Source organism: Miscanthus floridulus, chromosome 18, assembly GCF_019320115.1.
Source record: "Miscanthus floridulus cultivar M001 chromosome 18, ASM1932011v1, whole genome shotgun sequence".
Lineage (NCBI taxonomy): Eukaryota > Viridiplantae > Streptophyta > Magnoliopsida > Poales > Poaceae > Miscanthus > Miscanthus floridulus.
In genome coordinates this window covers 16,898,803-16,970,891 of record NC_089597.1, presented here as the reverse complement: position 1 = coordinate 16,970,891, position 72,089 = coordinate 16,898,803, and the positions used below count along the sequence as shown (strand labels likewise).

At 43.6% G+C, this 72,089-nt stretch overlaps 3 protein-coding genes across 4 annotated transcripts; 1 reads left to right on the top strand and 2 right to left on the bottom strand.

Moving 5' to 3' along the window:
- Positions 1–10,097: 10,097 nt before the first annotated feature.
- Positions 10,098–11,762, top strand: LOC136521994 (AT-hook motif nuclear-localized protein 24-like). Its single transcript, XM_066515778.1, has one exon. The coding sequence runs from the start codon at positions 10,284–10,286 to the stop codon at positions 11,310–11,312; it is 1,029 nt and encodes a 342-aa protein (XP_066371875.1). The 5' UTR covers positions 10,098–10,283; the 3' UTR covers positions 11,313–11,762.
- A 25,511-nt stretch (positions 11,763–37,273) lies between these two features.
- LOC136521341 (ATP-dependent Clp protease proteolytic subunit-related protein 2, chloroplastic-like) lies at positions 37,274–40,066 on the bottom strand. Its single transcript, XM_066515069.1, has 9 exons — positions 39,915–40,066; positions 39,774–39,820; positions 39,614–39,686; positions 39,049–39,169; positions 38,814–38,951; positions 38,418–38,534; positions 38,254–38,322; positions 38,083–38,178; positions 37,274–37,895 (listed from the first exon to the last, which is right to left on the bottom strand). Exons 1-9 carry the CDS (start codon positions 39,980–39,982, stop codon positions 37,746–37,748), a joined length of 879 nt encoding a protein of 292 aa, XP_066371166.1. The 5' UTR covers positions 39,983–40,066; the 3' UTR covers positions 37,274–37,745.
- A 1,277-nt stretch (positions 40,067–41,343) lies between these two features.
- Positions 41,344–54,190, bottom strand: LOC136520871 (uncharacterized). Of its 2 annotated transcripts, none has more exons than XM_066514546.1 (26): positions 54,075–54,190; positions 53,709–53,992; positions 52,816–53,168; positions 51,988–52,105; positions 51,769–51,892; positions 51,541–51,621; positions 51,075–51,294; positions 50,469–50,538; positions 50,315–50,368; positions 49,754–49,822; positions 49,358–49,414; positions 49,171–49,278; positions 49,015–49,087; positions 48,517–48,560; positions 47,788–47,877; positions 46,921–47,102; positions 46,518–46,626; positions 46,336–46,434; positions 46,103–46,246; positions 45,835–45,996; positions 45,070–45,288; positions 44,695–44,888; positions 44,445–44,616; positions 43,467–43,649; positions 42,102–42,278; positions 41,344–41,946 (listed from the first exon to the last, which is right to left on the bottom strand). In XM_066514546.1, the coding sequence occupies exons 1-26, from the start codon at positions 54,082–54,084 to the stop codon at positions 41,863–41,865; spliced, it is 3,480 nt and encodes a 1,159-aa protein (XP_066370643.1). In that variant the 5' UTR covers positions 54,085–54,190; the 3' UTR covers positions 41,344–41,862. The 2 variants fall into 2 exon arrangements, with proteins under 2 accessions (XP_066370643.1, XP_066370644.1); XM_066514547.1 differs by having other exon boundaries at positions 43,467–43,646.
- Between the last annotated feature and the right edge of the window lie 17,899 nt (positions 54,191–72,089).

The window sequence follows — 72,089 nt, the reverse complement described above, 5'->3', positions numbered from 1 at the left end:
GGACCTCGTGGCTCAGAAGACCACACCGAAGGCATTGGCCCTCAGCGCCCGTAACACCGAGCTAGCGAAGAAGAACGTGCACCGCCATTGCCTAGGTCCCGGTGGCTACCGTGGCAAGGAGGCGATGTTTAGAAACATGGAGGAAGAGGCTACCGAATCCGGGGCATACAACTTGAAGGGGGTTTCAAGGCGTGCAAGTAACTGGATCCTAGGAAGGAGTCTAGAAGGATCCAGCACGCTAAAGTTTGATAACCCAGAGACTGAATAGGCAGTATCAAAGATACTGAAATATGGTGAAGAGAAAGAGAAGGGCTCATTCAAGGCTTATAGAGAGAGGGACGAGCTTAGCCTTGCCTTGTGAAACCCCAAGCACATAGGTCATGTCAGGGGGTTAGGGAAAAGAACGACGTGGAAGTATGGATTCGAAGAGGACAGACACATGTCCAAGAAACATGGCAGAGACCGGGAGGCTAGTCTTGAGGTCCAAATGAAGGCTCTAGTTGCAAAGACGCTAGAGGAGCAAGGGTTGTCTATAGAGCCGCGGACAGTAATGGCTCCACGCCAAGAGAACTGCCATTAGTTGCCAGCCCTCTGTAAGTTTCCAGCAGCCAAGGGTCCACTACAGCCACAACCCCCATTGATCGCATATGAGAAACAACTAGTTGCACCTTGGTGGTTCTCATCAGCAGGCAAAACACTATGATGGAGGTGGCAACGAGTGTGGCACATCCTCCTGGTAGCTAGCATCACAATAATAGGATCCTGCTGGACTACACTAGGGTAGAGGTGCATACCGTGAAGCCCAAATTCATGTAGTGGCGCATAGACCACCCAACTCCTAATGGACAACAGTTTCTTAGAGAAGTAATGAACCAGTTCATCATGTGGCACAAATGGGACATTATATTAACTACTTGTTCGCCGCCTGTTGAACATGTGGAGGGAGTCCTTGAGGAGGGGGAGATACTTTCACCGTCTCATGACCACCACTTGCCTGAGATGCCACAGTCTTCCCTGCCTCCTAGCGAGCCAATGCCTGAGATGACACAGCCTTCTTCACCTCGTAAGGAGCAAGGGACTGATGAGATGCCACAACCTTCTCCGCCGAGTAAGGAGCAAAGGCTTGATGTGGAACCGGTACATAAACAACAAGAAGGTGCCCACAAGGAGCTAGAAATTCAAAAATAGATTCCAATCACCATAAGGCCAATTTATACGTCGATAAAAGATGTAACGTCGACACACAAGTGATATTCCCATGATCAGTTTAAGCTTGAGAACCAAGTCAAAGAAGTCCTAGCATCCAATGAGGCCCTCAGCCATCCGGCAACTGACAAAGAGGTATCCAAATGTTGATGCCACCAAATGGTCCAAGGATTGCCTGAGAACCTATGAAAGAGGCAAGCCCTTCCTACCAAACCAGGACATCCAACGCTTACCACTTGAAATGAAATGGTTCCATGATTGTTACTTGCGTGTTTTCTAGACGAAAATAGAAATCATACAAGCATGCTTCCCCCCAACACATTTGGAGGCCCAAAAGGGAAAATTGTCTTTGACTCTAATGACATGCATACATCCTTTGACCTCAAAGAAATGGAAATGAATCTAATTCGCATGTGGTGCCTGTAAGTCCTTATCCTCTTCATATGATATGATCATAATCTTTGGATTTTGTTATAACTAACCAACGTTGTGGTTTGTAGAATGCAAGTGCACAATTCAAAACAAATGCCAAGTGTGCGAGATGGGTACTTAGACCCTCAATGCATAGCACAGATGAACATTACTTACGTGAAACGGTGGGCACTGGATGGCAAAGAACTAGCTGCTGGAGAGACCATTGAGGAGAAAGTGAAAATCTAGAATAAGGAAATTAGGGAGGCGTCCCTTAAGGTTGCGGCATACATTTCCCTAGCTTTCAAACATCTCCAACACAACACCAATATATGGCTATCATACAACTTCGAGTAAGTTCAACTGTATACTTAAAGCTTTTAGAATACATATTGTTTTGTTCAATGCAAAAGAGCTTATCCACTTCTATGATTAAATTCATGCAGCAACCACTGGATTGTTATAAGTGTCGATGTCGGGATGGGCATGGCGTGGGTCTTTGATTCAATAGATAAGGACCCGAGCACATACAAGGACTTCATAGCGATTCTCAAGATGTATACATATTGGCAATCCTCTTATATGTTTCTATATATACTTGTAGCATTCACTTATGAATACTAACATGTTAAATTCATTTGAATAGGGCGTATAGGTTCTATGTTCAAATGCATAAAGGGAGGCATGATCCAAAAAGGAAGGAAAACATGTGTGTCAAAATAAAATGTGCGGTAAGTGAAACTTTAGTACTTCCATTACGTTGTTGTCAAAAACATTACTTAATATTTTTATATGTGAAACACATAGTGCCCCAAACAGAAGCCGGGGAGTGTACATTATGGATATTATGTATGCAGTATCATAAGTAACATCAATACCTATAGGAGACACCCCTGTAGGGTAAGTTTGATCCTCTTCATTACAAATTTGGTACAAAACACACATATATGTTACGAAATACTAAACCTAAACTTGTTTTCTTGTAGTGGCAAGATGAGAAAGGTATGAGAAATGATCCACACAAAGATGACAACCTCTTGGACCTCGTTGGCGACCTTTGCAACTTTATAATGGACTAGATTGTGCACGTCAGAGTCACTTACCATGACCCATCATCTGACTTAGGTAGGAATCCTCAGTACCAACATCTTCATGAGTGGGAAAGGCTAGGCTTAGGCCATTGATTTGACTTGTGAATGCAATTTGATCGGACTTCTGAATGTTATCGGACTTGTGTATGTAATGTGATCGGACTTGTGAACTTATGAATGCGATCGGACTTGTGAATGTGATGCAATGATGAATTATATGCAATATGTTGTTGGTCGATCTGAATATATATAATGGTCTGGTGGACTTGTGGATATATATATATATATGTATATGATCTGGTCAAATTTGATACTAAAATTTTGATTTTTTTTTGCAGGAAAAGCACTGTAGGGGCGGCTGTAAATCTAACCACCCCTGCAAATGTGAATTATAGGGGCGGGTGGTGTTACAGCCGCCCCTACAAATCATATTTGTAGAGGCGGCTGGTGTCACTAGTCGCCCATACAAATGGTGACACCAGCCGCCTTTACAAATAGATTTGTAGGGGTGGCTTGGGAACCGCCCCTACAAACCGGCCATTTATAGCAACAGTTTGGTTGGGGCGGCTAGCCAAACCGCCCCTACAAACCCTCTTTAGCCGCCCCTACAAATCTTTACCGTAGTAGTGCAAAGAAAAGTCAATTCCAAGGTGGAGAGTCTGGATCTCTAAAATAACTGAACATTTTAGAACTCCTGACTCCAAGGCTATGCAATATGGATGCCGACCACTTCAAGGACTTGGTAGAACCAGATTTGCTCAAAGACACCCATGCATTCAACTGTTCCCCTCTAGGATCTTGTGGCCTGGATTTCTTTGCCCCTAGTTATTAGGCCTATTTATGTTGATCTTGTTCATGTCGCTTCGCTTTAGTGGTTTTGGGCTTTTAGAGATAGTTTAGAATTATCTAAACAAAAGAGACAATTTGGAAAGTCATACTGCATCATTTGGCGTCTTCGCTGGGCTAGCCTTGCTGGTGGAGGTGAACTGAATTGGCTACCACTAAGGCGAGGAAAAGCCTAAAAGCGCAGATAACAAGAAAATCTTCTTGCTTGTGAACTAAACAACCACGCGTCTAATTTCTAGCTGAGCGTGGCAAGCTCAACGCTTGCCTAACTACCAAACATGCCCTTAGTTATCTGTGTTCTTTCGTGTGTCTTTGTGTCTTTCTTGTCGTAATTATTATCCTTGTAGTCATTGTATATTATCTAGTCTGGGCATATCCACTTCTTTAATATTATATATCCAAAAGCTAGTTTTTGTTCGGTAAATAAAACTTGTCATCGAACTTTTTTTTCCAATTTTGTCCTTTATGGACCACAAAAAGATAGCTTCTCTTTGGTGATTAGAAGATTCTAGAGCTTACAAACTACACATATGGATCTAGAATGTTATAATGGCTACTAATAATTAGACAAGGAGCACTATGGTAACGAGAAGATCTTGCTTGTGAACTAAACAACAGCCACGTGTCTGATTTCTAGCTGAGCGAGATAAGCCCAACGATGACCTAACTACCAAACATGCCCTTAGTTGTCAATGTTCTTTAGGGTACCTTTGTGTCTCTCTTGTCGTTATTCTTGTCCTTGTCGTCATTGTATTATCTAGTCTGGGCATATCCACTTCTTTACTATAATATACTTCCCTCTATTTTTGAATACTTGACGACAAAATTCACCTTTTTGCCTGATAAAACTTGTCACCCAACTTTTTTTTTACAATTTTGTGCTTTGTGGACCCCCCCAAAAAAGATAGTTTCTCTTTGGTGATTACAAGATTCTAGAGCTTACACCTTTACTATACATATGGATCTAGAATGTTCTAATGGCTACTAGTAATTAGACAAGGGGGCATTATGGTAATTTTGAATAAGAATAATGTATGAATTGATTTGCATGTTTTGGTCCTAGGTATCAAGTATTTGAAAACAAACAAAGTAATGGGCGCCTCTTCCTCTAAAAAAACACTGTTCTTACATGTTTGTTAAAAGACTCCTACCTCCTATGCATGGGGTTGGATACACTCTCTTTTTCTTAAAATATAAGGAGTCTAAGTTTTTCATAAGTCAACCCATTTAAAGTCTAACCAAATGTATAGATAAGATTATTAGCATCTACCACATCAACGAGATAAATTATTAATCTATATTTTATAATATATCTAATGATGCTAATAATTTGATGTTTTTGAATCTAGGCCTCTAATTCGGTTTTGGCGATTAATGATGACACAATTATTGTGACTAACATTTGTTTTGCCAATGCATTATAAGTTTGGTCACAATAATGATTGATCAATGGACAATGAATGATTTTCATAACCCTATTGATGATTTTGATTCGGTTTTTAAAGTATGATCGACAAGGTTAAGGATGAACTAGTTCTAAGTATTGCTTCGTGCTAAGAGACACTTAGAGTAGTTTAGAACTTTGTTTTTTTTCCTTTGGTTATACTATGAAGGGGGTATGAACTAGTAGCTTGACCTAGGTGAGTATAGTGAGTAGGTGTGGTGCACACTTGTCAAACTTAACTATGCATCCCATCATCTGCCTCAAATGAGAAGTCAATTCCAAGGTAGAGTCTAGATCTCCAAAATATCTAAACATTTTAGAACTCCTGGCTCCAAGGTTGCAATATGCATGTGCTTCAAGGACTTGCTAGTACTGAATTTGCTCAAAGACATCCATGCATTCGACTTTCCCTCTAGGATCTTGTGGATGGGCGTGATTTATTTGCCCCTTGTTAGGCCTGTTTTTGTTGATGTTGTTTACGTCGCTTCCCTTTAGTAGTTTTGGGCTTTTAGGGGAAGTTTGAAAAGTCTTGCCGAGTCATATGGCCTCCCCTCGCCTCGCTGGGTAAGGCTAGCCTTGCTAGCGGAGGTGAACTGAATTGGCTGGCTTGCTCGGGCAAGAAAAAGCCTGGAAAGTGTAGATAATGAGAAGACCTTGCAAACAACCACATATCTAATTTCTAGCTGAGTAAGGCAAGCTCAGCGCTGCCTAGCTACCAGACATGCCCTTAGTTGTCGGTGTTCTTTCAGGCGTCTTTGTGTATCTCTTGTTGTTATTCTTGTCGTTGTTGTATTGTCTATTCAGTGCCTAACCATTTCTTTACTATTATGTACTCCTATCCATTTTTTAATACTCAACGCCAAAAGTTCCCTTTTTGTTTGGTAAAACTTGTCACCGTACTTTTTTCAACTTTGTCCTTTTTGATCCCACAAAAGATAGCTTAACTTTGGTGATTAGAAGATTCTAGGGCTTACACCCTTGCTATATGTCGCTTCGCTTTAGGGCATGTTTGGATCTTCTCAAATTCCATAATCTAGCTTCTAGAAGCTGTGATGGTATCTAAATGTCCGCCAACTTCATAAGCCAGCTTCCACAATCTCAAAAGCTAAATGAACTTAGCATCTATTAGCTTCTGAAAATTATGATGGATCCAAATGTGGCCTTAGTAGTTTTGGGCTTTTAGGGGGAGTTTGGAAAGTCTTGCCAGGTCATCTGGCCTCACCTCACCTTGATGGGTAAGGCTAGCCTTACGAGCAGAGGTAAGCTGAATTGGCTGGCTCGCTTGGCCGTGGAAAAGCCTAGAAAGTGCAGATAACGAGAAGATCTTGCTTGTGAACCGAACACCCACGTATCTAATTTCTAGCTGAGTCTACATCTAATTTCTAGCTAAGTGGGCGAGCCCAATGCTTGCCCAACTACCAAATATGCCCTTAGATGTCGGTATTGTTTCGGTTACCTTTGTGTCTCTCTTGTCGTTATTCTTGTTGTCGTTACATTGTCAATTCTAGGGCTAACCACTTCTTTACTATTATATACTTCCCTCCATTTTTAAATACTTGACGCCAAAAGTCACCTTTTTGTTTGGTAAAACTTGTCGCTGAACTTTTTTCTCTAATTTTGTCATTTGTGGACCCCCACAAAAAGGTAGCTTCTCTTTGGTGATTAGAAGATTCTAGAGCTTTACACCTTGCTATACATATGTATTTAGAATGTTCTAACCACTACTAATAATTAGACAAAGGGGCATTGTAGTAATTTTGAATAAGAAAAATGTATGCATTGGTTTGCATGTTTTGGTCGTGGGTATCAAGTGTTTGAAAATGAAGGAAGTAATAGGAACCTCTCTTCCTCTCTCACAAAAAAAGAGCACCTAGCTCTCTTGCATGTCCTTTAAAAGAATCTCCTACCTCCCATGTTTGGGATTGGATATACTCTCTTTTTCCAATATAAGGAATCTAAATTTTTCCAAAGTCAATCTATTTAAAATTTGACCAAATTTATAGATAAGATTATTAACATGTACCATACCAAAGAGATAAATTATCAAACTATATTTTATAATGTATTTGTTAATTTGATGTCTTAAATAATTTAGTTCAAAAAAATTGATGCCTTAAATATTATTATTCTTTACTATCAACTATTCAAATTTAGGACAACTTAAAGTCATAACTATTAGGAGCAGGCCAGACCTGTGGTTCACCCAAAAAAGGACCTCCGCCAATTCAATCCAATTAACAGACCATGTGTGCAATCAACTAGAAAGAACCAATTGAACCGCTGGATTTTAGAGAGAAACCAGTGAAAAATGTGCAAGAAACCTCTGGCTCCATGCAGGGGGTCAAAAAATCAGAGAAAAATAGTCTCTATGGGTGCGGAACCTATTCCCTACCACTATGTTGTAATTGTCTTGTGTTAAGTATGAAATATTTATTTTATTAAACCATATTAGACTGTTGGTTTAACCTGTTAACTGTGAACATAACCAATGTCCCTCTAGACAAAGAGAGTATACACATAACCAATGTCCCTCTATGCAATGATTTTATAGTATATCTTTGTTGACAAAATGGCATAAACATATATTTCAATTATCAAGTAAAATTTTATTTTGGACATATTGACTTGCATATAAGATTATAATTTTTCATAATTTTTTGTCATCACCCATGGTGCCATTGTGGCGTGCACGTGTCATTTCCTCTATCACATTTCTCATATCTCCTTTTGAAATCATAACTCGATAGTGAAAAGGTTTTGCTTTTTTAATTCAACCAATTTCGTTGTTGTAATGTGTGCACATGTCACGTAGTGGATCAATATGGAAAATACACAAGTAAAACTCCTTAACGCCTTATATTTCACAATTATATACTCATCCACAAGTGTAAGTACTTCTAGCATATATAAGCATTTCTTGCATATCACCCCTCCTTTTCCTCACCATTCAATTGACAAACATAAACTAATTGCTTCATTGAGCAGCATCACGATCATTTTCCTGCCATATTAATCTGTCGTAAAATTCTTAGAAATACTAACATTTGGGGATGGGGGAGTATTTGTTATGAAATGCAATGATTCTGATTCATTTAAATCTAAGGGGGCCGGGGAACAAGTAAAACATTTTTTGTGGGTACAACAAGCAAAACATTTGTGACAACAAAACAATATATGAGGATTAACAAATGATGTAGATCATGCATCCTCTACCGTAGAGATACAATGGGTTCGTGGATAAATCCGCTTGCATCCCTAGTCTACCGAGTGGTTCAGATTCTACATGTTGCAACTTTTGGGGCATAGCGGAGTGACATTCACGTGAGTAGTCAAAATAGCAAGCGTCACTATAGATGGTCCATCAGTTGAAGATTTTGTTCCTCACCGAGGTACACATTCCATGGATATCTTTTCCGGATGGAAGCATCACAAACATTTATGACATGTACCACCCTACGCATATGCTTCTTCTATCTTCAAGGTCAACATCCAACGCATCCCTGTTTCATGTCTTTAATTACAATAGATAGCAAAGCATTCCCAAAAAATCCCAATGATTTTAGTATTAAATGTTACCGATCGACCTTCTAGATCCTTTTTGGTGTTATGGTGGCGTCAATATCTCACATGTAAAAACTTAACCATCCAGTTTACTTAGCTAGTAGGGCAATGATTTACCATCGGGCAGCACCAAGCTGCTGCTGATGGGCAGTTCTAAACAATCTGACTGTAATCAATTTTAGAAACAAATTAAATATTTCTAATGGGATTTAACTCCGAGGATCTCAAATGATTTGGCCTGGATATACCAATGTAATTTTCCAACGTAATTCACATGTTTATATAGAGAACTAAGCATTTATTCCAAAATATCTACTACATATCGATCTCTTACTATAGCTCTGTTTGACTGTTAATTAAAGAGTGGTTTGCTAACAATTGGACTGTATCGCTACCCCTCCACCGAATTTCACCACATTCAACACAGTAATAAAAACCTATTTAGGGACAACCCAAGCAATCTGAGACCAATATCTCCTCAGTACATGTTCATGAACAGGGTTCAGAATTTCGGTCGGATTTCACTGTTATCAGATATTTTTCGGGTGATATTTTGTTTAGATTTTTAAATTTTAGTCAACATTTCACGAATGTAGTTTCAAAAAATTTGACTGAACTTTTTGAGAATTTTGTTCACGAATGTACTTGTGTCACAACCGAGAGGCCGAACCGTACCCTGCAAAATGATTGCATGAGCATGTGAAAACCAAGGTGTTTGCGGTTAATAATCAACATAGTGCATTGCCACGCTATCTGTATATATCCTCCACCATATATGCTTTCTATCTCTAAGGTCAATCTCTAGCATATCTGACTCTAAAGAAACAGCTAATAAGGATATGGAACTCCCATATCTGCACACGATACGCAACGATACGAAGGTATCTCTAAGGCCAGCCTCTGGTTGCAGACACGTATGCGGTGTGCACACGCATTTCATTAAAAAGGAAATTCGGCGACATTTAACAACCAGCTAACACTAATAACACGCGATGATTCGGAACTGGCTGGCATCCCGCCCACCGTATGAGTGGGGGCGGTTTGGTCGCCTTACCTGGTTAGGCAAGAAACACAACCTCTTGCCAACTCAGGCGAGCCAAATCTGCTCTCCTATGCTGGCAAGCCTAGCCTTGCCGAGCAAGGCGAGGTTACTTGGACGGGCAAAACAACCAAACGTGTGCCCGTAGTTTCCCTAAACAAAACGGCCGGTTAGCACTAACACGTGAAGCCGCATTGTGTCACCATATCTCCACCCGGTCCGCAGGCCGCGAGTGCAGGCGTGGAGCGGAGAGTCAAACCAGCAGGAGAGGGAGGGCCGTCGCCGGGCGCAATCAGACATGTCAGCGAGAGACGTGGGCAGCACCAGCGCAGGCCCGCGACCGTGATCAGGATCGGACAGACAGGGACGACTCCCCCGAACCCCCCTGCGGGTCCCACGCATGCGCGGGCCCCACCTCCTGCCCCCAATCTACGCGCTTGTCTTAACCCCCACCCCACCCCCGCACCCTTCTCTTCACGCACACCGTCGGCCGCTCGAGAGGAGAGCAGCAGCACGGGCAGCAACACCACACCGCCCTGCCCACGCGTTCGCTCGCTCTCTTCCTCGATCCCCCTTTCACCGCCACCGCCGTCTATCGGGACGCACCAGCACCGCCGGGCCGAACGCTCGCTCGCTCGCTAGGCCGTGTGCGTGCGTGCGCGCGCGCGTGGCCGGCCGGTTGACGATGGATCCTGTGGCGGCAGCGGCGGCGCACGGAGGCGGGCACCACTTCGCGCCGCCCGTGGCGCCGTTCCACCACCCGTTCGGCGGCTTAGGCGGGCACCACCACCTGTTCCCGGGGCAGCAGCACCCGGCGTTCCAGCATTTCCAGGAGCAGCAGCGCCAACTGGAGCTGATGGGCGGTGGGGGCGGTGTCCCCGGCGTGAACAAGCAGGAGCTCGCTGACGACAGCAACAACACCATGAACAGCGCCGGGAGCAACGGGAGCGGCGACGGCGACCAGCACCAGCAGCAGCAGCAGGCGGGGGGCGACGGCGACCAGCAGCACCAGCAGCACCCGGTGGTGATGCGCCGTCCGCGTGGCCGCCCCGCGGGGTCCAAGAACAAGCCGAAGCCGCCCGTGATCATCACGCGGGACAGCGCCAGCGCGCTGCGCGCCCACGTGCTGGAGGTCGCCGCCGGCTGCGACGTCGTCGACAGCGTGGCCGGGTTCGCGCGCCGCCGCCAGGTGGGCGTGTGCGTGCTCAGCGGCACCGGGAGCGTCGCCAACGTGTGCATCCGTCAGCCCGGTGGCGGCCCCGGCACCGTCGTCACCCTCGCTGGCCGCTTCGACATCCTCTCCCTCAGCGGCTCCTTCCTCCCGCCGCCGGCGCCGCCAGCTGCGACGGGGCTCACCGTCTACCTCTCCGGCGGGCAGGGCCAGGTGGTGGGCGGCACGGTCGCCGGCCCGCTCCTCACCTCCGGCCCCGTCGTGATCGTCGCCGCCTGCTTCGGCAACGCCGCCTACGAGCGCCTCCCGCTCGACGACGACGAGCCGCCGCCGCAGCAGCAGCTGCAACAGCCTCTTCCTCCTCCGCAGGGCATGCCCGGAGCCTCCTCCTCGTCGCCGCCCCCGCCGCTGCCATTGCCCGGACAACACCCGCTCGCCGACCAGCTCCCCCACAGCCTCATGAACGGCCTCCCTCTCCCCGCCGACGCCTACGGCTGGGCCAATCCCGGAGGCAGCGGCGCCGGCCGCGTCGCCCCGTACTGATGATCGATCACCGTACCGGACTTGATCCGGACATGGAAGGGGATCGAACAAGCGCGCGCGTGCTCTAGCTTGCTGCTTCATCGCCATCGACCGATCGACGACGACGAGGCGGCTGCTGCTAAGAGTCAATCCACCTCCCGATCCCCTTCCCTTTTCGGCTTCTTTCTCTGCTAATTGCCTTCTTGAACTCCTTCCCGTGCTGTTAAATTCCCTGGTGTAATGAATCTGCATGCCATGGATGCTTAATTAGTTACCTCCGTAGTAGTATAATTCCCTTCCCCTAGTAGCAGTGCTTGGAACCTGTCAGCAGTCTGCGGTTAAATTTTCTTTCACTTTAATTTCACCTGATTATCGATGACTGCTAGTTACCTTATATTACCTGATGACTTGATGAGCAACTGCGCATGCATGATGCATCAAAGCATTCGCATCCATCTGTGTGTAGCTGTGTTGGAGGGATTAGCAGTGTGGTGTAGTGGCAGCAGAAGCAATTAAGCTTTTTAAAAAATGGTATAATCTGTCTCCATCAGTCCTTGTCTTCGTCTCGGTCGACCTGGAGATCGACCGATTTCTGATGGAGAGCTAGGTCGCTAGGGACGGGGCATCGTGCAAAACCAAACAAGGCCTGCCTGCCTGCGTATTTTATGTGGGGGTGATGGGCGAGTTCGTTGTTGTTTCTCTTGGGTGTGTTTGTTCCGTTCATACCGTGCAGTACAGATGTGGCAAGAAAGGCAAGGGGATCGGAGAACGGTCACGGTATCACATGAGCAATGCAACCAACCACTTCACCACCCAGCGGCCAGCACGGCAGCACCCAACGAGCGAGCCGGTCAGCCGGACGGCGGCGTCCGGCCGGCTTTGCTTGCTTGTTGTGGCGCTGAAAGATGATGATGATGTGGCCACGTACAACGTAACAGCTAGTAGCACTCAACCACTTCACAGCATGTATATATGTATATGTGACACACGCACGCGACACGGGGCCTGCTATATTTTATGTTGTCTCGACCGGATGGATCGATTGGTTCAACGCGGACGGGCTTCATTCGTCGTCGTCGTCGCAGACCTCTCGCTCGTGTCGTGTGCTCTTATTCTCTTTTTGGGCCATGTGCACCTGATGATGTGGGTGCGTTTCTTCAGTCGTCTCGTAGTTAACCGTACCCGTGATGCTTATTAGCAGGGACTGGTGTGGGGCCGGATTATATTAATCAGATCAATGAGGTACAAAAAAAACAGTATCAAGTGCGTTCACATTATATATAGCAGAATTATTTTTGGTGCGAAAGCATCACTTCGCCAGCTGTGTTTATGTTGAGTGCAAAATTTTTAACCGAGAGGCCGGAAACAAAACTCCTTTTTCTGCAAAATATATACAGACGCGCGTGCGGCGTGCCCCAATGCAAGTGTGTGTAACAAGGAGATTTGTCTGGTCTTTTTTTAGCTCCAACTGGTCATACACTTGATATTTTACCTGCGTATACAGGGAACACCCCCCCTCAACAATCCTGGAAACATGTGCCCTTTTTATTAAAAAAACAGTTCAGTGTATAACTTCATCCTACTGCATTGGCAACACTTTTATAAAAGCTTAGTTTGACATTTCAGAATCTTGTCAGCCATACATATCCCGAACCTATTAGTTCAACAATTATTCAAACCCTGACAACACAGTTCTTTGGAACTAGCTAGTTCCGCATTTTTTTAAACAAATGCTCGACATTTTTTGAAAAAAAAATGTAGAATTTTCATTATTTTAGTTGGTGCTCACAAGGTAAGAATTTCGTGAACCTTCACTAGTCAGGAAATCTCTAGCTACCTTTTTTGTCAAAGATCGTGTATGCTAGGATGGTCACGGCTATAATCATGTAGACCTCGTAGGACGTTCGCTAGAAGCACGTTGTTTGTATCAAACTTTTCTACCTGAGTTGCAAAGATGCGTAAATCTTTTGCGTATTCGAGAAAAAATATCATGTACCAAAGAACACATTTTATTAATTTGACAGTATAATTAACTCATTAATTAGAAAACTATTAATAGATTTATTGGTGTATGGTTTGCATTGGAAATCATTAATTACAAAAATTGGGATAGATCTCTAGTTTTTGTATGCTTTGAATTGAGTCATTAGTTAGAAAAATCTTTACTAGATCCATTCGTTTATGTTTTGCACTAGAAGAAATTAAACCATCGCGATTGGCGTCCACATTTCAGATTTTTTCTCTGAGCGTATTTGTTTTAGATTTTTCCTTGTTATCTGATCTACCCACAAGAGTTTTTAAGTTTCCAATCTGGCATGGATACTCGCATTTGCCTAGATGGAGTATATTATACAAAGAATACAACGCTTCTAATATTGTGGTAAGCGACATGCCTCTCGATAGCAAGGTTTCTAAAATGACCCCTCAATCAAAGATTTGATGCCTCAGTATCTTATATAGGGGTACAATGTATGTAGATATGTGAATGTGAGCCTGTTTCTTATAACTCTTAAAAAACATCTAGCTTCCTGTCGTTCATAAGTTACCACTCCTCGTGATTATGTGCCTAAAACATAACATTTTTTCTCTCTAAACAAAACAGTTTATGTTTCCTTTGCAAAATTTTTATATATTATTAGACAAACTCTGGACGAGGACCTTCTGTGATTATGGTATGGCACCGATGCCCAGCAGGAAGCCGGATTGGTTACCACACTCACCGAGACCGGCCATGTGAAGATCCAGGAGAACTTTTGGGGGAACGGTCTTCCAGGTATTTTGGGTTCATGCGTGGCCGCGCGTGGGGATGCAATCGGAGTGAAAAAGAATATAGTGTCATCTTAGAAGGAACCGCTAGGTGAACTAGAGGTTCGCATAACGGCATGTACGATGGAGGCGGGCGTGACTTATTAGTTTAGACTTTAGATACGGTGCTTTATTTTTGGTAAAAAAAGGAAACACTTTCTTTGCACAAGGTATCTATTTAATAAGACACAAGCATATCTTAGTTGGCTAGATTTCCCGTATAGTGGAAAGTGTGGAACCTCTCCATGACTCCCCCTAAGTTGAAGTCCTCAACTAGACACGGGATATTATTCTAGGATGTAAGATCTCATCATTTTTAATGGTTGCAAATACACCTTGCTCAACCTAACATACCATCCTATGATTCAACCATTCAACATAACATACCATTTCTTGTTTTGGAGCTAGGGGGAGGGGGTTTCATTGAGATGTGAAACATGAACTCGAGATAAACACTATAATAAGTCTTTGGTCATCTTCGTCGTGTATTTTGTAACAACCAACTAACTGAGAAATCCATAATTTTATATTGTAATTTTAGTTTTCAACAAATTGAGTATATACAACTATACACTCTAAAAAGATCGGAAATTTAGAATTAGAAATTAGTAGAAAATTTTAGAAATACCGGCCAAAGGGGGTCGCTCCTGCTGCCATGCTCGACTGCTCTGGGACTCAGTCACTTGGGGGTCTATGTGGCTATACACTCATGTCGCCACTACCTCTACATACGGTATCACACATGCATTCTAGTATGCACAGACGTTTGGCTGAGGATTGGGATTTGGGAGTCTCAACTCTAGGACTAGTGGGCGCCTGGGCGAGAAAACGGCGGTCAGCGGCCGTGGCCTAGCAGGTCGGGGCCTCAGCCGATGATAGTGCAGCTGAATAAGGCAGCGGACGACGGCGTAGCCAAAGGGGCCAACAAGCGGCGTGGGCGCCTGGCGGGGGCTATGGGCGGCAGCGCAACTCACGAGCGAGAGTTAGCAAGACTCGAGAGAACGATGCATTTGCTGGTTGGTTCCTTAATTTGTGTCAAAAAAATGTCTAGGATATACCTAGGCTATTTGGACCACAACTAGGGTCTTACATGGCTAGGCTATCTGTAACAAAAAAAGTAAGCTTACTTATTGACAATGCATTTGTAACTTGAATGTAACATACCACAAGTACTAGGTAGTTTTACTTGTGGTATGTTACATTCAAGTTACAAATGCATTGTCAATAAATAAGCTTACTTATTGACAATGCATTTGTAACTTGAATGTAACATACCACAAGTACTAGGTAGTTTAGGTAACTTCTTACGGGTCTTCAATTCTTGAAAATGATATAAGATGTCACCATTTTAATGGTTGCAAATACACATCGCTTAACATAACATACTACGATTCAACCATTCAACCTAACATGCCATTTCTTGTTCTAGAGCTAGTGGGGGAGGGGGAGGAGGTCATTGAGTTGTGAAACAGGAACTCAAGAGAAACACAATGCTAAGTCTTGGTTCTCTTTGTCATGTATTTTGAACCAACTAACTGAGAAATATGTAATTTTACATTTCAATCCAATTGATATATAGAACTATACACTCTAAAAAGGTTAGAAATTTGGAATTAGAAATTAGTACAGAATTAAAGAAATACTGCCCAGACGGGGCTGCTCTACTACCCTGCTCGACTGCTCAGGAACTCGGTCACTCGAGGGTCCATGAGGTCATACGCCCATGCCACCGCTGCCTCTACATACGATATCGCACATACATTCCAGTATGCACGGCAGTCGGCAGGGGATTGGGATTTGGGGGTCTCAATTCTAGGACTGGTGGGTGCATAGGTGGGAAAACGACGATCGGTGGGCGTGGCCTAGCGAGTCGGCGCCTCAGCGGGTGATAGTGCGGCCGAGCAGGGCGGCGGGTGACGGCGCGACCAAGGGGTCTAGCAAGCAGCGTGGCCAAACGGCATGGGCGCCTAGCGGGGGGCTATGGGTAGCGGCGCGACTCACGAGTGAGAGTGAGCGTGACTGCGAGAGGACGATGCATTTGCTGGTTTGTTCCTTTTGGGTAAAAAAGATGTCTAGGGTATACCTAGGCTAACTGGGCCCTAACTAGGGCAATGGCCATAGTGGCCCTAGGCTTGGCTCCACCCCATAACCATATGAGACAACATATGAGACTGTGACTAATAATGTAGCAATGTACTTGCAATAAGCAATTAGAGGATTTACTTTTGTACATGCATGATGCTTAGTGATTGATCAACAACTTCTCTCTTTAAGAAATCAAATCATGCCTAAACAACATGACTCTGTATACACACACCCCCTAATGGCTCTATACAGACACACACACCCTAATTAAACAATCTTTGATCATGCCTGCCCCATGCTTACATGGAGGGTGCAAGATGATATGAAGTGATGAGGAAGATGATGAAGACAATGTTTACCTAGTCAAGGTGGGCACTGAGTTCAATTTTGAAAGGTGGCCTCTAGATGACAAGAGAGCAAAACACTTGAAGGTGTAGTGAGCCAATAATGGGATAGGAATATGAGACATGCAATGACATCAAGTCTTCAAGGAGCTTGTGTGGGAGCTATGGGATCAGCAATAGTTTCTCCTCATAACCAAGGGGATGAGTCAGAGGCCATGTGGAACTATCCCAAAGCTTTGGTCGTGGAAAAGCTAAATCATAAAGGTGCCAGGTTTGTTTGATGCACGAAGAAAAATTTGAATGGTTGTACCCTTCAAGGTAGATGTTGAGCGAAATAGCCTAGCCCAAGCCTACCGAGCTTGGCCGACACTGTTGTTTGATAGGGCTTGGATAGCAACAAAGAAGTAAGCCCATGAAAATATTCCTTGACCTCAACTATTTATTCTAACTATTTTTGGACTAAAAAGAGCGAGTGGGCCGCCTAAGCCTGGGCTTGACCTAAAAATAGAGGCATGACTTTGCCCATTGGACATTACTAGACACGAAAGTATGGCCTGGCCAATGCCTAGACTAACCCGCAAAATGCTTAGGTCTACCTCAAAGGCATGTATCTACTATTAGGAAGCAGGGTTGTTTTTATCTTTCGCTAGGTGCCTGTAAATAAGGAAAGTGGCTCATTGTATGGCTAAACAAAAAACCCTATTCATTTTGCATCTAGGCTAGGTGTGTTCTTCATGTGAGAAGGAGACTTATAGAGGATATATATAGGTTATTCCAGTTCTCATATTCTTGATCTACGTGAAATGGAGAGGAAGTTGGCAATATTCTAGGCAAAAACCTTGTATTTGTGTAGAATGAACAATCAATCCATGACCTCGGTTTCCTGGATTTCATGTGGATTTGCTTTCTCCTTCTAGTTTGACTCCTCTGCACTTTCTATGTTTTTCGACTCCTATTTCATGAATTTTTAATTCCTCGCACTCATCCATGATTTCTTGGTGGATTGATCTTGGTGCTAGGACATATAACAAAATCTCTAAGGTGATCCCCTCCAAAATCCAACTTTCAAACATATTTGGTTTGAGCATTTTCTCATTCTTTCCAAATCAGTACAATTAGTGGTCCTTGATCTTTGTAATTAAGGATATATGTTAGGCAAAAGACTAATTGCACCGTGTATTGCTGAAGATATGTCAAAATTTCATTGGATTCAGATGTCTTTTGATTGGTTTTTGTTCTTTGTGTTTTTTGTCAATTTAGAAGTGCTATATTATTATGGTCCTGTTTGGTGCCATTCAACTTCACTAGTAGAGCATCTTTTTATGGCTTCAGCTACACAAGCAGCTGTACTGGTGGAGTGGAAGTTGTTTTGTAAACTGTTTAGTATGGTGGACAAAAGAAATGAAATAACCATGATGTCCTTCTCTTTTTTTCTTAATTTTTCCCCGCTCTCTAATTTTTTCTTCTTTCTTATCCGATCGGTCCTTCACAGTCTACTTAATTTCTTATCTTCTTCTTATTCACCAATCTCCATCGAACATGCTCCTGCCCCCAGTGGCTGTACCTGGCAGCGGATGAGAGGGTCTATGCAGTTGTACGCTCATATGCCGCCGCCTTTACATACGGTATCAAGTATGCATGGGCGTTCGACAGAGGATTGGGATTTGGGAGTCTCAACTCTAGGATTGGTGGTTGCCTGGGCTAGAAAACATCAGTCGGCGGGCGTGGCCTAGCGGGTCGGTGCCTCGGCCGGTGACAGTGTGGCTAAGCGAGGCAGCAGGCAACGGCGCAGCCAAAGGGGCCAACAAGTGGCGTGGGCGCCTGGAGGGGGGCTATGGGCCACAGCGCGACTCACGAGCGTGAGTAGTTAGCGAGACTTGAGAGAACGATGCATTTGGTGGTTGGTTCCTTTGGGTAAAAAATGTCTAGGATTTTTTTTTAGAAAATGTCTAGGATATACCTAGTCTATTTGGACCATGACTATGGTCATGCATGGCCCGAGGTCTGGGTCCGCCATTGATAGTATGAGACAACATATGAGACCATGGCAGATATTTACCGATATACTTGGAATAAACAATGAAAAGATTTGCTTTTGTACATGCATGATGCTTAGTGGTTGATCGACAACCTTCTCTCTTTAGGCAATCAAAAAGGGCCTGTCCACCAGTCATTCGGTTGTTTTAATGACAGACCACATCCGAGTGTTGACAAGCTAAAAAACAACTTAAAACAACAAACCAAAAAAATCAAGTGTTTCAACTGGCTTGGACACACGATTTTCAAACTGTACGATGCAAATCTGACGGACATCCTTTTTTGGCTGACCTCGCACGCGCGCTCGACAGTACACGCAGTTTCCGTTTTGACGCGTGCATAACTTAAACATATAACTTACCTGGCAAAGTTATGTGTATAACTTATACATATAACTTCTACGAGACAAAGTTAGATGGTATGCATGTAAAAGTTTGATTTATAAGTTAGGTGAGCAAACTTATATGTGCACGTTAACATTGATAACTTATATTATAGTAATTTGTTTATACAACTTATAAGTTAGATGAATAAACTTTCAGGTACAAGTCAACAATGATAACTTATATTATAATAACTTGTTCAAGTCACATTGTTAACTTATATTACAATAGCTTGTTTGTATAACTTATAAATTAAGTGAATAAACTTATATGTACAAGTCGACATTGGTAACTTATATTATAATAACTTATTTGTATAACTTAGATATATAACTTGATGAATGACTTAGATGTAAAGTTGGATGTATAAGTTATATTATGAACTTAGATGCACAAATTAACATATTATGAAACTAAACTGTGTACGAAAATAACTATGTAGTATAACTTATAATATGTAACAAAAAGAGTAAAAATGGTAGAAAGAAAAAAAGAAACATTCATACATGTGACTGAAGAAAATAAAAATTAAAAATAAATCGCGTGTTTCACCGAGCCAACCGCACATGGCTGGATCAAACAGCCACAAACTTCCCACCAAACCAATCGCACAGCCAACAAATCGCGTGTTCTTAGCTTCTAAAACAACCGGATGTTGGCTCTGTTCGGCTGGCTGGAAAAACGGCTGATGCTCATGCTGATTTGTTGTAAGAGAAAAATATTGTTATTTCGCTGAAATGGTACGGTTGATAAGTTCAAGCGAACAAAGTGGTTGTTTGCCTGATACTGTACACACACGGCCTAATTAAACAATCTCTGATCATGCCTGCCTCATGCATCAATCTGCCTATCGATCCGAGTATATTACTTGCATCCGAGCATTTCCTTCTCCTGCGGCAGTCCGTCCGGTCCCTGCGTGGTGGTTTTGGAAGCACGAGGCACTGTGGCATGCATGCATGGCTCGGACTAGGCCACAGTGGGCATGCCTGCCTGCCTGCCTGCCCTGCTCAAATTGCATCGCGCGCAGCATTACCTGCATGCATGCAAAGGATCATGGAAGGATGCTGCAGCCTGCATGGATCGACGGATGGATCGGATGGATGCATGCAGGTTTGTGTGTACAGCAGTAAAAAGAGGCGCGGGGGCAAATGATTCCGGTGGCCGCATGCATGCAGGCATGGCATGATCTGCCCGCAGGCTGCTGCTGCCTTTTACTGCAACTACTGCAACGGCAACGACGGGCCGGGAGGGGAGGGAGCAAAGGCAACCTTGCGCCACGCGGAGTTCGAGGCTGATGCAAGGAACAGTGCTAGCAGCGGCAGCGGCAGCGGCAGCCGATCGATGCCTATCTCTCTATCTCCAGTGACCAGTGGCAATTAACAGGCATGGACACCATGGATGGATGCAATCGCAGTCTAGCAGAGAGGTGAGGTATGGGCCGCCTGAAGAATTGAATCCAGCGAAGAGAGGCGACGGAGAGGATCAACGGGAACTGAGACTGGCTACTACATAAACCGACTGATAAGCCAATTGAAACTGTTTTTTTAAGAGAAAAATATTCTAGCTGATAAGTCGACTGATGAGTTTAAATGAACAGTGCCAAAGCTGTAAAGTGCACGCTGTTAGGGGCTGTTTGGTACAGCTTCAAGAGCGACTTCACGAGCTGTTTTACAGCTTTGGCAACCAAATGCCCCGACGCAGTTTAGCTTTGAGAAGAAGCTCCGCAAAACCCGGTGAGAGGACCTGCACGCGCGAGGTGAAGCTGGTTTTCAGCTGCTTCACCCGTCCGGCTCACCCTGCGTCCGTGCGGGCCCTCCCGAAAACGCCCCCATCCTTGCGTGTGGGGAGGAGGGGCGCCGTCCATGCGTCGTCGTTCGTCGGGGAGCCGGAGCGGGAGGGGCACGGACACGCCAGAGCTCGCCGGGGTGCGCGGGGTCGTGGCGGAGTGGGGCCGCTTGGGCTCACGGAGTCGGGGCCGGCGGAGCCCGCGGCTGCCAGGAGCGCGGGTCGCGAGCACGCAGACTCGGGGGCACGGCCGCCGGAGTGCGCTGACATGCGAGCCTCGCGCGTGGTGCGGCCGCCATGGAAGGCTCGCTCGTGATGCTGGTGTGTTTGCGTACGGAAGATAACTCGATAAGGACGAGAAAAAGGAAAGAGAGAGGAAAAGAAAAGAGAATATATGGTGTGAAGGAAAAAATTAAGAAAGAAATATGGGAAGGGTATTGTTGTCATTTTATTTTTTTCTTACCCTAAGAAGTTATTTTACCGAATGGTACATCAAAACAGCTTAAATTTCACCGGTAAAACTGCTTATGAACGTATTGCAAACGAAAGTTGGTAAACTGTATCAAACAAAGCACTTGTTATAGCTCTCAGCTTCAGCCCTGGGAGAGCTCGATGTAGAGAGAGACAGGGAGATGCATGCATGTGACGCGATGTGTGTGGGTGTGATATGTGTGTGATGTGAGAGAGGAGAGAGAGAGCGCTGGAGAGAGAGGAGCTAGAGAGAGTGTGTGGTGGTGGTCAGGGCCTCAGGCCGGGGCACACGTGCACCTGGCGCCTTTTCGAGGCAGCAACAGTTGGGAAGGTATGGCGCGCAACAGCTAGAGAGAGAAAGCATGCAGCTCAAAGCTGGGACTGGGAGGAGATGGGATGGGACGGCCAAAAGACGGGCGGCGGTGGCCTCCTGCAGCCACTGCACGCGTTGCGTCGTCGTGTTGCCGTGGGCCCTGGCCGCGGGCGGGAGGGCGGCCGGGCGTTCGTGCGTGCGTGCGTGCGCACTGCGCACTGCGCACCGCATGCATACATCCGAGGCGTGAGTGAGGGTATGAGGCGAGGCTGGCCCTGGCCGCGGTGGCAGATCACGCAGTGGCAGTGGCAGTGGCAGTGGCAGTGGCGGTGGCGGTGGCAGTCCAGTGCGACCTCGTCACGGTCGTTATAAAATTTCAGCAGGCTGCGGGACCAGGGCTTCTATGTGTCACGGAATTTCACATAAATCAGTTTAATTTTACAAAAAAACGTAGAAACATAAATTTTTTCCCGCATTCCAAACAAGCCCTCGATGTGCGAGAGACCGAGAGATCACACGACAGATCTTAATGGACCTCTACAATATACACAGGAGAAAACACATAGACCAGTAGTTTTTTTTTTTTTTGGTTCGGAACACATTACAAACCGCTAGATATACTTCAGTGAAATTGTAGCTTTCAAATTCTTTTACGTTTTCAGCTTGTTCGGTAAGGCTGAACTCAATACTGGATTTAAACTTATCTTATTACACTAGTAGTATTAAAAAAGCCACCATATATATCTATCGAGAGGGACTAATATAAAAATTACAACTTAGCTCAACCGAAAACAAAAAATCTACATCATCAAATTTTATGATGATATAATACAGCCTAAATTAAACTAGAGGGCCCATGTCTAATGGAATAAGAAGAGTGCGCGATTAGATCTAGGCCTAACGAGTCAGATCTGCTAAGAAAACACTGAAGCATAAACACCATATAATACAACATTGAGGCACAACTTCTTTTAATGAGATTTGATCAACTGCCTACATCATATTTTTGCAGGGTAACCATCTCATAATTTAGAACTATGAGATAACTCCCGCATCATTGTATGAGTTGTTTTTGCCATGAGACTCACAATGTTTCATTTGTTCTATGTACAAATTAAGGAATTATGAGTTACTATATATGAGCCAACTAAAAAAACTTGCTATATAAGTTGACTCAAGATTAACTTGGCGTTACATCATGACATCATCTACTATAAGACAACACTAATGTACTTGCCCTAATAAAGACAATAAAATGAAAAAGAACAATATGTGTACAAGAGCTATGCTAAAAAACTAAAAATTACCGAAGCAATTTTTTTTAATGTCACCGGGGGATTACTCCCCACCTAAATATATATTGATATAGCCCAAATCGGCTTGTTTTGTTTTTTACAAATATTAAAGAGGGAAAAACAACAACAACATCAAGACGCCCCAGCACTAGGGCGAAAAGTGGCAGAACCACAAATACAATAGCGAAATGCAAAGACTACCACACCAACTCACAAGACCTCTTCAACGATGCCACCAGGGAGGTGAATGACGCCAAAACGTAATCATCGTCAGCCAAGCAAGAGCTTGGCAAGGCTTTCGCCCGAGCCTTGTGTCGGGGGGGGGGGGGGGTAACTGCATTGATCGGGCCGATCCAGGAGAAGCAACAGCAATATGTTCTTCAGTGACGCCTTCAAGAAGGAATTCCTTGTCGCTGGCCCAGACTAATCTGAGCTGAGCTTTTGCCCAGAACCTTTGACTGTGCCCCCGATGACCCGCCCACAACGGAGGGAGGCATGCACCGGCCGGCAAGCGTCCACGCCTACCTTCTCTTCCCTCGCACTTTTCTATGCATCGTTGGCTCTGCCCTTCTACGTCTATCCTCTAGACGTAAAGTGTAAGCGGGCCGTATTAGCATCGCAAACAATGGTTCCATTGAATAGCATGGGAGAAGCCTGTCGCCAACCAGCTATAGCATGAGGTTGTTCACTGGCGCTGGTGGTGATTGTAACACCCTCGGTGTTACACCGTAAATCATTTACTAAAACATGTTATGAGCATCATGTTTATGTGTTAATGCATGTAATAAAGTGTTTAGATCAATTTCTGTAACTCAAAACGATCAACTAAAATGTGAAACGAAAGTTGATTCGATAGTCATGTTATATCACTTAGGGTTTAAAACAAACTTTTATTAAGCAAAAATGCTATAGAATATATATGTGTCACCTTAATAAAGTTGGAAGTACAAACTTTGTAGATGACAATGAAATACTTGCGGTCGAAAAATGATATTACTAGCTAATATTTCCACTAGCTTAGAAATCGCAAATAGAAATCAAATTCAGCTCAAAAACTTAGAAATTTTTAAGTTTGCCAACAGTTAGACTCTGATATGTTTAGCAATTTATTGTGAGAGATTGGGTTAAGGAGTGGTGTAGTGTTATAGCTCAATTTGGTAGTCTCATGTGTCATCTTGAGCATGGTGAAGATGGTTTAGGTCCTAAAGCAATCGTTTGGTCGTATTGAACGCTTTAAAATTCATGCGTGTCACTGTCTCGGGTTGGTTGGCGCCGGGTGCGCGGTCACCGCGCGGCCTTCTCACGCCACGCACATGGCCGCGTCCTGCGCGGTCAACCGTGCCACCGCGCTTGGCCGGTCGAGCCGCCTGGGCTTGGCCGAGGCCGGCCGCAGCGAGCCACTAGCCCCGTGCCCTGCTGCTCTGCCTCACGCTGTCATCTTGGGTGCCGCCACAGCCGTGCTACGCTGCTGTCGTGTCCGCACTGCTGACCCTCCTCATGTCGCGATGCTGTCGCTGCCATCTCATCGTCGTCGCATCTGCGTCGGTCCACTGCACCTCTGTGCTATTGCTTCCCCTATGCGTGTTGCCTCTGCCGCACGCACATGGGCGAGCCATCGTCGCCATGCCATTCAAGGCACTGCGGCCACATGGGCCACGTTCGTCGGGCGCGCATGCCTGTCGGCTAGCGCCGATGCATGGGCCTCCTGTTCCTGCCGCTCATGTCCCACCAGGGCAAGGATGAGCCAAGCCCACCTGTCGCGCCGTCTCTCTCTTTCCCTCTTCTCCCTCTATTTTCCGCTACCGTTGCATCACGTCACGGTGAAGCCAGAGAGCGAGCACCTCTCATCAATTCCTCGTGCTCGTGTCTCCACCTTCACGCCCCCTCTCCAGCCGACCCCACCCCACCTTGACTCGTGTCACGCCGAGCTCCAATTTTGGAGCTTTGCTCGCCGCTGTGCCGTTAAGGCCCGTCACCGCTCGTGCCGTGGCTAGCCTCCACCACTTCACTTCGCGCTTGAACTAGAAGATGAAAGATGGTGAAATGGATCTGATTGCTCAACTCTTGCTTGAAAGTAGAACATGTGCTTACATAGAATGGTTAGCTAATGAACTAATCATGACTGCTAATAAGATACATACATAAGGATTCACTACTAGTATTGCTTTTCACAAAAAGGAAACCCAGCAAACCATAAAGCTTACCATATCCTTTGGAGTCGGGTAAGTCTTGTGAGCACATTGTGTACTCAGGGTTTATTTACCCCTATTGCAGGTGCAGCTTGAGGAATGGCTGTTGTGTGGAGGATTCTTCTGGTGGGCATAGACGGATCCTTGTATCTTATCGATAGATGTTTAATTTAATTCCGCTGTTTAAATTCTGCACTCTGAACTTGGTATTGTAATAATGTATTTTCTGAGAACTCTTGGTATGAAATGGACTAAGTATTATAAACTCGTTCTCATTATTGGATTCTAGAGGAAAAACATGGATTATTCGAGTTCTCCCTTGGGGTGCGCTCGACGGAACTATGCGATGTAGCTTACTTTTAGGGTGCTTAGTATCTGGTGGAAGACGAGCGCTTCCGGAAGCATGCTATTTCGGGCGGTTCTGCCACAGTGATGGATTCATTTTTTGTTGGGGAAGGCTTGCTCAAGGGCATCGTCGTTGATGAGATGTTGCCGATTGTAATTGACTGGCCTGAGAACCCGCAATCAAAGTAGCATGTGAGAGAGAGGGGTTTTGTGTCTCTGGTGAGCAAATGCGCACATGGCTTCTTTTTACTAAGGTCTTATTTGGTGGAGCTTTGGTCGGCTATGGAAGTCTAGATCCTCCATTACATTGTAGCATGGAACCTTTTTATCCCTTTTTCTCAAGGTGAATGTGGGGGTATGGCCCCCAAGACATGGGCCGCACCATCAGAGGTGGCCTAGCCCACAAGATCAAGGCGTGCATGGCGCTGCTCGACGTGCACCGCAAGCTATTGTATAGTACCAAATAGGATACTTTTCTTGTAACCCTACCTCCTCCAGAGTATATAAGGAGAGGTAGGGGTCCCCTAGTGGACAGATCTATCTACTACATCTCAATACAATCCACCAAAGACACAAGACGTAGGGTATTACGTCGATCAGATGACCCGAACCTGTCTAAATCGCTGTCTCTGTGCCTTATGTCACCATCTGGTTCCTGATTACGCGCACCTCCACCAAATAATCTACCATCGTGGGATACCCCTCGGTGGACTGCCAAGCATCTTTTGTCGACAGTTGGCGCGCTAGGTAGGGGTGTGCACTTGATCCATGGTGAGCCAGATGGACCTCAAATCAACAGCGCGTTCTCGTCATCAATCTCGTGGAGATCCATGCCGGTCGACAACGATGATTCATCGCTGGCTATATTAGCACCTGCGACTACAGATCCAATCTCAGAACCATCTCTGAGGTCACCTTCATCAATAACTCGCCACCTGCTTCCTCACTACCAGAGGAGGCAAATCAACAACGATGATCTGATCGTATCCATCGATCGGGTCGGTCTGAAGTTCGCCGATTGCCTCTTCATTGCCGAAACAGCCCTGGACACTCTGGTTCAGCGCCGACCACCCTCTGATCCAGATCTATCGGAGGCTGCTCGGGAAACTCCAGGGGTTATGGCCCTACCCTTCGGGTTCACCAACGCCGCCGCTTACCAACATGCCCTGAGGGACATATTCGCTGACTAGGTTGAAAACATCCATCCTATCGTCGACCAGATAACGCCATACACCGCCGACTAGACGCTCCATCCAAAGCTAAGTCATGCTTTAATATTCTTCTAAATATTCTTCAATCTCCATATATCGCCATAATATTTCTCCGATCTGTTTTCTCCATATTTGCTCTCCAAACGATTTTCCGAACCCTCGAACAGTCCTGTTGATGCTCGGACGCCTCTAGAGACGGCCCTATCTCCGGCTCCTCCCTACACATGCTACGGGCTCCGCGCTCGGCGTTATGGGTGGTCGGCAGCGGCTTCTTGGTCACGCCTGTTCCTCCTACACGTGCACGAGCTCCGCGCTCCGCGTTATGGTTAACGGGCTAGCTAGGGCTGGAGACTCAGCTACACACTAACTGTTCGGGCGGTTTATATTAAATATAAATATATCTTCACGCCAATTGATCGCCGAACTACATACGTCGTTTCATCACCATTGCTGATTTTTCTCCAGAGTTCATTTATTTTTCAATCATGTACTACCCATTCTACATGTTTGTATTGCAGGATCATCGTCCAGGTGCTCGGACCACCTGGTGCTCGGACTTCTCCACCGATCAACTGGTCAGACCGTTTGGTTCATGGACTTCGTCGCCGACCAGTTGATCGGACTATTTGCTGGTCGCTTCTACTCAATGCTCACTTCGCCGTCGACCAGTTGACCAGACTGTTCGTCGCTCATGCTTCATCGCCAGCTACGCCGGTTACTCATTGGCACACGGATACTTCGTGCTCGAGGACTAAGTGGGCACATTTCACTGCACGGACATCGTCAGCTACGTCGGGACTCGGACCTCGCCACCTACGTTGGGGACTCCTCGGTGCTCGGACATCACCAGCGACGCCGGGGACTCCTCACTCTTCGGTGCTCGGACATCGCCAGCGATGCCGGGGACTCCTCGCTCCTTGGTGCTCGGACATCGCCAGCGACGTCGGGGACTCCTCGGTGCTCGAACGTCGCCCGCTACGCCGGGGACTCTTCCGTGCTCGGACATCGCCAGCAATGCCAGGGACTCCTCGCCCTTCGGTACTCAGATATCGCCAGCTACGCCGGGGACTCCTCGGTGCTCGGTCATCGCCAGCGACGCCGAGGACTCCTCGCTCCTCGGTGCTCGAACATCGCCAACGACGCCGGGGACTCCTCGCTCCTCGGTGCTTGGTCATCGCCAGCGATGCCAGGGACTCCTCGCTCCTCGGTGCTCGAGAATCGCTAGCGACGCCGGGGACTCCTCGCTCCTCGGTGCTCGGTCATCGCCAGCGACGCCGGGGACTCCTCGCTCCTCGATGCTCGGTCATCGCTAGCGACGCCGAGGACTCCTCGCTCCTCGATGCTCGGTCATCGCCAGCGACGCCGGGGACTCCTCGCTCCTCGGTGCTCGAACATCACCAACGACGCCGGGGACTCCTCGCTCCTTGGTGCTTGGTCATCGCCAGTGACACCAGGGACTCCTCGCTCCTCGATGCTCGAGAATCGCTAGCGACGCCGGGGACTCCTCGCTCCTCGGTGCTCGGTCATCGCCAGCGACGCCGGGGACTCCTCGCTCCTCGGTGCCCGGACATCGCCAACGATGTCGGGGACTCCTCAATGCTCGGTCATCGCCAGCGACACCGAGGACTCCTCGGTGCTCGATCATCGCTAGCGATGCCGGGGACTCCTCGCTCCTCGGTGCTCGGTCATCGCTAGCGATGTCGAGGACTCCTCGCTCCTCGATGCTCGGTCATCGCTAGCGACCCCGAGGACTCCTCGCTCCTCGGTGCTCGGTCATCGCTAGCTACGCCGGGAACTCCCTGGGTGGTCGGACATCGTCGGTTACGCCGGGGACTCCTCAGTGGTCGGATCTTGCTACGTCTCATCGGTGTGCTATCAAGCTGCTCCATGCTGTTCGGATCAGGGTGCTGATCTTGGACAGCGCGTCTGGGGTCTTGATACGCGCATGTCAGACGACATCAGCAAGCTTTCAGACTTCTTTGACCCTGCTACAAGATTCATTCTTCATCTTCCAACAGGCTCGGGGACTAAGTGGGCACACTTCACCTTGCGGTGAATGTGCTTGTTCTCATCTCAAGGCTACGCTGGGGGACTGGCTGCCCGCTCGGCCGGTCTTCTACTTTATGACCCTAGCACCACGTGACTACGTCACCTACTGTTAGGCTCGGGGACTAGCTATGGGGGTATGGCCCCCAAGACATGGGCCACACCATCAGAGGTGGCCCAGCCCACAAGATCAAGGCATGCACGGCGCTGCTCGGCGTGCACCGCAAGCTATTGTGTAATACCAAATATGATATTTTCCTTGTAACCCTACCTCCTCCAGAGTATATAAGGAGAGGTAGGGGTCCCCTAGTGGACAGATCTATCTAATACATCTCAATACAATCCACCAAAGACACAGGACGTAGGGTATTACGTCGATCAGACGGCCCGAACCTGTCTAAATCGCTGTCTCTGCGCCTTGTGTCACCATCTGGTTCCTGATTACGCGTACCTCCACCGACAAATCTACCATCGCGGAATACCCCTCGGTGGACTGTCGAGCATCTTTTGTCGACAGTGAACTAGGAGCCGGTGAAGGGACACTATTTTTGGTCTCATCGGTTCAGTGGTTCTATCTCCTCCTCCATGCACTATGCAAGGAGCCAAAGTCATACCGAACGGGGTCTAAGTACATTAATTAAAAGCATAAGGGGCAAACAATAGATTGTTTGATTTTTATTGTACATGTGTGAATTTAGTTTGTAGCTAGTCTTTTAAGAACAAAGAGTGTGTATATTTAAAATGTTTATTGTAAGAGCCTACTAATATTTTTTTTAAAAAAACTAGTCACACTATTTGCACCAATTAGTTTTTCTACCCACAAGAAGGTTTAATCTCCTTCCGTTGTAGTGATGATGACCGTCACACCATGCTAGCCCATGGTTTTTGCCCCACTATAAACTTTGCTAATAAGGGGCATGCGACTAGTGGTGTAGATGGATTTGCTCCATATGACATATTTTCGCCTTCCGCTCCTTGATCCCAAACAAACCCCCCATATATATATATATATATATATATATATATATATATATATATATATATATATATATAGCAGGGTGTTGTACTTCATTATAGTACTATATATACTAGCAAGTGCTTCGTTGATGGTCATTAACCAGATAGGTATTGCATGTTCGCCCAATCACATGATTACACGTGGTGATGACTGTTGGATTCGCCAGCATAATGATTGGTCCTTTTTCTTCTTTATAAAACAAATCAGACTGAGGAATCGTGCTGTTTCATCCCACAAATTATGCTGATGTGCAGAATACTAACTCTTTTGGAATGCAAGAATTTTACAAAAGTGTATATAAGAATTTATAGCAATAGACATATGCTCCAAAGAAGTATTTAATTAATTAGAGGAGAATGAAGAGAAGAGACAGACATATAATACCACCGTTCTAAATTATAATTTTTTTGGCTTTTCTAGCGGAGACACTATTTTTACTATGTATATAGACATAGTGTATATCTAAGTGTATAACAAAAGCGATGTATTTAGAAAAAAATTAAAATATCTTATAATTTAGAATGTAGAAAATAATATATATAAAAGTATAAATCAGATCGATCCCTCTTGCAGTCTTATTCCCTGTATCCCTGAACAGCTGAACAAGGGCTACTACTTCTCCCCAAAAGGCCAAAAAGCAATGTGAATAGCCAAAACAAAACCAGGCGATCGATTCGATCACGGTCAGAGGTGTGTGAGGCCCCAAGGAGATTCGGTCCCAGCGAAATGGATCTCTGATTCTCTGTCGCGCGCCGTCTCGTCTCTTCGTGCGAGTGCTCAACTGCTCAGTGTGCAGAGCTGACTGCAGCTGAGGCCGGCGGAGGGCGTACGGGTGCCTGTCACCGCGCCTGATCGATGACAGCCACGCCACGCCGCGCCATGGCTATGGCCGGCCGCAAGTGGCGACGGCGACGGCGACACCCAGCCGAGCCACCGTACCCGGCCGGTTGCTTCATCACGTCGTCGGTCGTCGTCCACCGTGCACGCACATGTCCGACAAGACTGTTACAGTATACATTTCCGGTGTCTCTTTCAGCGTACTCCCTCCGTAAAAAAAAAGAGAGTATTGTTTTGTACTTTCAGACGTCATGTTTCAGTGTTCGTCTTATTAAAAATATTATATAAATTATAAAATAAATAAACTATTATTAAAATATTTTTAATAATAAAATAAATCATAACAAAATATATGATATTTATAAAAAAAATTAAATAAGACGAAATGATCAAATAAAATGTCTGAAAGTCAAAAAGGACGCTTTTTTTTTTTGACGGAGGGATTACGTACTCTTGCTCTCGGTGGTAGCCCAGTATTTCAAGCTCCGTATTTCTGATACTGACAGAGACCGATGGCGATAGCGATACGTACGTACGTGCGCTCCACGCTGGTCGTCGATCGGCGGTCAACAATGCGGTGGGGCCGGCCGGGTGGCAGCAGCAGGCACACGATGACTACTGCATGCCCCGCCCAGCGCCCCTGACAGGTGATGAAGTGTCAGAGATCGATCGTCGTCTGAGGCCCCCACCCAAAAACCAAAAATTTTCAAGATTCTCCGTCACATCAAATCTTGCGGCACATGCATATAGTATTAAATGTAGTTAAAAAGAATAACTAATTGCACAGTTTGCCTGTAATTGGCGAGACGAATCTTTTAAGCCTAAATAGTCCATAATTGGACAATTTTTGCCAAATACAAACGAAAATACTACAATAGCCAAAAGCCAAAAATTTTCGGAACTAAACGCGCCCTGACTGTCCTGGTCCATGCATGCATCTCGGGGAAAAAAACCTAAAAAGAATGTTGCTGTCAGTACGTGTAGGCGTGTAGCTCGTGTACCAGTACTGGTAGTCTGGTACTACTAGTACATCGGTGTCATTGTCATCGTGTACACATACGTCAATGTCATACATGTTCCGATGCATGCGTGTACGTACGTACAGTTGCTGAAAACGAGGGGATTGGGTTGGAACGCGGCGCCCTCGTCAGCAAAGGACGTGTGTACGTGTATATCCTGTGACGTTTATTTACACACTGTACAAACACACACTCTCTCTCCCGTACGTCTCGGTCTACGCATGTACGTACTCCAACTTTTGTTTGGTATATGTACATGTGAGTTTTTCAGGCATTCGATACATCGAGAAGACAGTTCAGTTTCTAAGCTGTCGTGCAGGTTACTCATGATGAACAAGAATAAGGCCTTCTTTAGATTCCGCGTGTAAAGTTTTAGATGTTCCGATGTTATATGTGTAAAGTTTTGATGTTATATAAGAATATCGTATGAGATGTTCAGATACTAATAAAAAAACAAATTACAGAATCTGTCAGTAAGCCACGAGACGAATTTATTAATCATAATTAATTCGTCATTAGCACATGTGTTACGTACCGTAGCACTTTATTGTCAAATTATGAACTAATTAGGTTTAAAAGATTCGTCTTATAAATTAGTCGTAAATTATGTAATTAGTTATTTTTTAGTTTATATTTAATATTATATATATATATATATATATCCAAACATCCGATGTGACGGGGTGTAAATTTTTAGAGTGGAAACTTAAAGCTTCTATCTATCTCACGTATTACTTGTCACTTGTCTGCAAGTCTCTCGTGCATGGTTTTGTCTGTAATAAAATGACTAGTGGTGGTTCTTTTTTGTGCCCATGCATGCATATTTGTAAACTAACCCACACTGTGTAGTTCTGTGGCATCTTCTCACTCTACAGGGAACTGGCTTGCTGTCGTCTGAATTGACAGCTGCAGGGGATTGGATTGGATAGTTACCATTAACCCCTCGGTAAGTTAGCTACGGAGCGTTAAGAATATTTGGGAGTAGGATTGTTCTCTTCTTGTTGCTCGATCTCTGACTGATGGACGAAGCTGCTAGCACACCACACCAGGACAGGGATGTAAAAAGAAATCCAAACTGAAGGTTTTGCCTGCAGCCACAGTAGCAGAGAGGGGATAGCCTAGCCTAGCTGAGGGAGCTAGCTAGGTGAGTGAGAGATCAGGCAAGTACTCCTACCGTCCTAAAAAGAGCGTTATTTTTTATTTCAGAGATCTTGTTCGACCATTCGTTTTATTCATTTTTTTTTATAAATATCTTCTACTTTATTATAACTAATGTTATCATTAGAGATACTTTAATAATTATTTATTTATTTTATAATTTATATAAATTTTTTTAATAAAATGAACGATCAAACACGATGTCTGAAAATAAAAAACGTTACTTTTTTTTTTGAACAGATGGAGCCGTACATCCTAGGATTGAGAGAGGCAGCATCACTTTGCACTGCAAGGGCAAGTGTTGAATTTTAGGTTTATTACTGCCATGGATCCATGCACCTCTCTCTCTAGTCTAGAGAGAGAGAGGGAGAGGGAGGGGCTGTCTGCAAGTGCATGCAACACCAGGGAGTGCAAGTGCAGGCAGGAGTGGCTCAAGGCTGATTCTTTTTTGCTTGTGTCTGTCTGCATATGATATGGAGTAATGTTCCTTTCTCTCTCATCCATCCATCTCCTCCTCCCCCTTCAGGCCTTCATTCATGTGAATGAATGGGACTGTGAGAGATTGAGACAGTGTCCATCAGTGCATGCATGCAGGTCTCTCCTCTCAACCACTCTGACGAATGATGATGTTGACCGCCCGGTGGGGCCCGCCCCTCTGAATGGCCTGCTTCTTTCGTGTAGGGTCTTATTTAGATTGAGGTTAGGAATTAGTATTTGACATGGTAGTACTTTCGTTTGTATTTGATAATTATTGTTCAATCATGGCCTAACTAGGCTCAAAAGATTCGTCTCGTAATTTACAATCAAACTGTGTAATTAGTTATTTTTTATCTATATTTAATACTCCATGCATGTGTTCAAAGATTTAATGTGATAGAGAAAGAGCGAAAAAACTTACAATCTAAACAAGGCCCAGCACAACTACAACCATGCATGCAGCTCCCGGCCTGGGTTGCTTTCTTGAAGTTGGTGTGGCCAAAAGGCCCTAGCTGGATTGTCATTATCTGCTAACAAACTGTGCGCTTATCCGCTCCTGCGCTCTGCAGGTCGGCTGCACAGCCAGATGTGGACAGTGCACGGCCTCTGCTATTCAGCCGGGTTTTGGGGTCCGATGCATGCAGACCACTCCCCTATTGTTTTTTGAACCCCAGTTTCTGCTCCCATCCTTGCAGGAGCTGAAGCCGGGTGACCCCGGTCCCAGTTCTGATTCAAAGGAGAGCTGGAGCCCCCGCGTGCCAAAATTCAGACTCAAAAACGAGAGCTGAATAAACGTTTGTGGACAATTTAGTACTACTTATTACAATCAATCAAAAAATTGCTTATCTTCACGCTCTTTGTATCCATTTTCTAACACAGCCCTTCATGGATCAACGAAGGGAAGAATAAGGTGCCCATGCATGGTGTTGAGCTCCCTTGGGCTGGGGGTGGTTGTCGTATGACCGTCTCCGTCGTGACGTCGTCATCCCTATAGAGGCTGATAATCTGATGACACCAATTCGACTTGGAGACCAAGATGTGAGCATCTCTAACAATGCACAATAAGATACTCTATGATCTCTATATCCGGTTGTGATAGATTAGCTCTTGTTGCATCCCATTATTAGTTGTGATGTAATGAATCTAGACTTTAGCTTTCAAATGTTGTGTCGGTGCAGAAAGTGACCAACAAGTAAATATTTGTAGTTTTGTTGTACGTTATGATCGGAGGTGGCCTAGCACTCAATGACACAGGGTTTATACTAGTTCAGACAATGTGCCCTACGTCGACTTTGAGTCGGTCGGTGACTTTATTCCTGAGCCTAGGTGCTCGAAGTTTGCAGTGGGATTACAAACGAGAAGGAGAAAGATGAGGGTACAAGAGGTTCGGTCGGGCTCCAGTCGAAAGGGCCGAGAGCGACAGGAGCTCCGCTATGAGCTAAGTGTTCAAGCGTGTGCTTGAAGTTCGAACCTGGCGGTTCTGTGGTTGTGAACTAGTGAACTTGATCGATCTAATGAATCTGGAATCACTTTTATGTTGGGAGAGAGCGCATCCCCTTTTATAGATGAAGGGGTGGCCTTACAAGTGAGAGGGAGAGAGTACGTATGCTTCTGAGCCTTGTTGCCCACGCCGGCGGGTACAGGATGATGGTAGGCACCCACAACACTGTTGGATGTCGGATGCACGTGGGAGGTTGCGTCGTTTTGTTCGGGTATGGCAGATGTCGGTACCTGCTATACTGTTGATGCCCAGAGGCATGTGAGGGGTTTCACTATGTTCACTCGGTACGGTAAATGCCGGCGCCCACAACACTGTTGATGCCCAGAGGCATGTGGGAGGAGCCTTACCGTATGGGAGTTAATGGCGCCCACAATAATGTAGGGAAAATATCGACGCCTACAACACTGTTTGTGTCAGGGAGGCTGCAGAGTACTGTTTCTGCAGGTGTACAGAGTACGATCCCTGGTATCATGGTTTGACTTGTGTGCCTTGCTTTGCTTTCTCTGTTCGTTCTCTGGTCCTTTCCGAGCGGGCGTCCCCGGTCGGTTGGTCCCAGTCGGCTCTAGTTGCGCCAGTTGGAGAAGAGCAGTGAGCGGGGTTTTTACGTACCCCGGTCGGAGACGTGGGGTCGGAGTCAGAAGTAGTGCTTTGGCCAGGCCTTTCGATCGGAGAGGCCGTCCGGTGGCGCGCTGGAGATCGAAGTAAGTGCTCCAGTCGAAGAGGTGGGCCGGAGTTGGAAAACGGGCGCCGCTCCTCCTCAGCCAGGCCTTTCGGTCGGTGATTGGATCGCTCTTCTAGCCTTATGTTCAGATACTTGGGGCAGCCCATGAGTCGTGCGTTGCCTGCTCGGGCCGAGCCTTTGTTGGGAAGCCGGTCCACGAGGGACCCCGGGTTTATGAACCTAACATGTTGACTTTATTAGTTATCTGTATTTTTATCCATATTTTTTTATTCAAATCCATGGGTTACGGTACCTTTTATTCAAAACTCTATTTTTGTGTTTTATAAAAAATATACTCTAGGTCCTAGACTGTTTATTAGTTACTACATTATCATAAACCAGTATTGTTTGGGCAAACTTGATGTTGAATTTCCTCAATAGAAGAATAATTATGTGTGTATTAGTATCTTTTTACAAAATAGAGTGCTTTATAACAACTATCAATGTAGATATGCTTGGATGTTTCAATTAAAATGTACAAATTTATCAAAAGTAATAACTTACACAATTTGTTGACATAGAGTGTTGATATATAATATAAATTACCCACCCTTGTTATTCCCATACAAGGACTACTTTATATTTTCTTTCATAATGACCAAGGTGTGTGATACTTTATGTTGTCTTTCCATAATAACATATATGGGTTATTTAGATACAAATTTAGGGGGGTGCTTTAGATTATCTCTTATATAACGGCATACCCACTTCATCCCAAAATAACTGATGCTCGATCTAGATTTCTCCTAAGTCAAACCGATTTCACTTTGACCAAAGAATGCCAAAATTTGTGGCACAAAATAGGCATAATATTAAAATATATTTCATGATAATTCTAACAATACTTATTTGGTTCACAAACATTAATACTTTTTTTGTATAAATTTAGTCAAATTTGAAATAGTTTAACTTTAAACATGAGCTACTTTGGGATGTATGTTTGTTGTTTTTTTAATACAAAAAAATAGCCTTTGTTTATTTATGTCCAGTTGCGGAAACCTCGGAGCTCGAGCGAATGATAATCTTCCTGCAGTGATAATACACCGGAATGAGTCCATGTCTGGAGTCTGGACACAGGGAGACGGTGGTCTGCCATTATTACCAATTTGGTGAGTAGTAAGAGCAGCTCTAGTGTGCCAGACAAACGAACCGAGCGGAAAGAGAAAAAAGTGAAAGTTCGATTCACACACTGGAGCAACTGAACCGTAGGAAAAGATTCCTTGGTTCGACGCAAGTTTTCGGTTCAACGCGAGGGAACAGAACCCTGTTCGCTTATGGCTTATAAGTCGACTGATGTTGTTTTGTTGGGCTGGAGAAAATGCTATATCATACTTGATAAGCATGGGTGATAAGATCGCGAGCGAGAATATTGATTCTGTGCATGTAAGGAGCGAGCCACCACCAGATGTGCTGTGGTTTCTCTTTTGTTTATTGTTTGTTGTGGATCCATGGAGAGAAAAGTGGATGTAGCACTGGAGCATGCTCGGTTCGTGCACAGAGGAGTGGAATCTTTGCTTGCGTGGCCTGACAGTCACAGTTCCGTTCGACGCGACACTGGAGCTGCCCTAACGGCCAGGAGACCTGCTGGTCATGTCCGTTGGACTGTCACATCTGGAGTTGTTGCACATTTTCATCTGTTTCGTCAACAGTAGCGTATGCAGCATCTTTGCAAATTGAAACCATGTCAAAGCAGGCTGAGTGGTCAGTGCAATGTGCTGGTGCATTTGGAACTCCTGGTAGGCTGGTAGCATTCCTTTCGCCTCCCAATGGGCATCCTTTCCGGAACATCGGTTTCTTCTTCGATGAAGAAACATTCGCCACGTTTACACACAGTATGTAAGGTGGCTGGTCAGTGGTCACCACCAGTGGCTGCTGCTCTATTGAAAGCTACCCTCTTCTCCCAACAGCCTGCTGTCACATTGATATGAAGATACACCAAACATGGGCACCTGATATATCATTATAGAAAACTAACATATAGTAGCCTGGAAAAGAGGAGTGGTACTCCTGCATGTAACTGTAGTCTCCATCCAAAACATGGGCACCTGATTGATAATGCACAAGTAGCGCACGAGACGCCTAGAGGCTAGTCTTTGCTGTGTTCATCAACAAACCCAGCAATACAATACTGACAGTTAGCAAAAGCATACTAGACACTGCACACCAACAAAATACCTATGCATAAAGCTTCGGACAGTTGCATTGCTCTCCAACAAGGGCATTCTCGCACCAAAGTACCATGTGCTGCATTTCTTGATACATATGATGAAATGGAAGGAAGAGCTGCTACACCCTACTTCAGCCAGCCTTCCTGCAACCCTGCTTATCTCTGTCCTAGAGTCTGAAACCGCAAGTTGAAGTTTGGAGTAGCGAAGTCCAGCACACAAAAATCTGATACAATAGGATAACATCTATTAGCCAAGTCCCAGATTTCGCATATCCCTCCTTTGGGCAGTGGAGCCCTCTTTCTTGATCCTAGAAGGCCTGATAATACGGTCGATAATCCCATATTCGAGAGCCCCTTCAGCATCGAAGCGCTTCACCCTAGAGAGGTCCTCATGGATCTGCAAATAAGTAAATGTTTGAGAAGAAAGGGATGCTTGAACTGAAGTTACGAACGACAAGTGGAAAAATTATAATACATGATCCTCTATGGGACTTCATCATGAGATACCATAGGCTAGAGCAAACCAAACCATCGTTTGCCAGTAATGGGACGAGAAAGAAGCTCATGTAATCAGAAATTCTTACCTTCTCGACAGAATGACCTGTGTGCTCTGCGAGCTTGCCATAGAGATAGTTCTTGATACGAATAAGCTCGTTTGCTTCATTTTCTATATCATCAGCCTGCAGAGAAAGGTCCAATAAATCAAGACTGTAAAATGTAGCCATTTCCCGTATTAAACAGTTAAGTTTACAAACCTGGCCTCGAGCTGCTCCAGCAGGTGACTGAAGTGAAATCCGGCATAGAGGCATACCAGTACGTGAACCCTTAATAACAATACAGAACAACAGAAATAGGCATTATACTTGAGCATATTAAAGCCACATATGGTCAATGGAAAGACAATACTAAGTAGTAATACCTTTTCACCAGCTGCAAGAATAAATCCTGCCAGGTTGAATGCAAAGCCCAAGCAGTGCGTGCCAATAGGACTTTTTAGACTTAGCATGGTATCGTATAGTGCCATACACGGAGTAAGCTGCAACACCATGGTAAGTTTGGATTCGAATGTAACATAAGTATCTTAGGGCAACCTGAGTGTCATGGACTTTTTTATTACTTATATGAATATTTTAAAAGCATCAAAACAAGATATCTGTAATATGCAAAATCAACTATTCACAATTTATGTCTTGATGATAGTATAGTAGGTAGAAGGTCAGAGAATCATGGGCTCATTTTTTTTATATGAAAAGTGTAACAGGGAAAATAAAAGGAGACCAACACAAGTACAATAATAGTATTCTGAGGTCCTTACATCTCCTCCTGGTCCATTAATGTATAACATTATCTTTTTGGAATTATCAATGCTGTCAAGATAAAGCATGCTTGCCAACACTTGGTTGCTGAACTCTTCATCTATATTGTCCCCAATGAAGATAATCCGCTCACGGTACTGCACATGGACAGTTCAAATTACTTATCCATGCACAGCAAGAAAACAGAGTTATGTACACCCAAGGAAGGATATAATCAGTGTTATTGGGTCTTACCAGAGCATTCCATATGTCAAGCCATTGCCAGGTTCCTTCACCAGGTGTTCTGTAAGGCACCCGTGGAGTACCAATAGGCATCATCGAAATGCGGGCTCTGGTTGCCTTCTTGTTTGACAACCTACCAAGGGTAAATTTGCAGAACACTGAGATGAGAAATGTGCCCAACAAACCATGTCAGGATCATTGAGGTTTATGGCTATTCAAATGCTATATTGCTATCTAAAATATCCACTACTGTTATAAGAGACGTAACAAGTAATTTCTCCGTTCATTAACTGACAATCTGATAGAAGCGCTCATGATGTCATCTTAGTTTGGAAACAAAACTCATCTGTTTCAGTATCTGTCAACAATACTGGACTGACCACCACAACCTAATGCAGTGAGCAATCTCATCTCAGCTCAGCAAGCATAGCCAGCATCCATGTAAGTGTCACATCCCATGAGACTAAGATTAAGATGGTATAACATCCAAATACCAAAACAGAGCAGACATACACCTAGGCAACAAGCAAAGATCTACCCAAGCACACATAGCAATTAGGGATCGACGCACACTCACCCCAGAGAGATCCTCCGGTTGACGGCAGTGTAGAACCCAGCGCTGACATTCGGGCACGACGACTCCGACGACCCTGCTCACCATCCTCAACCCGGAAACCAAAATCAAACCCAGAAGACGAATCCGCCACAAATTTAAACAAATTTCGGTTGAATCTCACCGAGCTTGGTCTGCGCCCTGAGCCCGACGAAGACCTTGGTGCCGACGCTGCAAGAGCGGAAACACAGAGAATCCGGGGGCTCAGAGGGGGTAGGGTTTAGGGTGCGAAAGGGGTCGGAGAAGCAGGGAGGAGGTGACCGACCTGAGAGAAGACGGCGGGCTGGCGGTGGCACGGGGGTGGAAGCATGAGGAGTTGGCCGGCGCCGCCATTGGAGCGGCCGGCGGAGTGGTCGGGGGACGACAGCTTGGTGGGAGCGACGAGCTCGCAAGCGAGTTACCCAGTGGATAAGACTGGACAACGCCCAAAATACAACACCGATTCGATGTTTGGGCAAAGGGTTCAATATTCATTCGACATCTTCTCCAACAACAAAATCCAAAAGAAAATCATTTCTATAAATAAGTTTTCCAGAAGAGAGGATACTCATATTTAGGTTGTGCCTCTCAGGTAACCCAAAATGAGGCCCTGTGTTAGCTGGCTGGGAAAACAGTTGATGCTGATACTGATTTTTTGAGAGAAAAACACTGTTATTTCGCTGAAACGGTACGGCTGATAAGTTTAAGCGAACAGATACTCTGTTAGAGACTAATTTTAGGTCTCCTGCTACCCATTTTGAGTTTAAGTGTCCATATGGGTCACCTACTGGAGACCGGAGACAGTCTAACGGGGGAGGGGATGTAGCCGCCACCCGCACCGAGATTTGTGCGGCGCTCCGTGTCTGTGGATGCATGTCAGCGTTAAATTAATAACTGGCCATGGCTGGAGCGCGCCTACTCGGCCATGGAGCAGTGTCTGTGGGCTGGCGTTGGGCGGCGTGACGTCGTGCTAGCGTTGGGCAGCGGAGCGGCGTCGTGCTAGCGTTGGCCGGCGGCGGCGGGCGAACCCGCGTTGGGGCGAATGCGGCTGCTGTTGTTACCGTTTCTTGCTCAACCAAAATCATGGCATGCCAAAATTTTAGTCATCATTTGGTTCATTATCAAATAATTAGCACATTAATGTTTATGGGCAAAGTTTTGACAAGTCTTTATAAAGTTCTTTAGCTGCATACAAGAGACAAAGTCCTTTCTATTTTGGCATTATACCAAGGTCTAAAATTTTGGATGTCACAATTTGGCACCCAACCAAGTGCTATATCAAAATTATTGCCAAATTTTTGGCAATCAAATTTTGGCACGGCCATAGTTTTGACTGGGCAAATTTTGGATCCGAACCAATCAGGCCCAAGGTTTCTAAAGACGGGTAAAACATGAAATAAAAATTGGATGGAATAAAAAAGTGATTGAATTTTGGAAGAAATAAGATCAATGCCATTTTAGCGTAAGATCAATGGCATTTCAGCGTATGTACCTAGTTTGATAATGACAATCTAGCTAATCCCTCTTGCGGGATGACAAAAGGGAAGCCCAACTTTGATAATAGCAAAATTCCAATCATCTCGTCTTTTTAGTGGGAAAATTTACTGAGTTGCAGTTGGGTGTCACGGAGCAACCATGTTCCTTTTCGTCTTTTCCCATGAAATCATTTATCTAGATCACGTTTTACAAGCAGGAGAGTTCTACGAGAATTCAAAGAGAACCGAACCATTCAATTTCTGAGAAATCAGTCAAAATTCGAATCATCCAAATGAGATTCTGAATTTACATGTTCCAAATGCATACAATACAAATGAAATAATTCCCAACTCACTAGAGACTGACACATGTGTACATGACAGTGTACCCGACAATAGCCAGTCTATGGATACAATTTCGACAGATTCACAACACAGATATGAGATTGTTTGCCTGAATTCTACCACTTTTCGGCTGTTGTGAAAGTACATAACAGTATAGTGAAATTCGACATTACACCTGTTCTTTCGCCTTCTATCTATATACAAAAATTGCGTACAACCAATATATGGTAGTGTCAACAACCAGCCCCATGTTTCTGCTTGTAATAAGTTCTGAAGCTGCCTTCATGGCTCCAATACCTGAAGTTTGGCCTTCTTCTTCTTTTCGTTCTTGTTAATGTACATGCATAAGATACTCCAAAGGGTATGCAAAAAATACATCAGCGGGCAACATAGGTATCCTACAGTCTCAACGTGTCATCTCAATACTGTTCTTGCTAACATGAGGGTACACTCTATAAGCTCAATCTCCTGCTGGTACCGCTTTCCCTTGTCAACACCCTGTTATGGAAACTAGGGATGTTAGTTCTTGGGCAGAAGGGGAAAACCTATGGTACAGTTATGTGGCAGCACTGGTAACGGGCACAAGTCAGGCTGTTTTTGTAGTTCTGAAAAAAGAACCTTGCCATAGAGAATGAGAGCCAAAGTTAAAGTACCTTATGATGTTCTGTTCCAACTGATGGAGTTGCACGCCAAAGTTTCAGATTGGTGAAAGCAGACCTATTTGCGCTTGCATCTATTTTGTTGACCTTGTTTTCTGACTCTCCCTCAAATTTTGTTTTTGTGGAAGCAAACCAATTGAGTTCATCAAAATGGTTTTCTTGTTCCAATACCTAAGATAAAGCATCAGAACACAAGGTCTCGAGTCAGAACTCAGAGAACATAAAGGTAAGACTCAGTGGCGAAGCTAGAGCTAAAATGAAGGGGTGCATGCATAGAGGAGTTGACCGGAGCTCCACCAAACAGAGCCTTAACCTTGATATACATTATTTACATGCTAAAGTTTGATTTTTCTAAGGTAATATACACGGATCTGCAAAATTATATATAAACATAGAGAGAGCTATGCAAAATCAATAAATATATACAATAGGCCGGGTTATCAAACTTAGACAAACACTTATCTCAGATCTATGCAGAGATCGGTATAGGAAATTAGTATCGATTATTTGCCACTTAATCAGATAGCATTAGTAATTCAAATGACATACTACCATGGTCAACTAATTTTAAAACCTAAATTCTTATCAAATCCTATAGTTTGATAAATCAAACCTATATAACTACATCTCCCATTATCTAAAAAAAATCAGAGCTCCTAATTATGAAACAATGAAAGATGAGTCTTATTTTTCTTATTCTTATATGTACTTGGCATCTAGCCTATCTATACCCCAACTGAAAAAAACTCCCAATACAAATCTGAACATCTAGTTATATCTATTTCTACTATAGAAACAATTAGCAAGCAAGCAATAATTGCAAGTTTAGGTGTTTTGTTTGGAAGAAATGTCATGAATACTTGAAGTGTATATAGAAACAAAGAGTAGTACTTAGCTTGTGCAATCACGGAATAAAATGAGAGGGTGCAGGAAGCATGCATCAACGAATAGTATATAATAATAATGTACTGATTAGACAATGAATCATGGGCTTCTAGAGTTCTGGTCCTAGGCCTAATTACGTCGACTTTTTTTTTATCATCGTACATGCAGGACTTGGTCTGCCCTTGATCCTGGCATGCTCATATTTATTGGCACTAGGCTCATCAATGGCTTGTATTAGTTTGCTCGAGCAGTTGAGCTTTCACACTTCCATGTTGCGCCGTGGGGGGTGCATGACCCTGGATTGAGGGGGTGCATGGGTGGTGATTTGAGATAATTAGCACTAAATTTTGTTTTTGCTGTGGGTGCATAGGCACCCCCTCTGGTAAGACTGTCAGAGACACCTGAATACATTCATAAATAGTCCTGGTAAAGCAAAAGCAGAATGAAACAAGAATAACACTCGAGCAAAGTTACCTTGAGGATAAAAGCAACCCCTAATAGGAAACTATCATAGGTATGAATGGTGTTCTTGGCTTCATGCCCTCGTCTCAATAGTTTATCCTTGAGAAGCACCCTATTGTCCACCATGTTGGCAATGAGCAATGGAACAATTTGGAAAAAGTCATCCATTGCTTTAAGCTCATTGCTCTGAATCTTCTACAGATCATCCAAGAAAAGTTGAGTAGTCAGAGAACGGTCAAAGAGGAAACACATAAGGCTTCTTCGCATACCATTTGTGTGAATGTTTGGCGAAACTTTACAAGATATAAATCCCAGCCCATGCCTTATACAAGACTGGCTGAACAAAGAACAAACCTAGCCAATGTAGCAAACCAGTATTACCTGAGATCAAACTAGATTGGAAAATATTTAATGATTGCATAGGTGTTACGCAAAGTTGATGGAACATCATCAACTTGTTCAGTTAAAAAAAACAACTTTATTGTGGCTTATCATGTGAGCGCTGTTTGGAATCAGCTTTATTTATGATATAATTTTTTCCCCTGATCAACATGCATCAGAGTGTGCAACAAAATACAATTACTTTTTGCCTGGAAAAGTGAGGATGCGTGATATTGAACTAGTAACCATATTTTACCAGTAAAAAAAAATTCTTCTGAGCAACACAATATTCACAGAGGTACTTGTCCTGACTCCTGAATTACAAGATGATAATGAGATTGACTTATCATTGTGAAACAATGCAAAAACTACTTCTAGCATAGTAGTATGTGAATAAGACAGGTGCACCATATGAAAATATTGAACTTTCCACCTGTAGTACTACACAAAAGGAAAGGTACCATTGTATAATGTTCCAAAACACAACAGACAGTGTACAGAAAGTAAAAACTGGCATTCGGCAGTTGACATAATTTATAATTTCACATAGCTTGGAGGGGGAAATATAAAACTAAAAGAAAACAGTAAATAGTAAGTGGAAGATAGTACCTGTCTAATGTAGGTAACCAACCTTAGAAAGGTTTGAATCCTCTTATCCAGTGCTTCCTTGTTTCGTGCCTCCATATCCAGTATCTTCCCAGTTTCAGCAATGTCATAATCCCAACCCACTATCTTGCAACTTGTCGAGTAGCTCAAGTCATAGTTGGACATTCTTGCATATCTACAAGCATGAGAAAGGACCAACTGTCAACAAAATATGTGTCCACAAGTTCAACCAAGAAAGTTTAAGAGCACACACCTTGAGATGCTGTTGGAATAGCGGGTACATCCAGCAGCAAGCATTCTCATCAGGCCTACTGCATTTCCTATTCTATACACCACAGCTCGTACTTGTTCAAGGAAACCCAGAGTATGGTCTCCAATTCCATGCTTCCCTATGGTAACTTTCAGCTCTCCTTGGATAGCAGGGTGTGCACTGGATACCCTAGTGTTCTGGTATATCAAGTAAAAATTAATAATTAAATAAATAATTTAAATTGAATATGAAATAACTAGCTCGTCTTTTGTTCATGATGCGGCCTACGGTGAATATCCGAATAGGGTCAGAGATCACCCTATGCATCACAAATAGCACAATATAAATAATTCAGAACATATCAAGAGCAAAAATTACCTCTAACTGTTTTAAATCCTTTAACATATGGACGTCGGCGTTGCTTTGAAGCAACACATCCAGATCTAAAACCATCCTGTCTAAAAACATCAAAATGGAGTCCAAAGCTGCAGAAATTTGCTGCAAACTGCACATCGCTGTTGATGATGCAATGTGTTCAACACAGAAAACTCTTAAATTTTTACGGCCTTGGCCATCCAAATCATTCTCAATAAACATCTGCATAAATACATACAGACAAAAGCGGGACAAAAGAAAGACAAGTTACTTTAAGAGTCTTAAGTCTTAACACAAGCATAAAGGAGATTTTGCTGGAACAAACAGCTGCAGAGTACTTCCTCTGATTCCAAATGAAGTCATTTAGGACATGACAATTGACAAGGTCTCCAATATGACACTTTAACTTACAATTTTGCAGATGTATACTATTTAAATAGAGAAAGCTATATACCATGAACAAATTTTTTCCATGATGAATCTAATAACATCAACCATAACTCTTGATCTATAATTCTATATAACTTTATATATATTGATAGTTCAAGTTAAAGAAGCTAGAATCCTAAAACGTCTTACATTTGGAATCATAGGGAGTAGGCAAACATATTTTAGCTTTCGAAAGAGGCCACCGCTAATATCTTAGCCCACGATTTAAAACATTGGAAAAAAAAAAAGACTATTCTTCAGATTCTTACAACTTGAAAAGAGTTCATATGAAGAATGATTACTAAAGTGTCCTTCCATGACATAAGTATTAGTACCCACCTGTTTGATAATGCTGTAGGAGTATTTCTCACAGAACGAATAAAGATCTTCGATAGTTTTTCTAAGATCAAAACCTTGATCCAGAGTTTCCACAGTAAGACAGAAATCTTCCAGTTCAACGCCATATTTCAGCTCTCCTAGTTCATGCATCTCTGCATATATCTAGAGTAAACTCAACACATAAGCAAGCATTTGATAAGATAATGTATGACTGTCAATTGTAGTAGTTCTTATCTGACATGGGAAGGGCATGATAGTTGATAGATACCTTGTCATCATAATTAGGCATCACAGAGTACGTATAGAACGCAGAATTTAGATGATTTTCCACGAGCAATTTAACATCAACAAACTTGACAGGTAACCTCAAGGGCCTCATTCGTAAGTACCATGAAAGATTACAAACCCCAGTCTGACCATCAACGCAGACATAGTTTATGTCAGCACTAAAAAAAACAAAGAAATAATACAATTCTCAACCCTTACAATATACTTTGTTACCTTTGTTGGGTTCACATCAACTGCTCCTTTCAAATGAGTAGAATGAACATGAAGTCGGAGATCAGTCTCAATGTCCCTGCATAGTGGAGCAACCACCTCCTACAGAAAAGAGAGTGACCATGTCTTACTTCGAATTCCTGACTTTAGTCAACACAACAGCATATGTAGTAAAAAAAACTCACCTCCCTCAAAGCATTTTCAATGTCTTCCTCATAACTCCGAAGAGCAACTGGGCCCACATTCCCAAGCCCAAGGAGCAATGTTCCATCAGAAAATGAATCAATGATGTTTCTGTTAACTCAAAATAATCAATGTAAGGAAAAAATGAACACTTGTGATTGAGACTTCTCAAAAAGATTTAGTGAGAAGTCCTATGTAAGACGCAAACAAATTGAAGAAAAAAATATAAATATCAAACAGATGAGCCAATCAAAGAATAAAACTCATGCACAAAATCGAGCGGAGTACTTAAAATGAAAAATAATAATAACTGCCAATGACAACACATCCCATTGTTCATATCAAAGGCATGTGGATGTGGTTATAAGAGCATCATGAAATTTTACTGACATCTAAAACACTTACTGTATCCAAGACAATTTGCAAGCATCTCCATATACCATGGATAACCAAATTGAAAGCATCTCCTTTCTCCAGTACAAGAAGCTACAGTTTGTTCTTTCATCAATCAGGGACTGGCAATTTGAAAGAATTCTGAACTTCGATATAAGCTTCCTCACTCTACCCAGTTCAACATCCAAGTGACCCTGCTTTGTGGCTACAAATATTAGTATTATAAATGTCAAATAAAACATATCTATTAAGAAAAACAAACAAAAAATAAAAACAATTATTGTTAATAGCACTTGTATTCAATAATAGCCCTCATGGAGGAAATAATATGAGTAAATGAGTACACAAAGAGGACTTTCTAGAAGATTTGATGGAGATCAACTTGCTAACTCAGACTTCAGAATAAAGTATTAAGCTAAATCTGGAAGTATGCAGGCAAAAGCAACATATCCATATTCAAGTTCTCAACCATACCCAATTTGGTTAATCTGTGTTAACTCAGTCGTCATGCTACCTTTAGCGTTAGAAAAGTCTTGAGGTGCAGTTTTATGAGTTCGCATTCTCTTCAGGCTCACAAGCAAACCAATTGACCAACCACTAGCAAATTCGTATCCATGTAATCTCTAAACATGCTAGTGTTCCGCTGTGTATGGGTGGGGGCGGAGGTTCGGGGGTTTTCTCAGCCTGTGTGAGAAGGTCTTCTTCTTAACAAAATACCCGGGGGCCGTCAGAACCCCCCGCAGGTCAAGTTTTTTTTTAAAAACATGCTAGAGAGTTAGTCTACATTTGTACTGCACAGTACCACACGACATTTCCAGAGGACGCTCAAGCCAGCTACAGCAAGATGGTAATAATGCATCCAGTAATTGGCAAACACACCAAACTGTGTAGAATATCCATGGTAATAGAAAGTGTCAGCTGCCTCGAAGAACTTCCACCTCCTTCAAGAAATTGCAAGGATATCAATACCTGGAGCAATCAAGAAATACAAAACTAGTCAGTTCTAGAACTAAATCATTGAAATAAACAAATTAGCTAAATAATATTTGTATCTTAAAGAAAAAATGGTTCTCAGATCTTCAACTGAAACTTAGCTGAAAAAGAACCATCCTAATCTGATAATTGGCTATCCAGCATGCTCTGCAGTTTTACTGACACAACAATTACAACTAGCATAAATATCAAATACAAACTCCAGTATCTACTCAATCCCTATCTCAATCAGAGACAGCACAGTTACAGTAAACCTTAAGCTAACCTGTTTTCATTTTCGTTTCTAGTGACAAAATAATTAACCATCAGCAAAAATTTGTAGCATTACCCTCGCTACTCATCAACTGAATTATAAGAATAGAAAGGAGATAGAGGCAACAAGAAATTGGATAGTTGAGTTGTAAATATATCAAGCACACCATTACCTAGACATGCCTTTAATGTAAACGAAGAAATAAATACAATCAAAATTAACTGAGTTAGTGCCAGTGAACTGTTAGTTTCTCAATGTACTATATATTCTTTTACCCCTTTTGAACAAATGAAGAAAACAATCAACATCTAAACATAATACTTCACAAACTTATATAGAAAAAATGTTCAAAGATGTGTTACCAATGACAGTGAATCAAGAAGCTTCGTCTCCAACTCTGCACCGCCTAAACCAATGCTGTCCCATGTTAGAAGTATGAACACAAAATAAAGTGCACAGCAAAATTAGTCTTTTAACTGTACGTTTGGACTTTGGACGCATCCTCTTATGTTTTGCAAACATTGATGTTTCCCAAAGGCATTTTCACACAAAAAAAGGAAAATTGATTACCAAGCTAAGAAGGCATAAAGCTGTATATGATTGACATATTAAACCAAGGAAGAGTTTTTATTATATATGTGCATACTGACAAAATATTGTTTCTAAATGCTGATATACAAAACAACTGATAGATCCACACTAGGCACTAGTACATCTAGCAAACAGCATCTTTCAACAAACAGGAGTGCACAAAAGAGAAACAATTGTGCCTTATGCTATGTTTCAATTATATGAATCCTAGCATAACAAAAATGAATCATTTTCTTGGGAAAAAGAAATACATGAATAGTGTCACGTACCACGTCTCAACAAGCTAAGAAAACCTGTTTTGCTCACTTGATCTGCCTTGGCAATTTCAGTTTGCAGTTTATCCTGCTTAAGGACAAAGTAACATAACATCAGGATCCATGAAGAAAGGGGAAATGGAATAAAGTTCAGGAAGTTGGAAAATGAACCTTCAATGGTAGTATGAGCTGTTCAATATCTGATTGAATGATATTGATGATGTGAGGAAGACTATGTACTATGCTGGGCCCTCTTGTGTTGAACAAGTCTCCTATGGACTAATATATTAGAATGAGTAGTGTTAAACAAAACAGGTACTTCAAAATTTCAACGAGCAAATTAACAGTTTTCTGATACCTTCAGAGCCACAACCATTTGACAAAGAGACTTGGCTTTCTCCCTTCTCAGTGGAACCTTGATTCGAGTATTATATATATCAGTCAAGATAATGTATCAAAGATGTTACTATGATATAAAGAGGGAAATGTGAAAAGTATCTAAACAGTGCTACTAGACATATTTACCAAATATCGAGCTGAGGTCAGTAGGCCAGTAGACATGCACTAGCAACAAATAAAACCTCAGAATAAATAGGGGCGCCACAGGCCCAACTGCCCAAGTTGGTACCATGCGAGCAAGGCAAGAACTACTCAAAGTAATGAATAGGTCACAGGACCCCAATGCAGGCCAACAAACACATAGAGAACTAGAGAAGCAAAAAAGAGGTAAAGCAAAGTTGGTAAGTATAGGTACCTTAAGATGTGTATGTAGGTCAAGCATAGACTGAACAAGCATATGTATTCTATCTGCAAGCAGTACTCCCTGCACCGAAGAGCAAAAGAAATAAGCAAAGCTAGAGGACCGACTCTTATGATTCCTTCCAATAGCATTCTATCAGTAGTTCTTCAAATTCTGTAGTGTTGACAAAAAACTGTTCAAAGACAAGCTTCAAAGAAACTTATAATCATCAGAAAGAAGTATCAATTGCTTTAGAAAAATCAATCACCTCTGTAAAAGTAGGCAACAGTTTTTGCCTGCTCAGCTAAATTGGCTACTTAGGAGCACAAGGTAGGTAATTAGCAGATCCAAAAACAAATTCATTTGGCACGGCAAGTCTCAGCCAACAAAAATTAATAAGAAAGAAAAAGTACAACAAAATGATCACAAGAAGCTATCTTCAGATCATGGAATGGTAGCAATGTTTTTTGTAGTTCAGCTTCAAGATATGCTTTAATGTTTAGCATTCAAATTGAACTATCAGGATGTTTTATTAGGAGGCATTCAACTAGCAAGAAGGACAAAAGCTAAAATGACCTGCAAAATTTGCTTCTGGAGATGCCGAACCCATTCTTCAGTCAACATCTGCGACTGAAATCAACGCGAGTCAAAACTCAGCATGTTGTGCAGAACAAACATAAGTCAAGACTCAGCGTGCAATTGTACTCCAGAAGCTGGGAAACTTATTTACCGATGGATGAACAGCTGACTGGAATGAAACAGACCAACAAGACAGTGAATCATTTATGGCTTCAATATCCCTGCACATACCAAACAATATTTATAGGAAAGTGGAGTGTTAAACATTAGATAGAACCAAAGACTTAGCCGTGTCAAAGTGACAAGCCCAGTAAATTTCTCAGACATGTGCAATAGAAGCAGAGTCAGATAATACCAAGAGACTCATAATCTTAGGGCGTAACACTTTCAATTAAAATATCTACAAACACATGTTAAGGATGGAGCAATGCATGAAACTTAAGAGAGGGAAGGTAAACACCTCAAATTAAAAAGGAAAGAATTATGAAGCTGTTTCCAACCATGGTACAGTTTTTTCTGTTTCTAAATTCTAACCTTAATGCCGTATTTGGCAGGTGCTCCCATATCTGTTGATGCTCTCCAAAAGAGTACTTATCTAAGTATAAATCAGAGCTACAATTACCCAACTTAAAACTCCACAGATAGAGATAATCTGGAAGAAGTAACAATGGAGACACAGAATGCTGGACTTCCAAGTTCTAGGATCCTGGTAAGGTACTGCTAAGATGTACATGTAAAGATGAGAAAATATGCACACCTTGAGTGCACTTCATTTAAATGCGCCAAATAGTTACTCTTCGTGATTCCAAAAGCTTCACAAGCTTCCTTAATGGGAGACAGCAAAGATAGTGCTGGAGGGCAATAACACCTCATTAAATCAGATAGCACGATGCACTTTCCACCTTCTAAATAGACCACTGGAACCATCTGCAATATCTCCATTAGTAGTTTCATGGATTTCTTGTCAGGAGTTTCATCTGAAAACATAGAACAAACTCCATCATACCATAATATCATGTTAAAAGAATAATGTAGATAGGCTAATCAGAATGGTAGAAGCAACACAGAACCATTCTCCAACTTAAGACCATTTTTATTGCTGAAGAGCAGAGAGATTTCGACAAAAAAAAGTAGATGTATGTATAGTAGTTTAGAGGAAAAGTAGGATTAGAATAAAAGTATGCATATCTATAGATATCAACAACCACATGTTGATCAAATACCAGTTGCCGATATGAAGAATAAAAGAAGAGCTAGAAGATGGAGTATAGTCTTCCGATCAGATGGGAGCTCCTTCGAAGATCCTGAAATGCAAACTTCATTATTGAAGGCACCAAATGCCAGACAAAACAGTAACATAAAGAAGTAAATCTCTTGAAATAAATTAGGATTGAGAACATGCTCTTTTTAGCGGATACAGTGAGGGAACAGATCAGGTACATGGTGCTTACCAACGCGTAGAATGATTTCAGAACTGCTCTCAGCGAAGCAAGAATAAAATGCATCTAGAAGTTTCTTGTTGGACCTAACAAGGTCTATTGAAGAACACAAAGGTGAATCTACTAGCACCAGTCGCTGCAGAAAAAAAAAATATGCAGTGAGACAAACAGCAGAGTACTTTACGATAGATTTTTAAAATGAAAACGGTCAACTAATTTGCCAACACTTACATGGAAGAAGCCACTGTCAAAAATCTTCTGCAAGTTGTGGACTACTTGATCAAGGAAATCTATATCATCAACAGACATACCAAATACATCGACCTCTGATTTCACTTTACTCATCATCCTATGAGAAAAGACCAAAACTGATCAATTTTCCGAGCATGCTTATCCTGTTAATAATGCTAGGTAAGGTGGTGTCTAAGATACATGGGTGGACAAAGTATCAACTGATAGAATTTTTTCTCAATGGAAAGAAAGTTACGTAGATTTTTGCGTCTAAGATACATGGGTGGACAAAGCGTCAACTGATAGAATTTTTTCTCAATGGAAAGAAAGTTACGTAGAATTTTTCCTAGCATTGTGATATTACGTGCATATTTGTTCAGCAACCTCCACAATTTCATGACTGAACATTGACCCACAGCTGAAGCATTTTTGGATTAGTTCGCATATAGATTTGACCTATGCCATTGATATTAATGTTATACTACCAAAGGTATAATTTTTTGTAGAAAAATGTTTTATCATATTACTCTACATTCCAATACACTCTCTGATTTTAGCCATTAAGTCACAATTCTTTCTTCTTGATATAATGAAGTGCAGCTCTCCTGCGTTTTCAAGAAAAAAAGTCACAATTCACTAAACATTGCGGTACTCCACTTTCACTATTCGTGTAGGTCACAGATGAATCCCACAAAGATCTGTTACCACAGTGTTAAACTTTCCCTGAAGATGTGCATTCAGCATTACATCCACAGTAAACAGTCCACATATCACCTTAGATGATTCAAACTAAATGAACCTATTACACTACTAAACAAACATTAGTACCTTGAGAACAATGATAAGTGGCTTCTGACATTGCCGTTGTGCCTCAAGATTTCATCCAATAATAGGAATACTGAAAGCCCCTCACCAAGCAATGCAAATACTGTCCTCAAATCAAAACTTCTGAATGAGTTCAATGGTCGAACATTCTTGTCCCGCACTGAGCAGATCACATCAAGTTGCCGGAGCAGATTCCCAAGAATCACTATCAGCCCATTGATAGTCTCATACAGCTCGAGCAACAACGGAATTGAGTGGGCAAACATCTTCTGTGGCTCCCCCTCCAGAAGTGCCTCACCAGAACCCCCTGCGCAGTGCCCAAAGAGGAGCAGTTGCCGGTAGAGACCTTTTGAAGCCTAGAGAAGTCAAAAGGAAAACAGATAAGGTAGCAAGCACAACCCGACAATCTTTTGTTGAGGAGAAAGAGGTTTGCCTCGGTCTACTGAGCAGGTTATATGCATAGGCATGTGCTTGGAGGTGTTAAGTGTGTTACACTGTACCAAAAACAACAGCACAAGCAATGACAAAAGTAGTGACATCCACCATAACAACTACTAAACTACAAGGATAACAAGGCAAAGCTGTACATCCTTTCAGGACCAGCACTGTTCTTCATTGAGCACATGTGAATTGAACTGGCATGCTAAAATTTCCTAGGTACTTCTCACTAAACTTTACTGAATGGCTAAATGCGTCCAAGGGAAACCCAAAACTTGATCAACTTTACTAACAAGTTGATCAATTTACAGTTCATGAACTACAGTTGGAAATGAAGGAATGGATTTCAGCAATGTGACTCTGTTCCATCCCAAAACCATGTAGCCGCGCATCACAAATTCACAGCCGCGCATCACAAATTCACAATACAGAATGGGGGCGGGTTCCAGCAATGATACCGCATCAGAAAGGCGTGATATCTCGATGCAGGAGTGCGACAGCACGGCGACGAACTTGGCGACCGCAACGTTGTCATCGGCCGCCGCGGGGGTCAGGAGTATGGACGCGGCGCCAGCCCCCGCGGGGTCGGCGGGGGCCACGCGGAGCCTAACGGGACCGGAGGGCACGGAGGGAGTTGGGGATGGTGGTCCGGAGCCGGAGCTGAGTTCGGAGATGGCGGCGCGGGAGCGGAAGCGCCACTCGTCGACGTGCCGCCGCAGCTTCTCCTGCTGCTCGAGTAGCACTGCGCAAGAGAACAGGAGATGACTTGGGTTGGGAGGGCCGATTTAGTGGAAGTATATAGGTAGGAAGACTCGGATGCTCACGTGACGCCATGGCCAGCGCCCAGCGGCGAGCGCCGGCGCCGTCCGCCGTCGCTGGGATACCACACGAGCCGGCCGGAATAGTGTTAAAATTTTGGGTCAACTAGATCTAGTATGCGATTAGCAACAGTGTTAAAACAGGTAGCTAATAAAATATTATATCTATTTAATAAGAAAAAGAGAAAATAGTAAGGTAACTCTTAACAAATAGTTTAGCCTATATATTTCTCCATGATTTATATGTCTATATTTAATATACTTATATGTTAGATTATTTTACTTTTATTTAAGTTCATATGAGCTAGCCAATTAACTCTGCTATTGAGGATAACCTGTATAAGCTTGTGCTTTGTTTCCTACTCCATATATGGTTGGAAGGGATGGCATTGTCTCTGTTTTATGCTTATAGACCATCAAAATATGAAATGGGCATCTAACATATGGGGTTCATTGTCATTCTCTCATTTTTCTCTTTCTTCTTCCTCGAAAGGACCGATTGATGGTTGGAAGGGTGAATAACCTATTCAAAATCCTTCAAAACACAATCACAACTAGGCAAAAAATGAGTGATGAGTAATAAAAGTAAGACATATTAAACACTACTTGCATTTAGTCTAGCAAGCCAAGCAAACACTCATACACAAGTCTAGTGAGAAAAAAGCTGAAAGAACTAAGCTACTTGCTAGAGCTATCAGCCAACAAGGAGAACAAGCTACTCGAATAACTACTCTAGTAAGAAGAAGAACTACACTAAGCAAGCTAAAGATAATCAACTACACAAGCACGAGAAGCACAAAAGAAAAGAACAAGTGTGGACGACGCAAACCATTGGAACAAAATTTGATACTAGATTTTCACGAGGTTTGGTGGCTTACTAGCCACCTACATCATAGTTGAAGCGAGTTTAGGATCGTCGCTCCTTTGCAAGCTCAACTACCCCTCAAGATAGACACTCCACACGTCCCGGTATCCACTAGAGTTTCTCTTCACCTTTGTTGGAAGGGATGAGCACAAAAGCCCCTTACAAATCCTCCTCTGGAGCTCTGCACAATCTCCACATAGTTCTCGATGAAGTCCCGCTGCTCCAAGCCATCTAGATGGTAGCAACCACCAAGAGTAATAAGAATCTTATAGCTTTAATGATTCTCTAGTGCCACTAGATGCAAACTCTCAATGCAAATAAACTAGATTACTCCCAATCTCACTAAGATGCAATCTCTAAGTATGCTTATGTGAGTGGAGTTCGTTCTTGAGCTCCAATAGGTGTTTATAGATTCACTCAAGAGCTAGCCATTATGCCCTTTGATTGGAGTGGGGGCACCGAAGCTTTTCACTAAAGTCCCCAACGACTATATCAATGGCTAGTTTAAACTAGTCGTTACACGACCTAAATTCTTGTGCCCTTTCTTCGGTGGCACCGAAGAAATCCGATGGCTTCAAACGTTGTGCAAGCAACGATTTTCTACTACAAGTAACCCTTCTCTTTGGATTTCTCCAGTGCTCACCACTAGAGAAATCTGACGGTTAAACACATCTACCCCCTCTGTCCTGAAATATAGTACATTCTAGCTATTCTTGGACAAAATAAGGGAGAATGCAATAGACGCATGTACCCCTCACTTAACTTTCTAATCTATTAAAATCTGATTCTATTCCGCATGATTAAAGGGTGAACTCTAAGTCTCCTTATACAAAATATGGCAAGTACATGAATTACTTTTCTTATACAAAATAATCACGTATTTTTATTCAAGTGAACATTATCTTCTTGTACCCAAATGCACTATATTTCAGGACAAATTGCAAATGTCAGAATGCACTATATTTCAAGACAGAGGGAGTATGCAGTACCAATTTAGGGGCACCAGAACCTTCTAGTGGCCCTCACCAGAGCTCTGGTGAACCCCTTTTAATTCCCTCGTGCTCTAACATTGTTGATTGTCGCCATGTGTTAGGGGGCTTTTCTCTGGTGCCCTTCTCTCCAGTGGCACCAGAAGAATTGCCATGATCTGTTAAACTTTACTGAATCTTACTGCCTCGAACCTAGGAGCACGAGAAGTTTCCGATGATGTCGTCTCACATAGTGAAATGACCGATTTGACCAGAGCGGTCAGAGCAACCTAAGCTTCGGTGGTGCCCTCTACTAGACCACCAGATATTAGGTGGGTCATACTTGCAATATCCTTTCAAAGATCCGAGGGCTACTACACATAACTAGGGGTATCAAATTCTAACAAGTTATACCTTTGCCTTCGGGCTTCTGCTCATCCTTATCATTCATTCTCCATCATTTTCACCTTCAACATCACCATGTTGAGCACTTGCACTTATGGACTACATTATCTCCATCATGGTCACCACCTTGCTCAACACCATCTTGTGGATCCTAGCTTAAATATCTCCATGAAAGAATTAGTCCACTAGTTAGCACTAAATTACCAAAACCAAACTTGGAACTTTTATTCCTTCCCAATAGACTTGCAACGTCGTCCCACTTGGTTTTCACTCGTCTTCTAGTGCCACTGCTCACCATCCCCATATCGTAGCTCATCCCACACGTGTTCGCCATCCCACCGCTACAGGTTGCCTCTCACCCGCCACTTTGCCGCTCACTCGCCTACCAGTGCTGGCCCCCTCCTTAGCCACGCTCGGTAGCACCGTGGCCATAGCTTGCCTCACATGGGCCACTCTATCATCAACTTGTGACACCCGCATTAGCCTCGCATGACAGATTGGTCACTCGTACTCGTGCTCACATGCTGCGCGCCACTGTACCACTAATTCAAATGCCCATGCTCATATCGCATGCCTGTTGACAGTCACTAAATGTCAAATTTGACAGTCAATTATCTTAGAAATAAAGAAGAACTAGCATCACTAACATGCATATTTAGTTTTAAATAACATATTTGCACATGTACTTGGAGAATTTTAGTTATATGTAACTTTGATTTTCATGAAAAACGCACATGAAATATGGCGAAGAAGTTCAAAATCCAATTATCATCCGACAAATCGTCAACATACAATGATCCAAAAAGGCCAACTCCACTCCAATTTGGCCCAAAAATCAGAGGAACACGGGGAAGATAACACAAAATGGCTTGGTGGGCCAACACACAAAAGGATGGGCCTAGACTATGATCAACCGATCCTGGCCCAATCAGGGGGTCGGTTGACCCTCAATCAAGGCCAGACAAGCCAAACCGCCTCCAAGATCTTCACACCGCCTACCAGGACCAAGATCATCCATTGGATGCACCGCCTCTCCTTCCTAGGGATCGATCCATCCTAGGGGGATAGGGCGGTTCGACCGATCCCTAGGATCTCCCCCTCGGCGTGATCTTTGGCGCACCACCTTAAGGGTCATTCCCACCTATAAAAGCATAGTGAACCCCCTATATTCGTGTAACACCCTAAAATTTGCTTTTCTTTAAATAGAATTAAATTCATTTAATTATGAATTTTTGTGTACATTTAAACCTAGGGGAAAAATAATCTTTATTGAAATTAAAATTCATCATAAGTTTAGCAACATGGTTGTGCATGCATGCTATGGCATTTTATTTTTATATTGAGTGGTTTGATTCAAAATCCAAAACAGAGATTCAAAACCCATTTGAAAATGGTTTGAAAAAAAAGAGAAACTCCTTCCTTCTTCCCTTCTGTCCGAGCGGCCCAATCCCCCTCTCTTTCTCGGCTAGTAGGCCTGGCCTGCTTTGATTTTCCTCGCCGTTTCTCCACCGGCCCATTCTTGCGGATCGGCCAACTAGAGCCCGAGCAGCTCAGCCTTCCCCGCAGCCCAGCGCGCCTCACTCCCTTCCCCATGGCCTAGTGCCGAACAGCAGCCCAGTCGAGCCGTCCCCTCTCCCTCTGTTGCTGGCAGCCGGGACCCAGGTGTTAGGGTCTTCTTCTTCCCCTTTGTCGTGACCATGACGGACTGACCTGCGCTAGAGTCCGCTGCCGCCCCGACCTCACCCGGATGGCGTGCGCCCCACGCTTATCCTTTCCCTTTAAATAGTAGCCCCAGGTGCGCCGCTCCCCTCTGCCAACCCTAGTGCAGCCTCCCTAGCCTTAGCTAGCCACGTCGCCACGCTTGGATCTCACCGACGAGCAAGCCCATCCGCCTCCGCTGTTGGACGCCTCCTCGTCGTCACGCTCCGCCTTCCGCTCTCTGCATAGAGGTTACAAGCCGCATGCTTCGTTTTCCCTCTCTCTCCCGGTCTCTGTTGCTCATACGCCGCTGTCGATTGTTCGCAGGTAGACCAGAGCTTCCCGTCGAGCTACATGCCACCACCGAAACCTCCCCGGCCAACACAAGTACCCTAGGTGAGTTCGCCTTCCCTTGTACTATCTTCCGGTGTTGTTCCCATCAAGATTGGAGCTCAGAAGCCCGATTCCGGTGAGGTGCTCGTCGCCGTCAATGGAGGACCGCCGCGCCATCCCTGTTCCTGGCTGGCGACACCCTTGGTTTTCTCTGTTCGATGTTGAGCCATTCGATCTAAAATCTAAGGCCAGGATTAGAACTTACCCCTTCGCTGATGATTTTACAAAAAGGCCATTATAATTATTTTAGACTTAACCCGCAGTCCCTGGCATATTTCAAAAGGACCCCTCCATTTTTCTGTTATCGAACCCGCGGTCCATCGCGTATTCCACAGATTGTGCCTCCTTGTTTTAAAAGCGTATTTTGTTCGGTTAACTTCAAAAATATGTTTTCACCTATTTACAGTTTCCCACTAGATTTGTTTTGGCCATAAAATCTCTGTTTTAACTCCGATTTGATCCATTCAAATTGCATTAGGTTCGTAATTAAGTAACCTACATGTTCATACTACTGTTGAACATGTTTTCAACTTTTAAAATTCGAGGTTAGATTTAATCTATTATTTTACTAAAGGAAAACTTGTTTAATTCATAACTTCTTCGTTTTAGCTCTGATTTATGTGATCTTCGTGTCTGTGTGATCATAGCGAGACATAGATTCGTTTTACAAACTTTTCATCTTAATTTTATGTTGAGTGGTATACTGTTCTAATCTATAGCTTTTGTTTGCTATGCATGATTGCATGGATGCCTGTGTGGTGCTGTTTGATCTCGAGTAGACAGTGAGTTTTGAGTTGGTGATCTGGAGCAACACTTTGAGGATCAAGACCAGCAGTGATACTTTGAATTAAGGCAAGTATAATATGAGGCTTCTTGTTACCTATTCACTTTAATGCAATCTCAATTCATGTGCATATGTTAATGAATTGCTTGGAGTCTACCTACCTTGATATTGATTATCCTGTCCTTGATATACCTATGGGTTTTGCATGTGGGTAGTATGCTCAGTTTTCTCCAACTAATATTGATTAAAGAATACAATTAAATATATATGCAATATGGTATTAAAAGATGCTTTTTAGCAACATGGAACCAAGGGGGCTAGAGCATTGGGCCTTTTCTTAGGGTGCTCTAGTTTCTCTCCATAAAGACTTATCTTTAAGTGACAACCCAGGACTTACAGTACAATCATGAGAACTACATGGCTCTGGTCTTAGTCTAGTACCTTGCTCTTTCTAGTTTGTAGCAGTTTACCGAAAGGGCAAGAGGGGCATACCGGGCTGGGTATGGGCCTCATCCCTAGGGTGTGTATTATGCCATGTGTATCGGTGCCACTTTTGGAGATGACTCCATAACACTTGGGAGATGGAATCCTTAGCGACTACTCCTTATTAGAACGACTGGGGAAAAGCTTCGTAGTGTACCCTACCTGCTCACCTTGGAAGTGTTTTGAGAGTTGCAAACCCAGGCATATGGGCAACATGACTCGTGGTGAAAGTGTACAACCTCTGCAGAGTGTAAAACTGATATATCAGCCGTGCTCATGGTCATGAGCGGACTAGACCCTTACTGAATAGTTGGTTACTCGGATGGTTTGGGTTAAGACTAAAATTGCTAATATCTCTAATTATTCATATTTGGGAGCCTAAGCATAACTTAGCAACTTATGATTAATAATAAAATATGACCAACTAAAAGTGTTTACCATAGTTCAGTCGTGTCAAGCCTTTTGAGCCTGCATCCCCTCATGTTTTGCTCGCTAAGCGGTAGTAGCTTATGCTTGTTTTATTTCAATACTTTGGTAAAATCCCGGATGGGTACCAGATGGAGGTTCTTCAGTGGAGTTTTCCAAGAGGTGTTAGGCTTGTGATCAACTAGTTGATGATTCCTGTGGTGTTGGAGGCTTCGCCAGACGAATAGAGTTATAGTATATTCTATAAAGTAAGACTATATCTTTTGTAACAGCTACTTATGCGCTATGTAATAAAGGCATTGTCTTTGATATTACCCCTTCATTTGTAACTATATGTGTGAATTGAATTCCTGGGCACACATATGGTGTGTATCTGGTTTTGTCCTTAAAACCAGGTGCTACAAAGTGGTATCAGAGCTATGTCGACTGTAGGACGCAAGCCTAGTTAGAAAATGGCTGTCTTAAGGTTTCGAATTTGCTCTAAAATCCTTGGTCTATAAATCTTGCTATTTTCTCCTATACTATACTCTTGTCTTTGTTGTTCATCTCCTCCTTGTAGCTATAAATTTTGTCCCTATCTCCACCCCTTGTTTTTAATTGCTTTTAGAGCTATCACTTACCACATTCTTGCGCAACATGAAGGTGAAGCTATAGAGTTCTGAGCCCTTGATACAACAAGAACGCTAGTAACATGAGTAGTGTCATTGAGTCCTAATGCTTGAATTGTGAACCTATAATGTTTGAATGGTTGTCTTGATGTCCATGCTTGATTTGGATCTTTGTAATGATTGCAATGATTTTGTGGGTTATGCTCACAATTTCATTTAGTTTACATGATAAGGCTTAAGGACCAATGAATAGATAGTTGGGTTGGTTTTCGTCTCTACGCGTGCTGCTTCTGAGCAGTCAGTGTTCATCAGGTTATATCTCTAAAGGTAGATGCCCAAAAGTCATGGATTACAACCAATAATTGTGCTAAATGTTGTAAACAGATGGTTTCTACTAGGAGAAGTGCTTCACGTGATGCCAGAAGGAATGCCCCTAATGTTAATCCACCACCACCAAATTCTCCAACTATAGAGCAATCTATGATGGCACAGACTCAATTGTTACAGACCTATGTTCAGAATGTATGCATCAACCCACATCAAGCACCACCAAGGGATACGCGTGGTGAATTTATGAAGGGACATCCGCCAACATTCTCTCATGCAAGCGATCCACTAGAAGCTGATGACTAGCTTAGAGCTGTGGAATGACAACTTAACATAGCTCAGTGTAATGACCATCAGAAAGTGATTTATGCTTCTAGTCAACTTCAAGGAGCAGCTTTAGACTGGTGGGAATTATTTCAGGTTGGGAGAGATGTAAATCAGATTTGTTGGAAAGATTTCAAGACTGCCTTTAGATCTTATCATGTTCTAGAAGCTTTGGTGGAGATCAAGGAGGAGTTCCTCAACTTGAAACAAGGTTCCATGACAGTGTGTGAGTATCATAACAAATTCACTCAGCTTTCACGTTATGCTCTAGGAGAGGTGGTTAATGATGCTAAGAAACAGAAACGCTTCTTGAAAGGATTAAATGATGGACTTCAACTGCAGTTGATGACTGTTGAGTATCCCGACTTCCAAACCTTGGTGAATAGGGCCATTTTGATTGAGAACAAGCGTCGGGAAATAGAAGAGAAGAAAAGAAGAATTCAAAGCCAATCATAAGTAGTAACACACACCCCCGCTACACTCCCCAGCAAGAACTTCAGTAGAGATATCAGGAACCAACTAGTCAGTGGGATTTTGATCCTCCTCAACAACTCCCTCAACACCAGCAAGAGCAATAGTATGTGAACCAGAGTCCACCCCAAGAACCCCTCGTCAACTCCCTAATGAAGGATATTGAGCCCAACACCCCCTCTTAAGGCAAGAAGTGTTACTACAGTGGTGAACCAGGTCACTATGTAGGTCAGTGTCTAAAGAAGTCGAATAAGCAACCATCCCACAATGGAAACCATAAATAACGAACTCATGTGCAAGGCAGGGTCAATTATGTGACAATAGAATCTGCACAAGAAGCCCGTGATGTTGTGTTTGGCACGTGTCTAGTCAACTCTAGCCCTGCATCGGTTTTGTTTGATTCTGGAGCTTCATATTCCTTTATTGCACATCATTTTGTTAAGGAGCATAATATACCAAAGTGTCCTTTGAAGAAACAGATATTAGTTGACTCACCTTGTGGGGATATACACGCTACACTGATGTGTCCTAGTGTAAGAGTTGAAATAAGGGGGTAGAGTTTTTGGCAAATCCGTTGGTGCTGAAGTCTTCAAGCATAGATATAATTCTTGGAATAGATTGGCTAAAACCACGAAAGGCTATTATCCAAGGTGAGAATGGTACAGTACACTTGATATCCAAGTCAGGAGAAGAAGTTATATGCTAGGCAACTACAAAAACAAAAGAGGTGTGCAGTGTTAATCATATGGAAGGTGCAACCATAGATAAGACTAAGATTGTTAATGAGTTTCTAGATGTTTTTCCTCATGATTTGCCAGGTATGCCGCCAGATCGTGATATTGAGTTTATTATTGAGCTTTTGCTTGGTACTACACCTATAGCCAAGAGACCATATCGAATGGGAGTCAATGAGCTAGAAGAACTTAAGAAGCAGTTAAAGGAGCTATAGGATAAAGGTTTCATATATCCTAGTTCTTCACCATGGGGAGCCCCAGCTATATTTGTTGAGAAGAAAGATGGTACATAGAGGATGTGTGTGGATTATCGCTCTCTTAATGAGGTAACCATCAAGAATAAGTATCCTTTGCCTAGAATTGATGATTTGTTTGATCAGTTGAGAGGTGCTTGTGTGTTCTCCAAGATTGATCTTTGCTCTGGTTATCATCAGTTGAGGATTCGTTCATCGGACATTCCCATGACTGCTTTTACTACTCAGTATAGATTATATGAGTACATGGTTATGTCCTTTGGATTGACTAATGCACCTACATACTTCATGTATATGATGAATAAGGTGTTTATGGAATATCTCGACAAGTTTGTGGTGGTCTTCATTGATGATATTCTAGTCTTCTCCAAAATAGAAGCAGAACATGAAAAGCATCTAAGATTAGTTCTACAGAAACTTAGAGAACATCAACTGTATGCTAAGTTAAGCAAGTGCAAGTTCTGGCTGAAGAAAGTCTCTTTTCTTGGGCATGTTATCTCTAATGGTGGAGTAGCTATGGATCCCAAGAAAGTTAGTGATGTGTTGAGTTGGAATCCGCCTCAGAATGTGGGTGAAGTCCGGAGTTTCCTAGGAATGGCCAGATATTATCGAAGGTTCGTTGAAGGTTTTTCTAAGATTGCTAAGCCTATGACATCACTACTTGAGAAGAATGCTAAGTTTGTATGGACTGAGCAATGCCAAGCTAGTTTTGAAGAGTTAAAGAAAAGGTTGACTACAGCTCCAGTGTTGGTACTACTAGATCTGAACAAGAGTTTCTCCATCTACTGTGATGCATCCTAACTTGGTCTAGGTTATGTTCTTATGCAAGAAGAATGAGTAGTGGCTTATGCATCTAGGCAACTAAGGAAGCATGAACTAAATTACCCCACTCATGATTTGGAGTTAGCAGTTGTGGTCCATGCATTGAAGATTTGGAGACATTATTTTATTGGGCATAAGTGTGATATTTATACAGATCACAAGAGTTTGAACTTGAGGCAACGTCGTTGGTTAGAGCTAATCAAGGACTATGATTTAGAGGTACACTATCACCCTAGCAAGGCAAATGTTGTAGCTGATGCTTTGAGCCGAAGGAGCTATGTTAATGCAGCTCTAGTGACACAGTTACCTAAGGAGTTATGTGCTGAATTCGAGCATCTTAATTTGGGAATAGTTGCTAATGTGATAGAATTGGAAGTGGAACCTACACTTGAACAAGAGATCTGCAAGGGTCGGCTGGAAGATGAGAAAATCAAGGAGATAGCAGAGCTGATCACAATTGGCAAAGCACCGGGTTTTCGATTGGATGATCTGGGAACAGTGTGGTTCGGAAAGAGAATATGTGTGCCAGTGATAAAGTCCATTTGAGAGATGATTCTAAGAGAAGCTCATAACTCAGCGTACTCTATCCATCTAGGAAGTACTAAGACATACCTAGATCTAAAGGAGAAATACTGGTGGTATGGTTTGAAAAGAGACGTGGCTGAGTATGTAGCAATATGCGACACATGTTAATGAGTCAAGGTAGAACATCATAGGCCAGCAGGTTTACTTCAACCTATGAAGATACCTGAGTGGAAGTGGGAAGAAGTTGGTATGGATTTCATTGTTGGATTACCACGCACTCAAAGTGGTTATGACTCAATTTGGGTAATAGTAGATCAGTTGACTAAGGTTGCTCACTTCATACCGGTCAAGACTACATATACGGGTGCAAAGTTGGCAGAATTATACATGCAATAGATAGTATGTTTGCATGGAGTTCCTAAGAAGATTGTGTCAGATAGAGGTACTCAGTTTACATCACACTTTTGGAAGAAATTGCATGAGTCTATGGACACTAAGTTGAACTTTAGCTCAGCTTATCATCCACAAACCGATGGACAAACAGAGAGAACCAATCAGATCTTAGAGGATATGTTGAGAGCTTGTGCTTTGTAATATGGTACAAGTTGGGATAAGAGTTTGTGTTACGTTGAGTTCTCCTACAACAATAGTTACCAGAAGAGTCTCAAGATGGCACCATTCGAGGCACTATATGGTAGAAAGTGTAGAACTCCATTGTTCTAGAATTAGACCGAAGAAAGTCAAGTGTTTGGACCTGAGATTCTCAAGGATGCTGAAAGGCAAGTACAAACTATCAGGGAAAACTTAAGAGTGGCACAATCTAGACAGAAGAGTTATGCTGACACTCGGAGAAGGGAATTAGTTTTTAAAATAGGGGATTATGCCTACCTAAAAGTGTCACCTATGAGAAGTGTGAGAAGGTTTAATATGAAAGGAAAGTTAGCGCCAAGGTATATTGGACCTTTCAAGATTTTAGAGAGACGTGGAGAAGTAGCTTATCAGTTAGAATTGCTTGAGAGTTTGTCAGGTGTACATGATGTGTTCCATGTGTCTCAATTAAAGTGTTTGCATGTACCCGAGGAGCAGATACCGTTAGAGGACCTTATAGTTAAGGAAGATCTTACATATGAGGAATTTTTGGCAAAAATTTTGGAAATGGCAGAAAGAGTTACTAGGAGCCGAGTTATAAGGATGTGTAAGGTTCAGTGGAATCGATATATAGAAGATGAGGCTACTTGGGAAAGAAAAGAGGATCTAAGGAAAACATACCCATAGATTTTTGAGTAAGTATCGTCGAAATCTCGGGGACGAGATTCATTTTAAGGGGGGTAGAATTGTAACACCCTAAAATTTGCTTTTCTTTAAATAGAATTAAATTCGTTTAATTATGAATTTTTGTGTACATTTAAACCTAGGGAAAAAATAATCTTTATTAAAATTAAAATTCATCATAAGTTTAGCAACGTGGTTGTGCATGCATGCTGTGGCATTTTATTTTTATATTGAGTGGTTTGATTCAAAATCCAAAATAGAGATTCAAAACCCATTTGAAAATGGTTTGAAAAAAAAAAGAAACTCCTTCCTCCTTCCCTTCTGGCCAAGCGGCCCAATCCCTCCTCTCTTTCTCGGCCAGTAGGCCTGGCCTGCTTTGATTTTCCCCACCGTTTCTCCACTAGCCCATTCTTGCAGATCGGCCAACTAGAGCCCGAGCAGCTCAGCCTTCCTCGTAGCCCAGCGCGCCTCACTCCCTTCCCTGTGGCCTAGTGCCGAACAGCAGCCCAGCCAAGCAGTCCTCTCTCCCTCTATCGCTGGCAGCTGGGACCTAGGTGTCAGGGTCTTCTTCTTCCCCTTTGTCGTGACCATGACGGACTAACCCGCAGCGGAGTCCGTTGCCACCCCAACCTCGCCCGGATGGCATGCGCCCCACGCTTATCCTTTCCCTTTAAATAGTAGCCCCAGGTGCGCTGCTCCCCTCTGCCTACCCTAGCGTTGCCTCCCTAGCCTTAGCTAGCCACGCCGCCATGCCCGGATCTCACCGACGAGCAAGCCCATCCGCCATTGCTGTTGGATGCCTCCTCATCGTCACGCTCTGCCTTCCACTCTCCGCATAGAGGTTACAAAGCCACATGCTTCGTTTTCCCTCTCTCTCCTGGTCTTTGTTGCTCATACGCCGCTACCGATTGTTCGCAGGTAGACCAGAGCTTCCCATCGAGCTACATGCCACCACCAAAACCTCCTTGGCCAACACAAGTACCCTAGGTGAGTTCGCCTTCCCTTGTACTATCTTCCGGTGTTGTTCCCGTCAAGATTGGAGCTCGGAAGCCCGATTCCGGCGAGGTGCTCGCCGCCGTCAATGGAGGACCGCCGCGCTGTCCCTGTTCCCGGTCGGCGACACCCTTGGTTTTCTCTGTTTGATTTTGAGCCGTCCGATCTAAAATCTAAGGCCATGATTAGAACTTACCCCTTTGCTGGTGATTTTACAAAAAGGCCATTATAATTATTTCAGTCTTAACCCGCAGTCCCTGGCATATTTCAAAAGGACCCCTCCATTTTTCTGTTATCGAACCCGCAGTCCATCACGCATTCCACAGATTGTGCCTTTTTGTTTTAAAAGCGTATTTTGTTCGGTTAACTTTAAAAATATGTTTTCACCTATTTACAGTTTTACCACTAGATTTGTTTTGGCCATAAAATCTCTGTTTTAACTCCGATTTGATCCGTTCAAATTGCGTTAGGTCCGTAATTAAGTAACCTACATGTTCATACTACTATTGAACATATTTTCAACTTTTAAATTTTGAGGTTAGATTTAATCTATTATTTTACTAAAGGAAAACTTGTTTAATTCATAACTTCTTCGTTTTAGCTCCGATTTCTGTGATCTTCGCGTCTGTGTGATCGTAGCGAGACATAGATTTGTTTTACAAACTTTTTGTCTTAATTTTATGTTGAGTGGTGTACTATTCTAATCTATAGCTTTTGTTTGCTATGCATGATTGCATGGATGCCTGTGTGGTGTTGTTTGATCTCGAGTAGACAGTGAGTTTTGAGTTGGTGATTATCGACGAAATATGGTTGGCAGTCTATCTAGGGGTATGCCCAAAGTAGTAGATTATCGATAGATAGATGCGCAAGCTACAAACAAGATGGTGATGCAAGACAGACATAAGATTTTATCCAGCTTCGGCCACCGTAAAGGCGTAATACCTACGTCATGTGTCTGATTGTATTGCTGTATGTCAATGAGAGATGTTTTTTAGAGGGGTCCCCTACCTGCCTTATATAATCTGGAGGGCAGGGTTACAGATCTGGAATCTAATCCTAATCAGTTATAATTGTCATAGGTGTCCGGATAAGGATTCCTATTCTAACCGACCAGGTTCTTGCTTGATTTCCAAATCTGCCTTGATTCCTTACATGGGACTCTGAACAGATTAGCTGGGCCACACATCAGCTTCTAATGGGCCAGGCCCTCTAGTCTAGGCCGGTCTAGGCCTAGCCATAAGGGTATTGGGGTTAATACCCTCACAACTAGTCCCCGAGCGCTATGTATTATGTTGCGACACGCCGTTCGATCTCTTTCGGCTAATGCAATCTGTCTTTATGTCATCTTCAACTGGTTGAAACATTAACTAATCGAATGTGCTAGTACTCTGGTCAGAACAGAGAGTAGTAGACCACGATTATAGCCAAAGATTCTGGTTGTCTGAAGAATGCATGGTGCTCTAAAGAAAAAAGAAAAAGATTTCTTTCCTTATCAAGTGTGCCCACTTGTATTTCTGAAAAGAAATGTAAGTGACCCTTGGACAATAGTAATTCTAGCCAATAGTCAGAGCGTAGGGGTCGATAAAATAAACACATTCACTACAAGGTGAAGTGTGCCCACTTAGTCCTCGAGCCTGGTAGTAGGTGACGTAGGCACGTGGTGCCAGGGTCTAAAAAGAATTCCCAGTTAAATTGAGAATCCAATCATCGTACAGGCGATATGAGATGCACCGGCAGGTGCATCATACCGATGTAGTCCCCGAGCTTGTTGGAAGGCGAGGTATGAGCCTTGTAGCAAGGTCTAAATAAATGCCTCTCAACTGTATGTGAGTATAAATCACATGTAGCCGAGGAGAACGGTCTCCAAGCAATGTTCGGAGAGTGGTCAGGACAGTCCCCAAGCACGATAGTGGTCTGGATAGTCCCCAAGCATGAGAGTAGTCGAAACAATCCCCGAGCACGATAGTGATCTGGACAGTCCCCGAGCACAATGTGGTCTAGGTAGTCCCCAAGCACGATAGTGGTCTAGGCAGTCCCTAAGCACGATGGTGGTCTGGGCAGTCCCCGAGCACGATGGTGGTTTGGGTAGTCCCCGAGCACGATGTGGTCTAGACAGTCCCTAAGCATGAGAAGTGCAGCGAAAAACCATATGCCACTTGTGCTATTATTTTTTGTATTTATGTAATTACTTGCCCTGTCAAGTCCAATCTGACATGTCTGGTCAAAAAAGTAGAGGGGTATAGCACATCATACTGCCTTCTTGTCTTTTCAAGCAAATAGTTGTGTGGCGCCTGTAAGTAGGTGCGTCAGCGTGGGCCCTCTCACACTGGTAATGAAGAGGCGCATACACTGATAATAAAGTGGCGCATATATTGGCATAGATCTCGAGGTTGTGAGAACAACCGTCTGCGGTGTGTGCGCATGACTCCCAAGAATCTCGGGCAGACGAAATGGTAGAACTCTTGGTTAAATACAATATAGAATTGGTAAGTTACTTTCTACTGAACCCCATTACCATTCACCACTGCAGCCTTCTTCTTCCTCTTGCCAACCCTAATACCCCTGAAATCACCACCAATCAATCCTCCATAGTTTCCCATTCATCAGCAAGGCCAGATTCATTGCGAAAAGTGACGCACAGAAGAAAGCAGGAGTCATGGCGAAGGAGTGGTGGAAATCGAGAAGCAACGAGCAGACCATTAAAGACCTCGTCGCCATGGGAGTACTCCACAATAAGGAGCTCATAGGATGGCATGCGCTAGAGGGTGAAGGGTACCCTAATCCACAACCAGGTGAGATCGTGGTGTTCGAAGACTTCTTTAAGCGGGGTTTTAGGGTTCCAGTACATCCTTTCCTTCAGGGTCTCTGTCTGTACTACGAGATTGGGATTTGCAATCTGCATCCTAACTCGATTCTCCTTGTCTCCACCTTCAATCATCTTTGCGAAGCATATGGCAGCTTCTAGCCCCATTTCAACTTCTTTCGCCATCTTTTCTGTCTGCGGAAGAAAGGAAGCGGCGGCTCAAAGATAGCTGGAGGTGTGTACCTCAACCTCCGTGACAGAATGAAGGCCCAATACCTGCACTGCCCTTGGAACATGTCGCTTGATGACTGGTATAAGAAGTGGTTCTACATCCACGAAGAGCCGAACACGATCACACTGTGCGATGTGGGGTTCATTCCAGAGAAGAGGACAAGCTAGTCGGAGAAGCCTGAGCACCTAGAACAGATTTTAGAAATACTTGGGATGATCTCGTGGAAGAAACTAAATGGTCCGAGCGTGGTCGGGAGCTTCATTAGCCGATGGATCTAGCCCTGCCAGAGGAGGGTACATCCTGGCTACGAGTACCAAGGTAGCGCAGACCCAACGAGGACGAGGTAGGAGGCGCTTGACAAGATCAAAGTCAGGGCCAGAATTGGAGAGCTATTTAACTTAGCTGATCCAAATTATGTTAGATTGAGCGACATCGAGCACGCTTTCAAGCTCGCCCGACCTCCCCCAAAGGTAACTCATCTTGCCTTGTACCCGTAGTCTTATATTGTAATAGAAACTTACTATGTTATCTCCTATTTGTTTCCTAGATTAATGGTCGGGATAGAGCAATAGTGTTTATGTCGCCACCCCCTAGTGTAGATTGGCCGCAAGTTGCTAACCCAACCACCCAGACCAGCATTGGGGTCGAGGACGTCGACTGGGCCATGCTCAGAGTTGGTGAGGAGGCAGCGGCCAAAGCTGCTGGTAAGTGGCCGGTGGCCAGGAAGCGTTGTTAGGTGATCTTTACTCTGTCAGACGATGACACAGAGGAGGGAGAGGATGCAGACATCTTTCGACTCGTCCCTTGAAAGAGGAGGAGGCAACTAGAGTCGATGGAGCAAGGTGGGTCCTCCACATCGGTGGGACCCACATCACTGATCACTGCAACGCGAAGGACAAGCGGTGGAGGGGTTGAGCACCAAGGCCCAGCGATGGTGCTGGATGTAGAGGGAGACCCGGTGTCACCCGCACAACACATGGAACAAGCATGGCCAAAGAGACGTGCCTTCGCCACATCGTTCCATGCTTCCAACATGTAAGTATTTGTAACCTTGATGTAAGCTTGCAATTTGTGTTGAATATGGTTACCTTCTAAACTTATCTCATATGTACTAGTTTGGCATCCACTGAAAATCCAGACCAACTAGCCGGGAGCGGCGTGGCTCCACCAGCAATTCCAGAGAAGACTGCCTAGCAGCCGGCCATCGAGGAACCCATGATAGAAGGTCCGTCAGGGCCTCAGCAAACAAGTAATCAGACAACATTCCCTGAGTAGGTGGTCGAGGGAAGAGCCGAGCCAAGCACAAGTGCTCCGAGCACTAACCCTACCGAGGGAAACACCTCAGCACCAAGGGTAACAGAACAAACTGAGGAGCAGCGGTCGGAGGTGAGAGCACAGAGCACATTTGTCGATGCTGTAGCCCGTGGAAAGGCTATAGTGATCGTAGAAGCTGCTAACTCTAGAGCAGCATCGATACCCGAAGAAGAGCTCAAAGAGGATGAAGTAGAGGAGGTCCTAGGTCATCCGTAGGACAAGTGACAACATGTGTATGTGTCGTGTTGGTGGAACGACCAGTGGGTTGTTCATGAGGAAATCCCAGAGGTCGAAGAGACCAAGAAAGTTGAATGAGCGACAAAATGACTGGTGATGGAGGTCCGGGTATGCTTTGCTTCACCACCTGATTTTGCTGTCTAGTCAAACTTTCTTACTTATCCTTTTGCACATAGGACTTAATGAAGACCGCAAGGTACCGTAAGAAGTGCTTTGACCAGATCGAGGGGATCACTGCAAGCAATAAAGAGCTGACGGCAGAAGTGGAATGCTTGCGCCACCAACTTGAAGCCGCCAATCATGAGAGGATGGAGCAAGAGTCCCAGAACCAGAACCACGTCGTCCAGCTTAGTAACAAAGAGCAGAAAAGAACAAGTAAGTAGTCACTTTATCACGACGAGTGCATGACAAGTGTTGTTGCGTTGTTGGTAGTAACAACTGTAGTGCAGGCTTAGAAGCCAAAGTGGTCCGTCTCCGAGAGGAGAACAGTCATGCGGTCGTAGAGTGTGATCGCCTGAAGGAGGACAATAGAAAACTAGCACATGACCAGTCGTAGCTCTAGGACCACACGACCAAGATGAAAGAGGAACTGAAAAGTAAGTTTTCCAAACCCCTTTGCTCACTTTTGTTGCCCGCCTTATCTTGTCATGGTATGACGTTGTAATAGCTTGTGTGGTTTGCAATTGTGAAAGTTAATGCCAAGAAGCATCTGGAGGCCATGATAAAAGATCGTGATGACTAGAAGGCACAGTGCCAAGAGATCACCAAGGATTAGGACACATGGAAAAACTGGTGCCAGGAAGTGGCAACAGGCATTTTGCCGGTCCTCAACCTTATTGATCCAGTGCTTACAGAGGACATGCCAAGGACGCCATAGCTCGGACTGGTCGATAGATGTCGAAAGGCATGGGGATGGTTCTAGGAGTTCATGAAGGAGGCGGGTGAGTACATAGGCACACATGTGCTAAGCATGGTGCATGCTCACTACCCCTTGATCGATCTCAAGCGCCTAGAGGCTGGATACCCGAAGGAGGTAGATTCAAACAAGGCTAAGGAGCTTCGGATGACCCAGCTGGACTTGTC

Coding starts and splice junctions, on each gene's coding strand:
- LOC136521341 (XM_066515069.1), bottom strand. CDS start 39,982: ATGGCGGCGCCGGCCAACTCCTCATGCTTCCACCCCCGTGCCACCGCC. Junction 39,687..39,773: donor CAGGGCGCAGACCAAGCTCG/GTGAGATTCAAC, acceptor GATGGTGAGCAG/GGTCGTCGGAGTCGTCGTGC. Junction 38,952..39,048: donor TTGACATATGGAATGCTCTG/GTAAGACCCAAT, acceptor GTCCATGTGCAG/TACCGTGAGCGGATTATCTT.
- LOC136521994 (XM_066515778.1), top strand. CDS start 10,284: ATGGATCCTGTGGCGGCAGCGGCGGCGCACGGAGGCGGGCACCACTTC.
- LOC136520871 (XM_066514546.1), bottom strand. Junction 51,295..51,540: donor ATTCTTCATATCGGCAACTG/GTATTTGATCAA, acceptor CTATGTTTTCAG/ATGAAACTCCTGACAAGAAA. Junction 43,650..44,444: donor TGGTTACCTACATTAGACAG/GTACTATCTTCC, acceptor GATGATCTGTAG/AAGATTCAGAGCAATGAGCT.